This window comes from Cydia amplana, chromosome 27 (genome assembly GCF_948474715.1).
Source record: "Cydia amplana chromosome 27, ilCydAmpl1.1, whole genome shotgun sequence".
In the NCBI taxonomy this organism is placed as follows: domain Eukaryota; kingdom Metazoa; phylum Arthropoda; class Insecta; order Lepidoptera; family Tortricidae; genus Cydia; species Cydia amplana.
Window position 1 is genome coordinate 6,580,466 of NC_086095.1, and position 72,089 is coordinate 6,652,554.

Genomic DNA, 72,089 nt, shown 5'->3' on the forward strand with positions numbered 1-72,089 from the left:
ACATAACGGCGACATACTGGCGACATACTGGCGACATAATGGCGACATACTGGCGACATAATGGCGACATACTGGCGACATAATGGCGACATAATGGCGACATACTGGCGACATAACGGCGACACAACGGCGACATAATGGCGACATAACGGCGACATAATGGCGACATAACGGCGACATAATGAGACAAACATTAATCAGAAAGTACCAGGATACCATGACTGAGGAAGAGGTCATTTGCCCCGTACCTATTAGCGATATGCAACCGACGACCAGTGATTTATTAAGACAAATGTTTACCAAAAGTACCAGGCTACCATAACCGAGGAAGAGGTCAAAAGTCGTAAAGTTCGATGCTACCAAGATCTATCCCTTTCACGCTTGCGTCTTAGAGAAAGACGGAGATATTCTCAATGACGTCTACGCACACATTCACAGGCAATAATCGGGTAGTCAGTTTGAGTAGACTAAATTATAATAAAAGGGAACGCTTTATGGCCCCTCTACACGCACGAACCTGCAAGTATTATTTTACTTTGAGATACTTTTAGTTTCTTTCCGAAAAACACTCCTGTGTGGAAGTATTTTACGTTTATTAGTAGCAAACATACTCAAAACATAGCGGGAAGTTTAAAATCTTAGGCGTTTTGGACTGTTTGTATTAACTCTGTACTAGGAGTTCAGACTTCAATACGACCGAACGTCACGCTGTCAATGTCACTGTCATTCTAATGCCAAAAGTTCACATATTTGGGTTAGTTTCAACTTGTAATGGTTATTTTACGCAAGTTATTAATCTAAATAGCAAAAAATTTATAGTGGGTTATATATTTAATGAAACCACAAGTGGTGAAATACGAAACGTGCACTTCAAGTTGTAATTGTGACATTATTCATTGGAATCATGCATGAAATACGCGACTGAAAGGGATTTTAGTATTCAAGGTATTTCTTTCTAGTTTGTGTGTTTTGTAATGAACAAATTAGGTTAATACTAGGTATGTAATAGGCATACGACCAGTCACAACACCTGGCCCGCTTAGCAACTTCTGCTGCCGACTGTACAAGGGTCATTAGCCAAAGCCAATACACATTTATTCGTATGCGTTAAAAACCACAGGCTATCTAAACAGAAAGTAAAAGTCTAGAATCTGCAAGTGTACATGTACAATAATATCGAGATACCAAATCTTTTGATCTAAGATGGGCGAGGACATAGAACTGAACAGCATTGGTACCTTCACAAGCATACCTTCGTACGTATGAATCAGGGATGTTGCGGATGCCGATTTTTTGACATCCGCGGATGCGGATGCGGAGGCGGATTTTTAAAGGCTCACATCCGCGGATGCGGATGCGGATGTCAAGATAGTACCATAAAAAACGTCAAATATTACATTTTAGTAATTTTTATTTCAAAAAACCGGCCAAGTGCGAGTCGGACTCGCGTTCCAAGGATTCCGTACATTAAGTCCCACTCACGCTTGACTGCTCATTTCTAATAGGTTTTTTGGTTAATGACTAAATGACCTAGCAGTCTAGCACTTACGCCGATGCTAAGACGTTCCTGTACCGACCTGTTCCACATCCGCATCCGCATTAAATCCGCACCATTTTATGCGGATGCGGATGCGGATGTTGAAAATAATGCGGAAGTTCCGCGGTTGCGGATGCGGATGCGGATATTCGCAACATCCCTGGTATGAATCTTATGAACCCATTAAGTTATCACTACATAGTATAAAACAAAGCCGCTTCCCGCTATCTGTCCCTATGTATGCTTAGACCTTTAAAACTACGCAACCGATTTTGATGCGGCTTTTTAATAGATAGAGTGATAGGTTTATGTATAATTGGGGCATTATCTATGAAAAGGGACCTTATTGTCGATGGCGCTTACGTCGCACAGCGTCGCGCGGCAATTTATTTATATCGGAGCATCGTTAATAATGGCGTAAGCGCCATCGACGATAAGGTCCCTTTCATGGATAACGTTACAATTTGTTAAGCCGTGCAAAGCCGGGGTGGGTCGCTAGTTTTTACAAATAAAAAATGGGAGCTGGCTCGGCGCCGGGTGGTAGGGTGCCCACAACTCCCAGAAGGATCTGGTGGCGTTGCCGCGCTGAAATGCACTATGCATAATTGTTTTCTATCGTATTTTATCGGAAACGTTAGTATTTGTCATGCTACTTCAGTCAACCTCAGTACTTTTTGCACCGAGACTGACTGAAATAGCAAGACACGTTCGTACGTTTCCGTGAAAATACGATGGAAAACATCTGTATTTGATCTGTACTAATATACCTAGGTACTCACAAAAAGGTTTTACCTGACTTTCCATAGATTATGTAGCATTGGTATGCTTTGACCATGCTTTGACATTTTTACGAAGTTTATTGTAAAAATTGTGTCAAAATAAATCATATTGTATACAGTAAAATTTTTGTATTATTTCTTTTAATTTGAATATTTTAGATGTAGGTACATTTTGTACTATTTAGACAAGTACCATTATAACAAATAGACGTGTATTAGTGATATCAAATTAGATACAAACGCTATGTAGAGTAAAACAGCGCAATGACTAGTGTTCTATTTCTAAGTAGAATGTAGTTATAATAAAACTAAATTATAGTGCCAAAAATACCGTATAGTTTACGGAAAGTGCATTAAAACAAAACGTCGAGTGACCGATAACTAGATGTACAGAATTTGTGTGTCATGTCGTTTTTGAAGCGAGTAAAAGTGTCGGGTTCCAGAGAGCGCGAACCCCAGCTGACGAGAACCCAGTAGGTACTCGTTTTGTCTCAATATCTCATGGCGAGAGCGTCATGCCGATGCCGTCTGTACACACTCGTCGAGACACCCCGAGATTATGGAGGGTAGAGGTACCTCTATCTTCAATACCGTTCTCCGATTGGGTCGGAGCGTTGACGAAACTCGTGGCGAGAGGCTCTCAACGAGTGTGTCCAGCCGACATTACAATAAAATTATGCATAGAGAGCATAGATTATCTAGCAAACCGTTAGCATTTTGAAGACTTACTACCAATCATAGGTATTAACGTTAGAAATATCATTATAAAGGAAAATGAACAAATAGACACTAATAAGTGTTTCAGAGTACAATTTACTAATTTTAAAACCAAATTCTAGTGCCAAAAAGTCTCTAAAGTACAAGAACCGAGTGACTAATAACGAATAGAAAGAAAATATACATAATGCGAGTGCAATGTCGTTCTTAAAGCGAGTAAAAGTTTGGGGTTCCAGAGAGTACGCACCCGAGCTGACCCGGGGCCAGTACTCGCTCGGGTCGCAATATCTCAAGGCGAGAGCGTTACAATAAAATTATTCATAGAGAGCATAGATTATCTAGCAAACCGTTAACATTTTGAAGACTTACTACCAATCATAGGTATTAACGTTAGAAATATCATTATAAAGCAAAATATTAACATAATATGTGTTTTTTAACAATATGGACAAGTAAGATATTGAACAAATAGACACTGTGTGTTTCAAAGTACAATTTACTAATATTAAAACTAAATTCTAGTGCCAAAAAAACTAAAGTACAAGAACCGAGTGACTGTAACAAATTAGAAAGTAAATACACATAATGCGAGTGCAATGTCGTTCTTGAAGCGAGTAAAAGTGCGGGGTTCCAGAGAGTGCGAACCCGAGCTGACGAGGAGCCAGTACTCGCTCGTGTCGCAGGACCTGACTGCGGGGGCGCTGCAGCTGTGGGTCGGGTTGCCTGAGGAGGTGAAATACGACCCGGCACTCGCGGCCTTCAGGCAGTTCTACGAGAGGGAGACTGGTGAGTTGATTCTCTAAGTGTTTTTACCCTAAAATATACACACACTAATATAAGGTGCATACCCAACTTTTGCAGCTCGCTGTAGTGATAATGACAGTGGCCAAATATATCGGAGTGGCTAAGGTGCTCAAAAATATCTGATACTCTAGTGAGCACCTCGGCCAAGAAGGAGACTGGTGAGTATTTTTTCTAAGCGCCACTTGCTTCACACTAACCCGGGGTTAAACCATTAACCTAGTGTCAAATTGTACTGGTGACCATGGTAACTCAAGATATACCGGTTAACCCCGGGTTAGTTGGATGGTGAAAGTGGTGCTGCGTAATTAGAGAAACAGAGAAAGATGCCCGCGATTTGCGAATTTCGATTTTCGCGGTTATAGTTATAGCCCTGATGGCATTTGTACAGCGAGCTGTAAAAGTGCATACCCACTTTATGAATGGATTCACCCATAAAGGTATTGTGTTTCGCATCCCAGGTTTTTTGCTAGACATTTATCCGTCTAGAAACTCGAAAGCAATAACCTCTTTATCCTCCTCAGGCCCAAGGTCCTACCTATAGTACCTATTCAGTTCGATGTAATTAAACCATGTTCAATTGGAACAGAGTCGCTTTTGCTTTGTTTCGTAAAATTTTCAAACAACGCAAAATCAACTCTATTTCCTACAGTTTAGGTTCAAATTTCTTGGATGTTTCGTTTGTATGGGCCTTAGGAGGTTATAACTCACAGCTTCGAGAAGGCAGTAAACCCGGCCGGTTTGAAGCTATAACACAGACTATACAAATCAATTTATGTAGATATGCCAAACACACGCGGAATAGTTATTTGAGCGTTACTTTTATTTTTTGCCATTTTTATATATTGTGACATTTTTGGCACTTTTGTGTTATTAGTACTCAGAATCACGAGCTCCTTCGATCGTAAGTAATGGGATAAAAAAATGTCCCACAGTTTTTATCCTATGTTACCACTTCCCCCTATACTTTGTATGCCGGTAACAAAAAGGAAAGTTTGAAAATGTATGGAAATTTTAGAACACTTTTTTTCTCCTATAAAGATGAAAAGGGCTCGCGACCCTGACTAGAAATAACACAAAAGTGGCAAAAAAGTCACAATATATAAGGCAAAACATAAAAGAAACGCTCATTTACGATACAAGTGCGGAAAGTAAGAAATTCGCAACGAGTGTTGATAAATTATAACACGACCGAGGGGAGTCTTTTAAATCCACACGAGTTGCGAATTACCTATTCGCACGTGTATCGTACAACGTTTTACAGTACAAACCTTTAAATTTTCGACATAGGCACGGAAAGTAACACCATATGTAGGTACCTACTGTAAAAAGATTTACTGTTTTGTACAAAACTAAGAATTTCTATTGTTATATCGCAGGCTATGTTTACGTTGTTTGTTTATTATTACTTATTACAAACAACAATGTACCTATTTGTTGTAAATATGATGTATGCAATGATACCCATTATTATTGTCCCAATATCCATCTCTAGGTAAAAAAATCGGCCAAGTGCGAGTCGGACTCGCGCACGGAGGGTTCCGTACCATTACGCAAAAAACGGCAAAAAAAGGTAGTACATTTGTTGTATGGGAACCCAACTTAAATATCTATTTTATTCTGCTTTAAGTATTTGTTGTTATAGCGGCAACAGAAATAGGTACATAATCTGTGAAAATTTCAACTGCCTAGCTATCACGGTTTATGAGTTACAGCCTGACAAACAGACAGCCGGACATTGGAATCTTAGTAAATAGATTCTCGTGTTTACATTTTTGGTACGGAACCTTAAAAAGCCCACGTTTAAGTGACGTATATATCTAGTCTAGTCTGTAGCCCATCTGTCTGTACGTATGCATGTTCATATATATCTCGAACCAGATTTAACCGGTTTAAAATAGCCTGCCCGCAGACTTGGCACGATGACCAAAAGAATGCGTCGATTTATTGCGTTTAATGTTATTAATGATTAATCTTCTGGTGCTTTATTTCATGCATGGTGTAAAATAATTTATTTTAAATACAGTCAAATACCTTTAAAGTCTGTTGTTGAAAATACAATTAAACATGTCAAACTCATAATTCTAAAATAAATACCTACACATTTTTACTGTCAAATATCAAATCAAAATCATCAAATTATCTAGAAAAATAGCCTTTAAATGACATTCGGTGCCTTCTACGATTTTTAGGGTTCCGTATCTACCTCAAAAAGAAAAAACGGAACCCTTATAGGATCACTCGTGCGTCTGTCTGTCTGTCTGACCGACCATTCCCCCCTTTCTCTCCGAAACTGGGCGTTTTCTAAAATAAATATTGAAAACCCGACTCTCACGGATCCTGGTGTTTTTGGGTTCTTTCAACTCAGAATCACTAGCATATTCAATCCTGATGATAAAAAAAAAATTGTATGAAAATTGTACATTCCACTACGTCACGTCCATACAAGTGAAAAATTTTCTCATAATAAAACGTGACGTAATGGAATGGACATTTTGGGACATCGTTTTTTAATGGAAGGGTGGAGAGTGATGTCGATTCTGAGTAGAATGAGCTCAAGAATGTCCAGATTTGAAAGAATCAGGTTTTCGATATTTATTTTAGAAAAAGCCCAACTACTGTGTCTAAAATTTTTAAAAGAATACACTAAATAGTTATTTACCTATGGATTACAGGAAAATCTATTAGATATTAACGGTATTATCGAGCCGATCTGATGATGGGCACTGGAGGTGGCCATGGGAACTCTGTGATAAAACAAAGCAAACGAATTGTGTTTGGGTTTGTTAGAATTGTCTCGATAAGTATTAGTTGCCTGTGGAAGGAATAGTACTATCAGCGATAAAAGTTTGTACCAAAAATTATCTTTTCTTCCAAAAACTTATTCTTTAGTAGGTACTTATTTATGTGACCTTATCGCAGTAAGTAATTATGAACTTTAATGTAGCAAGTAATTATGAAGCTAACCACAATTATGTCATGATAATGTCATCATACTTAGTATCAATTGCTTAAACAAACAGTCATTGAAAAAAACCCACGGACCCTCTTTGTTTAGTTTCTTGTTAATCGTTTGAAGACAAATATTTGAAGGGTCCATTCCATGGCAAACACGTACAGTCTAGTGCAAAAATAAGGGTGCACTCATCATACCATCTTAGAATAAATAATAGTAAGGTACCTACAGAAGATTCACTCTCTAACAAAACGCATCTTTTACGACAGATATGAACGCTAGGTGGCGCAAGCGCGAGCAGGCGTCCGTTCCGTAGCGGTGCGCGGCAACTACTATGGCTAGACACCAAAATTGGTGTGGGCCGCATGTACTTGTAGGTACTTGTAGCGACGCGACGAAATCGCGGAATGAGCCACGCCTGATCATACTCAAAAATATGTTAAATAATTTAAATATGTCCCATAGCTCTTATGTCAACAAATTAAGAACTACGGGACATATTTTCGAGTAAGTTGTATCATGTATGCATCCATATTTTGACACTTGACTGTGCATGATTTATTACAATTGTAATAAAGCGCAAAATGGCATATACTTTCCATGTACAGTCGCCATCAAATATAATAATATCGGAGCGGCCAGGAGCTCACAAATATCTGAACACGCCTCTATTCTTAGTCAAGGCGTTATCTCTGGTAGCCTAAATAAGCCTTTATGTTGTGTTTGTTGTTTATTTTTTCCTTGTATTCATTTCCGACTTGTATAAAAATAACCCGGCCAAGTGCGAGTCGGGCTTGCGCACGAAGGGTTCCGTAACATTCCCTAATATATGCTATATCTAGCAAAAATTTAAAATCACGTTTGTTGTATGGGAGCCCCACTTAAATATTTATTTCATTCTGTTTTTAGTATTTTTTGTTACGGCGGCAATAGAAATACATCATCTGTGAAAATTTCAACTGTGTAGCTATCACGGTTCATGAGATACAGCCTGGTGACAGACAGACGGACAGTGGAGTCTTAGTAATAGGGTCCCGTTTTTACAAGCTTTTATTTAACTTGCAAATAAAATGCATTGCAAGTTGCAATGTACCTATGTAAGTACATATGTAGTTAACTATGTTTGTACGGATCAAATCTTGCAAGTTAAATTTGACCCACTTCCCGACTTCCAATGAAGCTGAAAATTTGCATGTACATATGTAAGTCGGGTGACAATGCAATATTATGGTACCATCGAACTGTTCTGATGATGGAGACAGGAGGTGGCCATAGGAACTCTATGATAAAACAACGAAACCTAATTGTGTTTGGGGTTTTTAGAATTGTCTCGATGAGTATTAGTTGCCTGTGAAAAGAAAAGTACAGTCAGCGATAAAAGCTTGAACCAAAAATGATTTTTTAACACGCTTTTATTAGGTCGACCTGTAGGCTGTATGTAACTAACATGTAATGGAATCTTGCAAGATAAATTTGATCCACTTCCCGGTTTGCGATTGAGCTGAAATTTTGCATACACATGTAAGTCGGGTGACAATGCAATACATTATGGTACTATCGAGCTGATCTGATGATGGAGACAGGAGGTGGCCATAGAAACTCTGTGATGAAACAACGCAACCTAATTGTGTTAGGGGTTTTTAGAATTGTCTCGATGAGTATTAGTTGTCTGTCGTAAGAAAAGTACAGTCAGCGATAAAAGCTTGTACCAAAAATGAAATTTTAGCGAATAACTTATTACCCTTTGGGTACGGAACCCTATAAACAGTAATACTCATGGCGACAAAAAAGATGAGATTACTTTGACGACTGTATCATAACTATTATACTGTAACTACGAAGGTCACTCCTTCCAAGACGGCTTACTCTAATTGTCATGCCCTTTTACGTTACACGCGTCGTTCACGAAAACATCAACAAAAAACCGGCCAAGTGCGAGTCGGACTCGCGCACGGAGGGTTCCGCATAGGGAGTGCTCCCGGTACTGGTTTTCTATACAAATACAGTACCGGAACCGGGAATTCCCGGTTCTCGCCATACAAACTCAGTACCGGGAGCGTTCCCTAGTTCCGCACCATCAACAAAAAATAGAGCAAAACAAGAAAAAAAACGGTCACCCATCCAAGTACTGACCCCGCCCGACGTTGCTTAACTTCGGTCAAAAATCACATTTGTTGTATGGGAGCCCCACTTAAATCTTTATTTTATTCTGTTTTTAGTATTTGTTGTTATAGCGGCAACAGAAATACATCATCTGTGAAGATTTCAACTGTCTATCAGGGTTTGTGAGATACAGCCTGGTGACAGACGGACGGACGGACGGACGGACGGACAGCGGAGTCTTAGTAATAGGGTCCCGTTTTTACCCTTTGGGTATGGAAACCTAAAAATGTCCCGCGACCTCTGGTTGATACTTAGTTGTCCATACCATACCATAACCATACTGTCCTGGCTGGTTTCGACCACGGCGACTGTTTAGCACTTCTCAGGCTCTCAGGTGGCTGACAATAGGCTACATGACTAATTTTCATTTATGGTATCAATCGATCGGGTTTGTTTTTAGGATCAAATGTCTATATGGGACCCATTGCATTAATGTAACACAAAAGTCAGAAATTGTAGTCAAAGGCCGACAGTCGCACTTCACTCGCGAAACGCCCTATACAAAACGGCAAGGGAACGTGACGTCAAGGTCTCTGGGAGCCCATCTTGTAGTATGGACAAAACAAGAAAATTGCGTTTTTGCCGGTGAAATATTGCGTTTATGTAAATAGTTGCTATACAATATTTTTTTGGACGAAATGTAAGGAATCGAATGGGTACCCTTACTTTTATCGTTTTTGGAAGTTAAAAAAAAACTTAAATTTTGAAACTTTCGGGTCCTGTATTTTTGTAATTTTTCAATATTTTATTTTAATATCCACATTATTGTGATAAATTGCTCGTTTGCTATCTATTTTACTAGATTTTGTTATCAAATTCAACATGTGTCATCAATGTCATCATCCCTATTAGGCCTGTCCAGACGGGAACCATTTTTCGCCAATCTAATTAAATTGTCCGATCAAATCAGGTGGTGCGGATGTTTGTGTCCAATTTGGCCACTTTCACCATTTTTTAACAAGCTTTTATTAGGTCGACCTGTATGTAACTAACATGTAATGGAATCTAAGGTAACTAATTTAACCATCTTCCAAGGATCGTAGCGTCATGAAAATTGGCAGCTGTATGTAGTTCTGATGACAATACAATAATATGGTACTGTCGAACTGATCTGATGATGGAGACAGGACTCAGGAGGTGGCCATAGGAACTCTGTGATGAAACAACGCAACCTAATTGTGTTAGGGGTTTTTAGAATTGTCTCGATGAGTATTAGTTGTCTGTCGTAGGAAAAGTACAGTCAGCGATAAAAGCTTGGACCAAAAATTAAATTTTTGCCAAAAACTTATAAATTTATGGTGATATTTGAACGCTCTAAATTAAAAAACTAATCTCTAAACTAAATTAAAAAATGCCGAGCCAAATTGGCGTTTGTGTCAGCACGGCCTGATTTGATCGGACGATTTAATCAGATTGGCGAAAAATTCTCCCCATCTGGACAGGCCTATATCCGATTTTAGCAGTAAATGTACGGCCACATTTAGTTGTCCATACCTCTCCATTCGAAACAATTAAAATTCTTTAAAATTAAAGAAAATAGAAGGCGATTGTTTGTATGGATTTTCCCAGTGCATTGCATAGTAACATTCGATTTAAAACTCAAACATGAAAATGATCCACTCTGGTCCATTTGCCATGTCAGTCAATATATATAGTAAAATTCCAAAGTCAACACAGGTGGAAATAAACATAACTAGATTTAAAGTGCAATTAAAGCGATATCTAATTAGCAAAGCATATTATTGTATCCAAGAGTTTTAAGTGAGATCTAGATGTTTAGTTTAGTTTAAGTTAGTCTGTTATGTTGCTATACCCTCGCAGGGTTCATGTTGAAACTGTACTTAGCCCCTAAGATCCTCTGTACACATGAAATGCAATAAAATATATGAATATGAGTATGAGTAAATCCAGTGCAATTTAGATCTTAAAACTTGTTATATTCCTAAGGTTTCTAAAACAGCCCTCAGCGTATAATATCTATAATTATTATAGAAACACTAGTATTTTACAGACAGCCTAGACATAGATGCGTAGTACTTAATGCCACTTATAGAACATTGCCCTTTGTAGACGGCAAAGACATAGAAGAAATAATTTCTTTATTCATATCCACAAGATAAGAAAATGCAAAAACAACTTAATTACTAAAAACAAACTAGCCTATAATAGTATTTTATACAATCGTGATACCTATAATGGAGAGCTTTTCAGTCGACTACCGTGTTTAGGCAACGAAGCTTGCTGAGTTGCCTAAGTAAAGGTACGAGGTTGAAAAGCTTGATTATATCACTATTGTATACAATACTTTTTTAACGAGTCAACAAAAAAAAAGTTAAAACTAGTAGAAGAATCATATTGAATATTATAGTTGACTAAACTGTATAGAAATGAATATTATAGTTGAGTTGGGGTCCCATAGTGAAAAAATATGCGATTTCACTTTGGTATAGGTACGAAGTCTTAAGAGCCAACAGGAGTGGTCATTTCTCCATACAAACGTACTCGACTGTTTCCTCCGTGGGTTTTGAAGCTAGAGCAATGATTTTTTCAACACAGATTAATATTATCAATATCTGTGTCGGACCGTTTTGCTTTTTTTGATATTTTTGTTTTTTAAGGCGCTAGAGCCCTTCAAAAATGGCCAAAATGGCCTAATTGACTATGCCCCAATGAGAGCCGTGGTATTCAAAACTGATATCAATTAGCCAAAAAATCAAAACGGTGCGACACAGATAATTTCATAATCATTTAGATTTCAAAATTTGGTTACGATTGGTTAAGTTTTGGAGGAGAAAACAGTCGAGTACGAAACCTCGATTTTTGAGATATTTATGCAGGATTTTTCGCCTTGTCCTTATCGCACTAGTTTTAGGAGCCGCTTCCGTTAGCGAGACGGGTATATTTACCTAAAATATTTATATCTCAGCTCCTGTTTCGTCTTACTTCAAGCATTGCAGTCGACGAGTAGAAAAATCTGTTTATGTTAATCCTCCTAAGGCCCATTATACAGAATAATAAATAGGCAGTTGTAAAATAATGCTTTTACCTATAGTCGGATTATTCCTATTTGCATTATTTGACACATTATGACTGACGTTTATATGTAACTAACCCAAATCGATTGTCACAGCAAGCGATTACTATTGGATGGCACCTAGACTGAGGTATCGAATTGTGACGTTTAATGATTTTTTATTTGAGATTTAAATAAAGCTAGAATTATATGAATTATAAATAATAATAAGAAAATATAATAAATTTAATAATGCTTTGTTGCGACCTAAAATGAAAAAAATATATCGATTTACTCAGACGACTACCGATTTCTAACGGTGGTGTCTAGGGTTGCCAGATCGAAAGGCGCTATTATCGGGAAACAATATGATTTTTTCGGTATTTTGGGACTTAAGTCGGAAAAAAAAAAAATTAGAGATGCCACGATTGCCACGATGCCATGATTCGGCAACTATTCGGTATTCGGCCTATTCGGACACTTTGCCCAATATTCGGTATTCGGCCGAATGTTGACTACTATTCGGCGGAATACCGAATATCTGTTGCATCTACCTAAAAAGAAAAATTACAAAAAATAACCAAAAACTAGGTATATTTAATATTTAAAATGTATTCTTGGAAAGTAGTTAAATACGAAGGCACGTTTTTGAGCATTTATTGATTACAAAATATTTTATTTTTATCATGGGTCTGATTTGATTGACTAATATACATTCATTAATTCTGTTCAACATAAAAATATATCTTAGCAAACGTAGTGCTTTGATGGCGAACAGTTTGCATAATAATTGTGACTCAAAATGTTCGCATGTCATGCCGAATATTCGGTATTCGGCCGAGGGAGGGGCCGAATATTCGGTATTCGGCCAAATTCATTATTCGGGGCATCTCTAAAAAAATACATTCAAATTAAAGTAATTGTATTAAAAACAACGATATTTTACATTATTGGCACTACGTCAGCTCGCTCGCTCGACGACAGTTCGGAACTTGAAATTATTGTTTTATAACGTGAAGCTGTTTTTCGGGACAGTTTACACTTTGTCGGGAATCGGGAACACCTGCTAAAAATCGGGAGAATCCCGCCAAATCCCGACCATCTGGCAACCCTAGTGGTGTCCGGCCAACCCTAAAAGACGTGTAGAACGTAAACGTTCGCAGTGCAGTTGTCTTCCTTTGTGATTTCGATGTGCAAGACATTTTAGGTAGTATTGCTGTTGTGAGTGACATGTGTCAAATAATGCAAATAGGAATAATCCGACTATCTGTCTAGTTATTTTTTAACATAAAGCCTTCCTTAAATTATGTTTATGTACCTAATCATTCTCATAATAAGGGCTCCGTACCTCGAAAGAAAAAAACGGAACCCTTATAGCAGTGGTTCCTAACCTGGGGGTAATTACCCCCGTGGGGGTAAAAGTGGTATTTTACGGGAGTAATAAGCTAACCTAATATAACAATACAACAAACGTACCTACACGTTTTATTTTTTATTACCATTGGGAGGAGAGGTTCCCTAGTTAGTCATAGGGGTGACCGGACTGAAAAGGTTAGGCACTGCCTTATAGGATCACTCGTGCGTCTGTCTGTCTGTCTGTCCGACCATTCCCCCCCCCCCTTATCTCCGAACTACTGGGTGTAAAATTTTGAAAAAAATACACAAAATAGTTCTTTACCTATAGAGCACAGGAAAACCTATTAGAAATGTGCAGTCAAGCGTGAGTCGGACTTAATATACGGAACCCTTGGAACGCGAGTCCGACTCGCACTTGGCCGGTTTTTTATCTCATCACACTGACATTGATCGTAACGAGACTGTAATATTGACATAATGTCATTCGGCGTCGTTTACGAAATGGAGATTGCGTACAACTGTTGTCATTATGATGATTATTGCAATTTAATGTTTATTTTGGGTAATGTACGTAAAAATATACATCGTCGGTACTTATTTATATCTATATAGTCCGTCAAGGTCACCCTGAACCTTGTATAATATAAAACAAGTGAGGCAGTGTCGCTAAAAATGTTACATTTCTCTAGAAATTTGACGTTTACGGTGGTGATGAGACACCATTATTTAGTACAAATACCTAATTTGAGGATTGAGGCATTCTCTACCAGTCAACCATTGGGCTATCTTATCTTCTTGGTGCAGGATAGTAGAGGCTTTATTTAGATATTTATGAACACTTTGGCCGCTTTGATGTATCTGATGGCGATTGTACAGCCTACTTTAAATACCTATACCATGTCTCAATCGAATTTAAACTGTTGTGAGACATGCTAACATTGAATAATCCGAAACATGTCGCGCGAGTGACTTAAAACAAGTGAGTCTAAACCGTAAAATTATTCAAAATATACCATGTCTGTTTCAGCTCAAGAATCCCTCCCCCTCCGCCCCCGAAGATCATCAGCGCCGAAGGTCAAACGGCTTCCAGCTGTCAACTCAGCTCCCCATCTTAACAATAATGAAAGAATATCAGAGGATCCACTGGCGCAGAATGGATCCGTGTACTTTACGCAAGATAACAAACCTCCTGTGGACTCCACGGAGACAAAGTAAGCTTTATTTATATAAGGTTAGAGTTGATAATAAATTCAGCTCCTCATCTCAACAATAATGAAAGAATAACAGAGGATCCACTAGTGCAGAATGGATCCGTGTACTTTACGCAAGATAACAAACCTCCTGTGGACTCCACAGATACAAAGTAAGCTTTATTTATATAAGGTTAGAGTTGATAATCAACTCAGGTCCTCACCTCAACAATAATAAAATAATAACCGAGGATCCACACGCGCAGAATGGATCCGTGTACTTTACGCAAGATAACAAACCTCCCGTGGACTCCACGGAGACAAAGTAAGCATTATTTGTATAAGGTTAGAGTTGATAATCAAACGGCTATTATAAATAATTTTAAATACCTTAACATAATGCATAAATATTTCTTTGTATTTCAGCAATCACCTACTACATGGAGAGAAGAAACCTTCAAAAGTAAGTAATACTGAGAACTAGAAGTACCTACTTACTTAAAATAAATTTTATCGACCAAATTTATCACGAAGTTTGATAATCAAGAATCATTTATTGAGGGTTTACTTACATCATGACATTCCATTTCACCAAAACGTTCCCTCTGATTCTAGGCGGGGGAAGAAAAAATTTTGCTTGCATTAATTCGTACAGTCTCGAAAGCTTTTTCTAATCAATATTTAGGGTTTACAGATGCCCACGATACGATTATCTCGAGTACCGTAATTGAGCTCTTCATGAAATTAATGACCCTAGGGTCAATATCTAGAACACTATACAGACTAAGTCATACAGTCGGGATAATGTATCAATTATATGTCTTAAGTTAGTTCATGATTAATAACAAAGAAATCCCGAGAGTTTCCTGTGAGCTGTGTACAGTAAGCTCAATCTATAGTTATTTTTTAAATAATCGATATAAATGTAACTTAAAAATTCCTACACAATTCGAAAATTTGATGATTAGGTCATAATATTAATCTCAATTGATATGGAAATTTGCACCACTCGGATACCGTGAGATCTATTTATTATGATTTTTTATTTTTTATTTTATGCTTAAAAAATATGTTTATTCATCCTACACTCGAAAATTTTATATTTCTACAATTATCTGTTTATTTAACACGTGTTATCAAAAAAATATTGGAATAATAACAAGTGCTTTGCGAGAAATCAAAATAAATAACAAATAACTTGAGACCAATACTTTTAAAATTGCTACGCTTAAAATAGCTACGTTCAAAAAGCCTAATGACAATACTTTGAAAGTCAATATCAAAAAAAAAAGTCACCTTTCTCACTTGTTTGACCCTGACATATCCCATCCATACAAGTGTCAAGAGTGACGTTCCTTCAAAAACGTCACTTTTGTCACTTGTTTGACACTGCCATAGCCCATCCATACATGTCAAAAGTGACGTTTCTTCAAAAACGTCACTTTTGTCACTTGTTTGACACTGACATAGCCCATCCATACAAGTGTCGAGAGTGACGTTTCTAAAAAACGTCACTTTTGTGACTTGTTTGACACTGCCATAGCCCATCCATACATGTCAAAAGTGACGTTTCTTCAAAAACGTCACTTTTGTCACTTGTTTGACACTGACATAGCCCATCCATACAAGTGTCAAGAGTAACGTTTCTAAAAAAAAACGTCACTTTAGTCACTTGTTTGACACTGACATATCCCATCCATACAAGTGTCAATAGTGACGTTTGTAAAAAACGTCACTTTTGTCACTTGTTTGACACCGACAATCCCATCCATACAAGTGTATTAGTGACGTTTCTTATAAAAATTTCAGCTTTCTCACTTGTTTGACCCTGACATATCCCATCCATACAAGTGTCAAGAGTGACGTTTCTTCAAAAACGTCACTTTTGTCACTTGTTTGACACTAACATAGCCCATCCATACATGTCAAAAGTGACGTTTCTTTAAAAAAAAGTCACTTTTGTCACTTTTTTGACACTGACATATCCCATCCATACAAGTGTCAAGAGTGACGTTTCTTAAAAAAAAGTCACATTTTCACTTGTTTGACCCTGACATATCCAATCCATACATGTCAATAGTGACGTTTCATAAAAAACGTCACTCTTGTCACTTGTTTGACACTGACATAGCCCATCCATATGTCAAAAGTGACGTTTCTTTAAAAAAAGTCACTTTTGTCACTGACATATCTCATCCATACAAGTGCCAAGAGTGACGTTCCTACAAAAACGTCACTTTTGTCACTTGTTTGACACTGACATAGCCCATCCATACAAGTGTCAAGAGTAACGTTTCTAAAAAAAAACGTCACTTTAGTCACTTGTTTGACACTGACATATCCCATCCATACAAGTGTCAATAGTGACGTTTCATAAAAAACGTCACTTTTGTCACTTGTTTGACACCGACAATCCCATCCATACAAGTGTCAATAGTGACGTTTCATAAAAAACGTCACTTTTGTCACTTGTTTGACACCGACAATCCCATCCATACAAGTGTATTAGTGACGTTTCTTAAAAAACTTTCAGCTTTCTCACTTGTTTGACCCTGACATATCCCATCCATACAAGTGTCAAGAGTGACGTTTCTTAAAAAAACGTCACATTTTCACTTGTTTGACCCTGACATATCCCATCCATACAAGTGTCAAGAGTGACGTTTCTTCAAAAACGTCACTTTTGTCACTTGTTTGACACTGACATAGCCCATCCATACATGTCAAAAGTAACGTTTTTGAAGAAACGTCACTTTAGTTACTTATTTGACACTGACATATCCCATCCGTACAAGTGTCAAAAGTGACGTTTTTGTTTGAAGAAACGTCACTTTTGATAGTTCATGAACGACCAAAAATCGTGATATTAAATAAAATTATCAGTTTCGTACGGTAGTTCCCACGCTAGCCCAGTGCGGATTGGGGACTTCACATACACCTTTGAATGTCTTCGCGGTACACTAGACTTTTTAAACTTAGGTTAGCTAAACGTGGGACACATGTCGTTAGAAATTTCGCAATTTATACATTTTAAACTTAGGTCAGTTGAGATACGTCAAATGTTAGTTATAGAAACGATATGGATCGGATATATCAGTGTCAACAAGTGTCAAAAGTGACGATTCTTAAAAAAAACGTCACTTTTGCCACTTGTTTGACACTGACATAGCCCATCCATACATGTCAAAAGTGACGTTTCTTTAAATAGAAAAGTCACTTTTGTCACTTGTGTGACACTGACATATCCCATCCATACATGTCAAAAGTGACGTTTCTTTAAAAAAAAGTCACTTTTGTCACTTGTTTGACACCGACATATCCCATCCATACAAGTGTCAAAAGTGACGTTTCTTAAAAACAAACGTCACTTTTCTCACTTGTTTGACCCTGACATATCCCATCCATACAAGTGTCAAGAGTGACGTTTCTTCAAAAACGTCACTTTTGTCACTTGTTTGACACTGACATAGCCCATCCATACATGTCAAAAGTGACGTTTCTTTAAATAAAAAAGTCACTTTTGTCACTTGTTTGACACTGACATATCCCATCCATACATGTCAAAAGTGACGTTTCTTTAAAAAAAAGTCACTTTTGTCACTTGTTTGACACCGACATATCCCATCCATACAAGTGTCAAAAGTGACGTTTCTTAAAAACAAACGGCACTTTTCTCACTTGTTTGACACTGACATATCCCATCCATACAAGTGTCAAGAGTGACGTTTCTTCAAAAACGCCACTTTTGTCACTTGTTTGACACTGACATAGCCCATCCATACTTGTCAAAAGTGACGTTTCTTTAAAAAAAGTCACTTTTGTCACTTGTTTGACACTGACATATCCCATCCATACAAGTGTCAAGAGTGACGTTTCTTAATAACACGTCACCTTTCTCACTTGTTTGACCCTGACATATCCCATCCATACAAGTGTCAAGTGACGTTTCTAAAAAAAACGTCACTTTAGTCACTTGTTTGACACTGACATATCCCATCCATACAAGTGTCAAAAGTGACGTTTTTATTTGAAGAAACGTCACTTTTGACAGTTCATGAACGACCAAAAATCGTGATGTTAAATACAATTATCAGTTTCGTACGGTAGTCCCCACGCTAGCCCAATGCGGTTGGGGACTTCACATACACCTTTGTATTTCTTCGCGGTACGGTAGACTTTTTAAACTTAGGTAAGCTAAACGTGGGACACATGTCGTTACAAGTTTCGCAATTTATACATTTTAAACTTAGGTCAACTGGACGTAGGAAAAAAGGTCGTTAGTATTTTCGTGTGACAAAAGTGACGTTTTTTATGAAACGCCACTATTGACACTTGTATGGATGGGATATATCAGTGTCAACAAGTGTCAAAAGTGACGATTCTTAAAAAAAAACGTCACTTTTGTCACTTATTTGACACTGACATAGCCCATCCATACATGTCAAAAGTGACGTTTCTTTAAATAAAAAAGTCACTTTTGTCACTTGTTTGACACTGACATATCCCATCCTTACATGTCAAAAGTGACGTTTCTTTAAAAAAAAGTCACTTTTGTCACTTGTTTGACACCGACATATCCCATCCATACAAGTGACGTTTCTTAAAAACAAACGTCACTTTTCTTACTTGTTTGACCCTGACATTTCCCATCCATACAAGTGTCAAGAGTGACGTTTCTTCAAAAACGTCACTTTTGTCACTTGTTTGACACTGACATAGCCCATCCATACATGTCAAAAGTGACGTTTCTTTAAATAAAAAAGTCACTTTTGTCACTTGTTTGACACTGACATATCCCATCCATACAAGTGTCAAAAGTGACGTTTCTTAAAAACAAACGTCACTTTTCTCACTTGTTTGACCCTGACATATCCCATCCATACAAGTGTCAAGAGTGACGTTTCTTCAAAAACGTCACTTTTGTCACTTGTTTGACACTGACATAGCCCATCCATACATGTCAAAAGTGACGTTTCTTTAAATAAAAAAGTCACTTTTGTCACTTGTTTGACACTGACATATCCCATCCATACATGTCAAAAGTGACGTTTCTTTAAAAAAAAGTCACTTTTGTCACTTGTTTGACACCGACATATCCCATCCATACAAGTGTCAAAAGTGACGTTTCTTAAAAACAAACGTCACTTTTCTCACTTGTTTGACACTGACATATCCCATCCATACAAGTGTCAAGAGTGACGTTTCTTCAAAAACGCCACTTTTGTCACTTGTTTGACACTGACATAGCCCATCCATACTTGTCAAAAGTGACGTTTCTTTAAAAAAAGTCACTTTTGTCACTTGTTTGACACTGACATATCCCATCCATACAAGTGTCAAGAGTGACGTTTCTTAAAAACACGTCACTTTCTCACTTGTTTGACCCTGACATATCCCATCCATACAAGTGTCAAGTGACGTGTCTAAAAAAAAACGTCACTTTAGTCACTTGTTTGACACTGACATATCCCATCCATACAAGTGTCAAAAGTGACGTTTTTATTTGAAGAAACGTCACTTTTGACAGTTCATGAAGGACCAAAAATCGTGATGTTAAATAAAATTATCAGTTTCGTACGGCAGTCCCCACGCTAGCCCAATGCGGATTAGGGACTTCACATACACCTTTGAATTTCTTCGCGGTACGGTAGACTTTTTAAACTTAGGTCAGCTAAACGTGGGACACATGTCGTTACAAGTTTCGCAATTTATACATTTTAAACTTAGGTCAACTGGACGTAGGAAAAAAGGTCGTTAGTATTTTCGTGCACTAGCAGACATTTAATTGCTGGTGACTGTACGCGTACGCTCGTATAAAACGCTACTCTGTAACCGCCCTAAGATACCTTCATCCTATCCAATCCGTTGCTTTGCGGCCGTGCGGCCTTGAGGTATCGCCATCGCTTCCCCTCCCGCCCCGCGCCGATCATTTAAATAATTTAACAATAGCCATTTTTACAATTGTGACAAAAGCTCATTGTATTAATAGGAGATTCTTTGACGTTGTGATAACATTAATTACAGGCTGTATGGTGCATTAAAAAAATATACTGTAGAATTAATGCGCGTGGGGTAAAATACGTTATAATTGTTTAAAAAATAGTAAAAATAAAATCCCCTGGTTTTTTATTTTATTAGATTGAGTAGAATAATTGGCGTAACAATATAGTGGAAAATCACCAAGTGTTTAATTAATGTTGTATTGTAATTATTTATTTCAAACATTTTTATTGCTCGTGACGTATGCACCACTAAAAAAGTGGTGCATATTTTACTTACAGTGTAAAATATTTAGTTATGCCTTTTGAACAAAAAATCGCTACTGTAGAATTTTATGTTTACATCTTTTTAAAAACTAAATTTTTAAAATTTTTTTTTCCAAAAATCTCAATATATTTTTTAGAGATTACTTTACACATACATTCACAAAATAGTGTTCTATTATATTCCAAACACAAATATACTGTAGGATATAATGTGATGCTCTCGAACAATTTAAAGTTTAGTAACCGGCCTATTCAGAAATGGGGCATTATCTATGGAAAGGGACCTTATTGTCGATGGCGCTTACGCCGCGCGGCGTCGCGCGGCATTGTATTTATATCGGAGCATCGTTAATAATGGCGTAAGCGCCATCGACGATAAGGTCCCTTTTCATAGATAACGTCACAAAGAATATTATCGACACGTTATCCCTTTTTCTAGTCCTGAGGCACGTTTACGTTATACTAACTGCGTTAAAGACAACGTTACTTATAATTATTATAAAGAAAACATATGTGACGTGATCTAAAAAGGGACCTTATTGGCGATGGCGCTTACGCCATTATTAACGATGCTCCGATACAAATACAATGCCGCCTGACCTGACGCTGGGCGGCGTAAGCACCATCGACAATAAGGTCCCTTCTCATAGATAATGCCCCATATTAGATATCAGTTAACATAAAAATCGGTAAGTGCATGCGAATTGCAATTTCTCGCGGGTTCAAACCCCGGCTCGTACCAATGAGTTTTTCAGAACTTATGTACGAAATATCATTTGATGTTAACCAGTCGCTTTTTGGTGAAGGAAAACATCATGAGGAAACCGCGCGGACTAATCCCGATAAGGGCCTAGTTTGCCCTCTGGGTTGGAAGGTCAGATGGCAGTCGCTTTCGTAAAAACTAGTGTGTACGCCTATTCTTGGGATTAGTTGCCAAGCGGACCCCAAGCTCTCTTGAGCCGTGGCGAAATGCCCGGATAGGGCATGGAAGATGATGATTAGATATCAGTTACCATTGTAGAGGTCGAAGTTACAGAGTGTAAGGCCTGAGTGGACGCTCGAAGCGGAGCGTTCGGCGGAGCGTGCAGCGTGGCGTCGGGCTATTTACAAGTGATGTGAGCAGCGTACACTAAGGCCGCTAAGTAAGTACTATACGTTTGCATTTGTTTAACATGCACGCCGCACGCCCCGCCCCGCTGCACGCCCAACTTGAGCGTCCACTCAACGGTAAACGCCCTATCAAGTGTCAGCTCCAATAGGAATGAATATTTACTGAAATGAATGATTGTTTAAGTGGGACAAAGCCCGGAGCTACACCAAGCTGTCACTCCTGGTGGGTTGTTGGGTGTTCTTCACCGTCGTGTTCTGTCTCTTCAATGAGAAGGAGCTCGTCTTCAGGAACTGCGTGCTTATTCCTGGACAGGTCAAAGGTAAGTACTAGCTTTTATGCGTCCTGTCCTACATTTGTGACGTTATCTATGAAAAGGGACGTTATTGTCGATGGCGCTTACGCCATTATTAACGATGCTCCGATATAAATACGATGCCGCGCGACGCTGAGCGGCGTAAGCGCCATCGACAATAAGGTCCCTTTTCATAGATAATGCCCCATTTTAACAGAAAAAACCGGTCAAGTGCGAGTCGGACTCGCGTTCCAAGGGTTCCGTACATTAACCAATTTTTAACAATGTACTTTTATTACTTAATGTGGAAAGTGAATGAAATGTGTTTAAAAACCCGTAGGGGTCGGATCAAACACTGCGTAATTAAGTCCGACTCACGCTTGACTGCACATTTCCAATAGATTTTCCTGTCATCCATAGGTAAAGAGCTATTTTTTGTATTTTTAGACCCAGTAGTTTCGGAAATAAATTGTTCGGAACTATCAAAAAAATTTTTGACAGTTCCGAACAACTGACAGGCCGATACCGTCCGGCAGAGTGTTAATCAGTGGGCCCCTTTAGGATTCTGTTTTTTTTTCTTGCCATTAAACTCTTCTGGTAAAGGAAAACCCAGACGCAGCTTTCTAGACCAAGTGAAAGAGAAAGTGGGGGTTGTGTCGTATCAGAAAGTCAAAGAGCTGACGCAAGACAGGGAATGCTGGAAGATACTCCACCGACAAGAGAATAACTCTTAAGTTAATGATGATAATGAAACTCTTCTGTGCTCTTTCTACTGATTTATCTAATTTATACTAACGTAATTTCCAGATTACTTACTCGAGATACCGAAGAGTCACCTGACACTATTGGTGGACGTGTCAGGCCCGTTCCTGACTGAGCAGGAGGAACAGAAACTGAACCTTACGGAGAAGAGCATAAGGTCCAAAGTCGATGTATGGGTGGAGAGATGGGCCGTAAGGGGAGACACAGGCGATATCAAAGAGTCGGATATAGTGGAGAGAGAGGTTAGTTCAGTAGGGTAAATCGTCAATTACTGGCCACTGTTTAATAACTGGCCACTTTATACTAAAAAATAATTTTGTTTAATTTTTTACATAATTTATTTTAGTATTAGGTGGCTAGTTATTGAAGGGTGGTCAGTTATTGACAGTATTGACACCTTATACTAAAATGAATTATGTAAAAAGGTGGACAGAATCCATTTTGTTTATAAGGTGGCCAATTATTAAACAGTGGCCAGTAATTGACGATTTACCCTACCATTAAATACTTATTCAATGATTGTATAAGATGTATTGTGTAAAATCTAAAAAGTTGGCTGTCAAAAGTTGGTGTTTGTCAATTTAGTGACCCGATCCCTGATCACAAAACGCGGCGAAGTCCAGCGCCATCTATTTTTCGATAAGACATATTATTTTTACAAATAATTGTCTAAATTAAATAAAGAATAAATAATTACTAAAGACACCTACCTTATTTTATACTAAGTAATGCTGTGCAAATTTTTCGTTTCTCAACAGAATTTCACTCAACCTCACTCATTCCTATTTCTGGACCCCAACGAGCTGGAATTCAGCGAGGCCACGCCCCGGTCGGCTAAGTTCGAACACCATTCCAATTTGAATTCAACGGCCGTTTATGTCATCAGGTAAGAACTGATAATGTCCCCTACTTGCCGGTAGATGTCGACTACGAAATAACTCGCGTTTTGGTAAGAAAACTGATGTATGGTGTTACCACTCTTTCTTTACTTATAATTCTCTATGACACCATTAATAAATAAAATAAAACAGCCTTTTATTTCTTGCAACCGTATAATAATATTTTTTTTTTACTTAAATACTAATTTTATATTTATATTAAGATTAGCAATTTTAGTTTAATTTTGTGAGACTAAAAATAGTCAATCTGCAAGAACCTCTCCGCAGGTGAAGGCCTCCTCCAAAGATGCCCAGTTTATTCTATCCTGGGCTATTTGCATCCAGTTAGGACCAGCTATTTTATGATAAGATAAGATAAGATAATATAAGATAAGATAAGATAAGATAAGATAAGATAAGATTTCTTTATTGTCAAAGCTGGTGCATAGGTCTTATTAATATCAAAAAAGTCCATCAGCTTGCCCATTTCGGGCGTACAATTATAAACTAACCTAGTGCATGCAAAAAACAATAACAATAACATAACATCATAACGATTCATTGTCTATGTACATAAAATATTCATTTAAATTATAGAAACTTTTTGTTAACAGCCATTTCTTGAGCTTGTTTTTGAATCTAATTTATTCTATTCTAATAATTTGGTTATCTCGTCCGTCCATATCGTTCGCGGTCTTCCGCTAACGCTTTTCCCACATGGACCTTGTCACTCTTAGGGTCCATCGGTGGTCTGTCAGTCGTGCTACATGCCCTGCCTATTTCCATTTTTGTTTTTGACACCATTAAAGTATACTAATTTCTCTGATTTAAACTTTCACGATTTTTACACATTATTAAATTATACAACGGGACTTAATCGCGTATCTAAGTTTTAAGATTTACCTCCGACGTTTCGAGGACGGCGTTGTCCTCGTGGTCTCGGAGAAGACTGGCTTAAGTCGACATCAGCATCGTCTAACCGCGCGAGTTTTTCGAACTACCCGCACTTGGATGAATATCGACAGTCGATAAATCGAATATCGTTAGTGTTGTGTGTCGACAGAGTGACATCCCTAGTGCGCAAAACGTTCAAGCGGATAAACAAGACCAAGTGCGGGTAGTTCGAAAAACTCGCGCGGTTAGACGATGCTGATGTCAACTTAAGCCAGTCTTCTCCGAGACCACGGGGACAACGCCGTCCTCGAAACGTCGGAGGGAAATCTTAAAACTTAGATACGCGATTAAGTCCCGTTGTATAATTTAATAATATACTAATTTCTGTTTCAGAATGTTGTCAGACTCGGCGATGGCGACGCCCTTATCGTTAAGTTACCAGGACGGTCCGATAGATGTCGCCGTAGGCGTAACTTACGCCTGTCTGCTTCTGGTTATGCTGTATGCGTTGATTATATTTGAGGTAAAGAAGCTATATAGTCTGTCAAGCCGGATATGTCAGTAGCAATGTAAAGCAAATTAAAGCATGGTATCCATAGGAAACGAACAAAAAGCAGCAATGTACATCGAACAACGATGAAATATAAACAAAACAGTTCCACGGATAATATATAAATAACACGCGATTTTCGAACAATTAAAACGTAGCGTTGCTAACCCGCGATTTTTCAAATTTACTGACAAGATTTGCTTGACCAAGCCTGAAATAAATGTTTTTTTTTTATATCTCATAATTCGCTTGCCCTTGTCCCATGCACTTGGGGTCGGCTCAGCATGTCTTTTTCTCCCATAAGTACCTCTCTGTCGCTCATCATCTCATCATTCACTTGCGTTCGTTTCATGGGTGAATCAACTTTTTCTTGTCACTCGTTGCCATGGTTACGTTCTCCTGGGCCACTCTTTAAAACCTGATTTTTAGGCATTAAAATTCACCAAACACGCTTTTTTGTGATACCTACTTATAAACCCTTTCCATTGAGGGTCGTCTACCAAGCGTGTCAGAAGAAGGTGGTGTACACTGTACAATGTCTTCTAACAAACTATGCTACTATTGTCTCTTGGCTGACCGGACAGAATAACAACAAGAAATAGTTGATCTACCCTTATATCATCTCTCACACAGTCCATCTACCTTTTCCTTTCCTCGTACCTCCCTCCACATTCATTCGTAATACTAATACCAAAGGCGCCATCGTTAGAAAAGATTGCACCATACCTTTGGCCTATGCTCGGCTTTTCAATATTTCAAATTAACACATAATATCAGTGAAAGAATAAGAATCAAAGTCAAATGGCGTTCTAACAGTTTTAATCTTCAGTCAAAAGATGGCGGTAAATTTACTGTGGCTACATAATTTGCCATGACAGTAACTCTTTATAAAATCTATTCATTCGTAATACCTTTCTCGTCACATATTATGACCAGAGATCGGCGGAGGTGAGCTATTTTCCATATAATATGACGTAAGACATGTCAAATTATAAGGTAAATAGCTCACTCCCGCCGATCACTGATTATGACTTTCATCCCTCCGCAGCAGTGAGTATTTATTGTTATTTTGTTCTCAGATAATAAATCGTACACTAGCAGCAATACTGGTGTCGACATTGTCACTCGCGGTCCTGTCATTGGCTGGCGAGCGGCCTTCAGTAGAGCAGGTAACCTTTTTTTGCAAGTCTTGGTAGCTTAGTTGGTAAAGCGAGCCTGCTCTCGTAAATTTCGCTCGAGTGATTTTTTACCAATTTTCCATTATTTTAATAACCTGTCCGTTATTGGATCAGAAAACTGAAGCACGTTAATAAATTCTAGCTTACTTACTGTAGTTTCATTTTGTTATATCCTATGGAATTATGTTGTGGGGTAAATATAAGGTGTACAATAGAAGACTCCGTATTAAAAAAAAAATTTAGCTATAGTCTGTCAAAGGACTGTCTTATTTCAAACATAGACAGAGAGAATCATACTATCTTGGTCTGACACTAGTACTAGCACCCAAAAGAAAAGGATGAGTATAGTTTTTTCTGTTCTTATTTACTGACAATTTGGTTTGCCCAACTATCATCATCTTCCTCGCGTTGTCCCGGCATTTTGCCACGGCTCATGGCAGCCTGGGGTCCGCTTGGCAACTAATCCCAGTAATTGGCGTGGGCACTAGTTTTTACGAAAGCGACTGCCCTTCCAACCCAGAGGGTAAACTAGGCCCGTATTGGGATTAGTCCGGTTTCCTCACGATGTTTTCATTCACCGAAAAGCGACTGGCAAATATCAAATGATATTTCGTACATAAGTTCCGAAAAAGTCATTGGTACGAGCCGGGGTTCGAACCCGCGACCTCCGGATTGCAAGTCGCACGCTCTTACCGCTAGGCCACCAGCGCTTCTTGGTTTGCCCAACTATATCTTTAGAAATGGTTATATTTAGTCAGCTGTATAAAACCACATGAAAGTACAGCATAAGTCCCATTATTATGTTACAGCTGGTGTCGTGGCTGGACGTGGAAACCCTGCTGCTGCTGCTGAGCATGATGCTGCTGGTCGCCATCATGGCGGAGACGGGAATGTTCGACTTTCTGGCCGTCTTCACTTTCCAGGTATTTTTATACGTCCATTGATCAAATTATTATGTCTTTGTCCAACTGCTGGGTAAAGGCCTCTCCCCCTACCCCTTCTTACACTCATCACGCATCTGTGCTCCATTAAGATAAGATAAGATAAGATAAAAGATAGTTTATTCAAGTAGGCATAATTACAATGCGCTTATGAACGTCAAATAAAGCTAGGTAGACCGGCTCCAACCCTACACCTCTGCCCCGAGAAGATTTCAATCCCCCCTCAATTGGAGGAGGGTATCCCAATATGGGACCGGCAACAAACTCGGCGGGACACATCTTTGAACATTGGTGTCATTGGTGGGTCTCTAAAAAATAATTCCCTTATAGGCTTAATTTTCATGCCTTGATTCTTACAGGCAAGTTCGAGTCTTCTTAAAAATTATCTTATTACGAGTGCTAGAGTGTATCTTAATCGTTACATTTTATAGTGTAGGAAAAACGCCCTTGTTCCGGATCGTTTTTGAGCCAACAATGATGATTTTTTGATAAAATTGTACGCCCGAAATGGGCAAGCTGATGGATTCTGTGATATATACGACCTAATGTACCAACACAGCTTTGACAATAAATAAATCTTATCTTTTTTCGCAGGTAACGAAGGGCAAGATGTGGCCTCTAATCAACGTGCTCTGTGCTATCACGGCCGTGCTCTCCACTTTCCTGGACAACGTCACTACCGTGCTGCTCATAACGCCAGTCACCATCAAGTGAGTGAGATTATTTCTCCAGGGAATGAAGAGCAAGATGTGGCGGCTCATCGACGAGCTCTGAGCCATCATGGCTGTACCACTTTCCTGGACAACGTCACCACCGTGCTGCACATAACGCCCGTCACCATCAAGTGAGTGAGATTATTTCTCCAGGGAATGAAGAGTAAGATGTGGGGGTTCATCAAAGAGCTCTGAGCCATCACGGCTGTACCACTTTCCTGGACAACGACACCACCGTGCTGCTCATAACGCCCATCACCATCAAAGATTATTTATCCAGGGAACGAAGAGTAATATGTGAGGGTTCATCGACGAGCTCTGAGCCATCATGGCTGTACCACTTTCCTGGACAACGTCACCACCGTGCTGCTCATAACGCCCGTCACCATCAAGTGAGTGAGATTATTTCTCCAGGGAATGAAGAGTAAGATGTGGCGGCTCATCGACGAGCTCTGAGCCATCATGGCTGTACCACTTTCCTGGACAACGTCACCACCGTGCTGCTCATAACGCCCATCACCATTAAGTGAGTGAGATTATTTATCCAGGGAACGAAGAGTAAGATGTGGCGGCTCATCGACGAGCTCTGAGCCATCATGGCTGTACCACTTTCCTAGACAACGTCACAAGCGTGCTGCTCATAACGCCAGTCACCATCAAGTGAGTGAGATTATTTCTCCAGGGAATGAAGAGTAAGATGTGGGGATTCATCAAAGAGCTCTGAGCCATCATGGCTGTACCACTTTCCTGGACAACGTCACCACCGTGCTGCTCATAACGCCCATCACCATCAAGTGAGTGAGATTATTTCTCCAGAGAATGAAGAGTAAGATGTGGGGGTTCATCAAAGAGCTCTGAGCCATCACGGCTGTACCACTTTCCTGGACAACGACACCACCATGCTGCTCAGAACGCCCATCACCATCAAAGATTATTTATCCAGGGAACGAAGAGTAATATGTGAGGGTTCATCGACGAGCTCTGAGCCATCATGGCTGTACCACTTTCCTGGACAACGTCACCACCGTGCTGCTCATAACGCCCGTCACCATCAAGTGAGTGAGATTATTTCTCCAGGGAATGAAGAGTAAGATGTGGCGGCTCATCGACGAGCTCTGAGCCATCATGGCTGTACCACTTTCCTGGACAACGTCACCACCGTGCTGCACATAACGCCCGTCACCATCAAGTGAGTGAGATTATTTCTCCAGGGAATGAAGAGTAAGATGTGGGGGTTCATCAAAGAGCTCTGAGCCATCACGGCTGTACCACTTTCCTGGACAACGACACTACCGTGCTGCTCATAACGCCCATCACCATCAAAGATTATTTATCCAGGGAACGAAGAGTAATATGTGAGGGTTCATCGACGAGCTCTGAGCCATCATGGCTGTACCACTTTCCTGGACAACGTCACCACCGTGCTGCTCATAACGCCCGTCACCATCAAGTGAGTGAGATTATTTCTCCAGGGAATGAAGAGTAAGATGTGGCGGCTCATCGACGAGCTCTGAGCCATCATGGCTGTACCACTTTCCTGGACAACGTCACCACCGTGCTGCTCATAACGCCCGTCACCATCAAGTGAGTTAGATTATTTATCCAGGGAACGAAGAGTAAGATGTGGGGGTTCATCCACGAGCTCTGAGCCATCATGGCTGTACCACTTTCCTAGACAACGTCACAAGCGTGCTGCTCATAACGCCCATCACCATCAAGTGAGTGAGATTATTTATCCAGGGAACGAAGAGTAAGATGTGGCGGCTCATCGACGAGCTCTGAGCCATCATGGCTGTACCACTTTCCTAGACAACGTCACAAGCGTGCTGCTCATAACGCCAGTCACCATCAAGTGAGTGAGATTATTTCTCCAGGGAATGAAGAGTAAGATGTGGGGATTCATCAAAGAGCTCTGAGCCATCATGGCTGTACCACTTTCCTGGACAACGTCACCACCGTGCTGCTCATAACGCCCATCACCATCAAGTGAGTGAGATTATTTATCCAGGGAAAGAAGTGTAAGATGTGGCGGCTCATCGATAAGCTCTGAACCGTCATGGCTGTACCACTTTCCTGGCCAACGTCACAACCGTGCTGCTCATAACGCACGTCACCATCAAGTTAGTCATCCTCCTCGCGGTATTCCAGTATTTTTTCCGCAGGAACTAAAGGGGCCCACTGATTAACAGTCCGCCGGACGGTATCGGCCTGTCAGTTAGAACAACATTTTGACAGTTCCGAACAACTGACAGGCCGATTCCGTCCGGCGGACTGTTAATCAGTGGGTCTCTTTAGGCAACTCGTAGAGAATGCTCCTGGAACTGAATGTGTATAGCGTGAACCGGGAATTTGTAGTTCCGGGACTGAGTGTGTATATAAAACTAATACCGGGAGCACTGCCTAGAAGCCCGCTTAGATGAGAAACTTACGTAAAAAAGGAAAATTCTTAACTATTACCTTGACCACAGAATAAATAATAGTACTAAGTACAGAAGACTCACTCTCTAACAAAACGCGTCTGCTAAGATCAGCACAGATATGGCCGCTAGGTGGCGACAGCGCCACGCGCGGCTTATGGCTTTCCCCAAAATTGGGGCTGAACGGATGTACTTTTAGCTACCTGTAGCAAAGCGACGAAATCGCGGAGTGAGACACGCCTGCCTTGACGCCTTTGACAGGAACTGGTGGGAGACGGATCAAGACCGGGATACGTGAAAAGGGAGGAGGAAGGCCTTTGCCCAGCAGTGGGACACTCTAGGCTCATATAAATAAATAAAATTATATCGTGGCTGAAATCGTGCTTCTATGCGAATTCATTAATACACTGTAGTTTCTAATTCTTGGTATCAGCTTTTAATTAATGTGCTGAGTATTAACTGCAGATCAGACTTCTATCTCTTGGAAGAATCTTCAAACTGTTTAAATTGAATACCTAATATCGCATTTCCAGGCTTTGCGAAGTTATGGAGATGCATCCGATCCCTGTGCTGACAGCTATGGTGCTATACAGCAACATCGGCGGAACAGCCACGCCTGTCGGCGATCCACCCAACGTGATCATAGCTTCCAACCAGATCGTCATACAATCGGTGAGTTTAACTTGATATTGATAAAATTGAGATACTAACATTGACTTATGACTGGCCTTACGTGCACTAAAAATGGTACTAGTTCAGCGGTGTCACTCACGAATTCAAGCCAATCGTGTAGTCTAACGCAACTAGTTGCGACCAATCGCGCGCGCGCGTGATGCGAACTCATCAACCAATCGCAGCGTTTTCACGCCGCTGTACTGGCCTCATTCATGCTCCATTCTTATTGCTCGTAAGGCTAGTCCTGAGATATACTAAGTACTGATGATAAGTACAAACCTGGACGCGCAGTGTAGAGAACGGACCGCGAGCCGTAGGACTGAGCTAAAGCGAGGCCAAGACGGTTGCTCAAGACAGGAAGGCGTGGAATAATGTAACTATAAAAAATGTTGTCAATAGACCTGTTAGACAGCTTCAAATGGCATTGCCAGCACACAATCTTCTAGTCAGAAGGAAAAGTGCCTACATAATGGGTATTAGAATATTTAATAAAATTCCAGCGTCGATAAAGGCACTAACATATAACAATTTCAAAAACAAATGGTATAAATTATTGTGTGATTGTTGTTTTTATAGTCTAGATGAATTCTTTAGCTTTAAGTTTTAATTTAATACTTGTTAAATTTTATGTAATGTTAGTAATGTATACCCATGTAAATACTGTAAAAATCATTTCCAAGTTTCACATGCCAAATGGCAGAATATAGTATATAAGTGCATGCGCTGTATATGTATTCAAGTGAATAAATCATTCATTCATTCAATGATCTTGTGGAGGCCCTATGCCAGGTGTGTCTCACTCCGCGATTTCGTCGCTTTGCTACAGGTAGCTAAAAGTACATCCGTTCGGCCCCAATTTTGGGGAAAGCCATAAGCCGCGCGTGGCGCTGTCGCCACCTAGCGGCCATATCTGTGCTGATCGTAACAGACGCGTTTTGTTAGAGAGTGAGTCTTCTGTACTTAGTACTATTATTTATTCTGTGCCTATGCACCTACGGGGTGCCCTAGGACAGAACAACTGATGAGAAGTGATGACAAAGCGTGAGTAAGCTGAGGAATTATTTAGATATGAATGTCTTAACAGTCAAGCGGATTGCTTGTTTGATGCTAATGGATTCCGATGCTGATATTAGGTGAGTGTGGAAAACCTCAACCCTGTGTTGTCAGCTATGGTGCTATACAGGAACATCGGCGGAACAGGGCGCGTAGACAACATGCCAATCTCTAACGCTCTCAAAGTGAGTTTAGACTAATTATTTTAATGTTAGTATGTCACGACAGGTTAAATTCGACCGTGACGCATTGTATCAAATTACCGTTGGGAGTAACTTTCTTTATCGACATAATTTGCTTCCAGGGGATCAACTTCGCGAACTTCACGCTGCACATGACACTAGGCATCATACTGGTGTGTCTACAGACATACTTTCAACTGCGGTTCATGTATCGGGACGTGAGCAAGCTGCGGCCGAGCGAGCCACGCGAGATACAAGGTCAGTAGATAGAAGGATCCAGAGGCCGTGAGTTCAAGTCTCACCCAAGACAGTAATTTTTTCCACTTTTGAATTTATTCCAAGCTTAATAGCATCGTTCGCAGACGTTTCTGCTTGCTAAAAATTAAAAATCAGTAGATAGACACCTAGGACCCGTTTCTCAAAAGCTTGTAACTTGTAATACAAGCGGATGTCACCTTTTGACAGCTTTTGTTAGAAAGGGACTTCCACTTGTAATACAAAAATTACAAGCTTTTGAGAAACGGGCCCTTGATGCCCGAACGGACGTCCGAAATAATTTAAGCATTTAATGGGGTGTCACATTTTGCCCTTTGGCAGTCAAGATTTTGGGGCCCCTTTGGAAAGTAAATATAGTGAATTAAGTGTTCTGTTACTGTCTGTCCTTAGGGGCCCTGGGCACGGGCCCCGTGTGTCTTTATGATAAAGACGGTATTGGACTAACATAAGAAGGCTGGAACTGAACCTGCTTTTGGTCCTTCACCATATTCGGGGTTATGTGTCTTCTCTGTAGAGATAATACATTCTGTAGGCCTATAAAGCGTAATTTTCTTGTTGGACCCTTATAAATAACCAACAACACGTACTGTTTCAGATCTGAGACGACAACTGAACGTTTGGCGACGAGCAGCAGACTCGCTTCCTCATATGAGCAAGGATGAATTAGTCGTCAAGGTATGTACCAAATTTGAATCTCTTACCAACCGTTTTCGAATCGCTGGCATAATCAAAAACCTTCCATAGATCTGTTATCTCCTTACACCCCTAAAATGTTTAAAAGGTTTTTTTACTTCTCTAGGATCCTGTTATCTTGGCGAGATGGTAATAGGACCAACTGTGAAAGCTTTAAAAAAATCCATATCAGCTCTGGTCTTCGAGAAATAAGGTTATTGACAATAACCCTAATTGAAAATAACATTATTATTGTTAGGTTATTGACAATAACTTAAATTGTATCAGAGAAATAAATTAAAAAATGAAACTAATATATATGTAAAACGAATATTCCGATTCCGAGAAATCGATTTCTAGGAGCTTGAATGCCTTAAATAATCTGCTTCGTTTCTATAACAGATGATATTAACAAGGTGGTGTCGTGGTGGAGTCTTATTGGTCAGTACTTAATGTTTGCCTTTTAATTTCCAGGAGCGGCTAGAACGCAAGGTCCAAAAGATCAGCTCGCAATTGGCCATCGCGCTTAAAGAGAGCAACAAGCGTGCATGTCCCAAAGACACCTTCCAGAGGACCCTCTCCGAGCTCAAGGAAAAGGTATCTTCTAAAACAATACTCATACTCATACTCATTTATTCATAATATTATTATATATTACACGTCACAATTTTATTTACATGAGATAGATTACTAGGTTGTTTAATGTTACAGAGATTAGATTATTATTACAATACAATACAATACAATACAATACTTTATTTCCAAGAATATGGTACATACAAAGTTGGTTAGTAAAAGTTGTTAGGTCAGCATATTCTGCCGGCATGCATCGGCGTAGAAATATTTACATAACTATGTACATGTGGAGTCAAATTAAATATTAAAATTATAATTCAGTCAGTTTAACATTAACAAAAAATTAATTAAGAATTCATAATAAATATCAATTAAAAAAATCATCTATAGAGTAAAAACATTTTTCAAGTAACCACTGAAACATTTTTTTTTTACAGTTATAGTTACAGTTTAGTTACAGTTATACTTACAGTTTCGGTTATAGTTAAATATGTCAATTAATTTTACAATAGTAAGCGTTATATAAATAAAAATTAAATGTGATCCATGAGCAATATGCCGAGACAGGGCCTTTTCCCTACGGCACACATTGCTGGACCCAAGTGTGTATTTTATCTCTGTTTTGTTTTTTAATGTGTACATAATTTCTTTGTTTTGCTGTTCTAATTATTTTCTTTTTATCTTATTTCTTTCATCTTATTGTCCTGTGTATGTGTGCTTTATTGAATAAATGTCTTTCTTATTCTTCTAAACACCACCTACCCCATTATTCATAAACGCCTGCTAAGTTAATCAGCTGATGATTGTCGTTTGTCCCTCTCTATGGCATAACGACAGATAGGTACAAACGACGATCATCAACTGATTAAGTTAGCAGCCAGTTATTAATAACGCCACTACTATTTAATAGTTCTGTTTCTTAAAACAAATCCCAAACCCCCTTAGGGTTTTGCATTATTTGAACCTAAGTCGAATCATGGGATCGTGGGTTACATCGGAAAGTTTCTAAATGAATTATTGTACCTATTATTTGGGTCAATCAACTATTTCTTGTTGTTATTCTGTCCCATCAGCGAGGAGACAATAGTAGCATAGATTGTTAGAAGAGCTGCTGTACCATGTTCTACTAACATGCTCAGTAGATGTCCCATTATGGAAAGGTCTTATAACTACCATAAAATGCAATTATTTAAATACGAAAAGCCTAGAATTTTAAGAGTGACTCAGGAGACCGTAATCCTAGCAACGTGTGACAAGAAAAAGTTGATTCACCCATTTATTAGAATGTAAGACTAATTTTATCTACATTTCTAGTACAAAATCCGGGACAAAAAGCTGCTAATTAAATCCTGCGTCGCCATCGGATTCGTGGTCATCATGTTCTTCCTCCACGCTTTTCCTGAATTCAGTAAGTGTTATTAAACCTTAACTTTCCTTACGTAATTTCTACCGCCACGCCATCGTTTAGTAATGGTAATTATGACGTTATCTATGAAAAGGGACCTTATTGTCGATGGCGCTTACGCCATTATTAACGACGCTCAGATATAAATACAATGCCGCGCGACGCTGCGCGGCGTAAGCGCCATCGACAATAAGGTCCCTTTTCATAGATAATGCCCCAATTTTCCTTAAGACGCTTGTGAAAGAGCCCTTGTGTAGTAAAAATTATCAGGCCCCTATTTCACCAAGGTGACAGGTCGCGGCAATTGTCGACATCACTGTTACTGACGTCACAGGCCTCCATAGACTACGGTAACCGCTTACCATCGGACGGGCGGTGTGCTTGTTTGCCACCAACATATTAATTTAAAAAAAACTCCATTATATCGCCAATAAATAAGTACTTATTTTGCGAAGCTAATGACAATTGTCACAAGAAACACGACAATTGTCACGAAATTCCGACACAGAACTCATTTCCTGTCAAGAATTACCGAAAGTTCTATTAAAACGTGTGACAATTGTCATCATCATCATCATAAACTTCGAAAGAGAAATACCTGTTTTTTGCCGATATAATAAATAATAACATAAATTTAATTCTTATTTTTACATTTGCTTAGAATTGTTGTTTATATTAAGATAATTAATCACAAGTTCTCCTCTCCTTGGAATTGTAAATAGTATATTGCAGTGCCCAACAGGGTTCACAAAGACCTAGCTTATAAGTTATAAGTTTACCACCTGTAAAATAAAGCCCTTGCTACACGGTCGCCGACAAGCCCCTCAGACCGCGTGGCCTTGGTCTGGACGGACCGTGTAGACAGTTGTTTCCAACAAAATTTGACCAAAACTGACCAAGGTCAGACCAAGGTCAGACGGTTAGAAGGCTTGTCGGCGACCGTGTAGCAAGGGCTTTACTTTGTGAAATTGCAATAAAATATTGAGTATTGAGTATTGAGTATTGAATACGATGATGGTGGCAATCAGGAATACGGCCCGCCCGATGGTAAGCGGTAACTATAGCCCATGGATGCCTGTGACGTCAGCAACCGTGACATTTGTCGAATTGTCGTACCTGTCGCCGTGGTGAAATAGGGGCCAGAATTTTGTAATATTCCCACCAGATCGTGTGTCGCTCGGCTGGACAGCGTTGCTCGGCGCCATCTTGCTTCTGATCCTGGCTGACAGGGAGGATATAGAATCCATCCTGCGCAGGGTGGAGTGGTCTACGCTACTCTTCTTCGCTGCTCTCTTCGTTCTTATGGAGGTATACTTTTTTTTTTTTTTTTTTTTTTTTTTTTTTTTTTTTTTTTTTTTTTTTTTGTATACTTCGGAATCGTCCGTCTCAGTTAGTGATTTCCTGGTTGCGTCCTAGGGAGTCTGATTTTGGCAACCTAATAGGCGCTGGTTTTTGCAAAAGCGACTGCCATCTTTCCTTCCTGCACAAAGGGGAAGACGGCCTTTCTAAAGTTTCCACACGATATTTTCCATCACTGAAGAGCAACTAGTAAATTATGAAATTAAGAAGTTGGAGGAAGTTATTGTCACGAGCCGGGGTTTTGAATCTCTGGAAAATTGTGGACTCTGTTGCTCGGCGCCATCTTGCTTCTGATCCTGGCGGACAGGGAGGACATAGAATCCATCCTGCGCAGGGTGGAGTGGTCTACGTTACTCTGCTTCGCTGCTCTCTTCGTTCTTATGGAGGTATAATTTTTTTTTTTTTTCTATACTTCGGAATCGTCCTTCTCAGTTAGTGATTTCCTGGTTGCGTCCTAGGGAATCTGATTTTGGCAGCCTAATAGGCGCTGGTTTTTGCAAAAGCGACTGCCATCTTTCCTTCCTGCACAAAGGGGAAGACGGCCTTTCTAAAGTTTCCACACGATATTTTCCATCACTGAAGAGCAACTAGTAAATTATGAAATTAAGAAGTTGGAGGAAGTTATTGTCACGAGCCGGGGTTTTGAATCTCTGGAAAATTGTGGACTCTGTTGCTCGGCGCCATCTTGCTTCTGATCCTGGCGGACAGGGAGGACATAGAATCCATCCTGCGCAGGGTGGAGTGGTCTACGCTACTCTTCTTCGCTGCTCTCTTCGTTCTTATGGAGGTATAAATTTTTTTTTCTATACTTCGGAATCGTCCTTCTCAGTTAGTGACTTCCTGGTTGCGTCCTAGGGAATCTGATTTTGGCAACCTAATAGGCGCTGGTTTTTGCAAAAGCGACTGCCATCTTTCCTTCCTGCACAAAGGGGAAACACGGCCTTCAAAAGTTTCCACACGATATTTTCCAATTTTCCATCACTGAAGAGCAACTAGTAAATTATCAAATAAGAAGTTGGAGGAAGTTATTGTCACGAGCCGGGGTTTTGAATCTCTGGAAAATTGTGGACTCTGTAGCTCAGCGCCATCTTGCTTCTGATCCTGGCGGACAGGGAGGACATAGAATCCATCCTGCGCAGGGTGGAGTGGTCTACGCTACTCTTCTTCGCTGCTCTCTTCGTTCTTATGGAGGTATACTTTTTTTTTTTTTTTTATACTTCGGAATCGTCCTCAGTTAGTGATTTCCTGGTTGCGTCCTAGGGAGTCTGATTTTGGCAACCTAATAGGCGCTGGTTTTTGCAAAAGCGACTGCCATCTTTCCTTCCTGCACTTTCTAAAGTTTCCACACGATATTTTCCATCACTGAAGAGCAACTAGTAAATTATGAAATTAAGAAGTTGGAGGAAGTTATTGTCACGAGCCGGGGTTTTGAATCTCTGGAAAATTGTGGACTCTGTTGCTCGGCGCCATCTTGCTTCTGATCCTGGCGGACAGGGAGGACATAGAATCCATCCTGCGCAGGGTGGAGTGGTCTACGCTACTCTTCTTCGCTGCTCTCTTCGTTCTTATGGAGGTATACTAGTTAGGGTTCCGTAGCCAAATGGCAAAAAACGGAAACCTTATAGATTCGTCATGTCTGTCTGTCTGTCCGTCTGTCCGTCTGTCCGTCCGTATGTCACAGCCACTTTTCTCCGAAACTATAAGAACTATACTGTTGAAACTTGGTAAGTAGATGTATTCTGTGAACCGCATTAAGATTTTCACACAAAAATAGAAAAAAAATAATAAATTTTTGGGGTTCCCCATACTTTGAACTGAAACTCAAAAATTTTTTTTTCATCAAACCCATACGTGTGGGGTATCTATGGATAGGTCTTCAAAAATGATATTGAGGTTTCTAATATCATTTTTTTCTAAACTGAATAGTTTGCGCGAGAGACACTTCCAAAGTGGTAAAATGTGTGTCCCCCCCCTGTAACTTCTAAAATAAGAGAATGATAAAACTAAAAAAAATATATGATGTACATTACCATGTAAACTTCCACCGAAAATTGGTTTGAACGAGATCTAGTAAGTAGTTTTTTTTTATACGTCATAAATCGCCTAAATACGGAACCCTTCATGGGCGAGTCCGACTCGCACTTGGCCGCTTTTTTTTGAAGATAATTCGCAATTTTCCTCCTCATTTTACGTCTCCTGGGCTTTATCTGAAAATGAAAGCATCAGCCCAATTAGGCGTCTGGTTTTTTAACAAGCTTTTATTAGGTCGACCTGTATGTAACTATGTAATGGAATCTAACGTAACAAATTTAACCATCTTCCAAGGATCGTAGCGTCATGAAAATTGGCAGCTGTATGTAGTTCTGATGACAATGCAATATTATGGTACTGTCGAACTGATCTGATGATGGAGACAGGAGGTGGTCATAGGAACTCTGTGATGAAACAACGCAACCTAATTGTGTTAGGGGTTTTTAGAATTGTCTCGATGAGTATTAGTTGTCTGTCGTAAGAAAAGTACAGTCAGAGATAAAAGCTTGTACCAAAAATGAAATTTTTGCCAAAACTTATTACTATAGTGAGGTGAAAAAAGGGGTTGTTGACACGATATTCTCCTTCGCATAAATACACTTGTAAACGCTATTTAAAGATATTTACAATTATACTTAAAGCAATGGTCTACGTTGTTGGATGAACAAACAAATAAATAAATAAATATTATAGGACATTCTTACACAGATTGACTAAGTCCCACGGTAAGCTCAAGAAGGCTTGTGTTGTGGGTACTCAGACAACGATATATATAATATACAAATACATAAATACATAGAAAACAACCAAGACTCAGGAACAAATATCTGTGCTCATCGCACAAATAAATGCTCTTACCGGGATTCGAATTTCGAACCCGGGACCGCGGCTTCACAGGCAGGGTCCCTACCCACTAGGCCAGACCAGTCGTCAAACAAATAGTCATTAATACGTAAATAGTAATACATAGTAGAAGAGATATGAATTGAACTCGGGGACACGATTTTTTCTTACACCTCACACGTCTACCGCAATCAGTATTTGGTTTTTCAGAAATAAAATTTTTGAACTAAAAATTGTCCTCATAAAATAAAATCACCAAATTTGATCTTCCGCAGGCATTGACCAAGCTTGGTCTGATCGACTATATCGGCGGGCTGACTGAAGCCCTCATCATGAGGGTCCACGAAACCCATCGGCTGGCGGTCGCCCTGCTCCTCATACTCTGGGTAAGGATAAAGGAGAGATCAGGGGATCGATTTTTGAAATTCGACCGCTCGATTTCGTGTATGTCGTTCAGTAATATCTCCACTACTAGGCCTGTAAATTCTACTAATAGAATTGAAAACGAGTGGTCAATACCAATACATTCCCAATTTTTATCACTCGTATTTCAAAAATCAGCATTTCCCCGTTTTCCACCGATTTTCGAGTGACGAAATCGAGCGATCGAAATTCAAAAATCGGCCCCCTGAGGGGCTACCGCTAAAACCGAATTTCGCAAATTGCGGGCATTTTTCTCTGTCACTCTAATTACGCCTTCATTGGAGTAAAAGAGAAATATCCCCGCAATTAGTGAAATTCGGTTTTCGCGGTAGCCCGGATTATGATGGTCGTTCTTGTCTACGTGATATCGTGATAAAAGATAAAGAAGAAGAAGATAGTTATTTGTACAACAAGAGATCAAAGTTTGATATTTCTTCCAGTGCTTATTTTGAGTCCCGTGCAAGCGAAAGATTCTATAATAGATTCACGAGCGTAGCGAGTGAATCTAATTTAGAATCTTGAGCGTAGTAAGGGACTCAAAAGCGCACGAGATGTAAATAACTTTGATCTCGTGTAGTACACAACATTTTTCACCTCAGCAGTGAGAACATATTAGAGAACCCGAAAAATGTATTCCTTCTTCATCACTTACCTCTATTCACTCATGTTTTCTTAAGATATACCAACAATTAAATTTTCGCCTCAGCAGCTCGAACAAGGGTACTTTGCTACTTAAAAACAGTGAGCAAAATCGCATTTTGCTCACTGAGTGAGCAAAATTGCATTTTGCTCATTTTGTCTCACTCAGTGAGCAAAATGCGATTTTGCTCACTGTTTTTAAGTAGCAAAGTACCCTTGTTCAAGCTGTTGAGGTGAAAAATACATTTATTAAGCATCAGGTACAAGTAACACACAATACAAGTAACACAAACAACTTAGATGCTAAACAGGATCCCCACTCAGCATAATGCCACGGCAAGCCATGACGCTGATTTTTAGTGGGTACCTGACTTAAAACTAATCTACATCTAAACTAAAACTAAACGAGTGGCAACACACAATTCAGACACAGATTACAAAATACATACAATAAAAGAGGGAAACTACAACAAAGAATAAACTCAAATTACACAGTAGTATACATAGTAAAACGGTATCGATGGTTTGATGTTTGGAATTGATGGGATCCTCTGGTTAAGTACTGACGACAATTCTTTCTCCAGATATCAGGCGTGACATCAGCGTTCGTGGACAACATCCCGCTGACGACGATGATGGTGCGGGTGGTGACGTCACTTGGCACCAACCCCGCGCTCGGGCTACCCCTGCAGCCGCTCATCTGGGCGCTGTCGTTCGGAGCCTGCTTGGGGGGTAAGATGCTGGATGATGATGGACGATGGTCGCTGGACGTTATTCTGATTGATGGATGTTTGAAAGGATTGATGGATGGACGGATGGAAGGATTGATGAAAAGATGGATGGATGGAGATAAACCCCGCAGCAGCGCATCTAGGCGCTGCCACTGCCGTTCGGACCCTGCTTGGGAGATAACACATTCGCTGCGTTACGGGAAGCATTTGGCCGTATTAGACTTTCCGCCGGTGCGGCAGCTATCTGCGCTTGTCTTACCCCCGGTGCGGCGGTGGTTAAAATTTCCGTAAAATTAAGGGGTTTGAAAAATGCCTATACCTTTTAGAATTTTATACAGATCCGCGGCCGACGGCAGCTGTATATACACAAGAATATAGTCTATTGATCAGAATGACTTTTAGTTCAAATCGATAACATTCCAGGTCTGTAGGGACCTTTAAAGTCAAGACATGGTACGGGAAAATATAGGTCGTGCCGCAAATTTGGCTTTCTCAATACGGGAAGTATATGACTCGTAACGCACTGGCAGTAAGTTTGGGTTTCGCGCTGCCATACCGAATGTGATAAGATGCAGGGATAAATGTTTAACTCTGCACCGACTTTGCAGCTACAAAGTGTGGCTGTTCCATTATAAACGTCATATTTCACAAGTGCGATCAGGCCCGTTTCTCAAAAGCATGTAACTTGTATAATACAAGTGGAAGTCCCTTTTTGTCAGCTTTTGTTAGAAAGGGACTTCCACTTGTATTACAAGTTACAAGCTTTTGATAAGCAGGGCACAGGGCCCCAGAGGTAAAGTGACCTATCAAGTAATCTTTATGCTCTTATATTTGAAAAAAGCCCCTTAATGAACAAAAACTTCTTGTTTCTGGAAAAAAAGCCCTTTTGCTGACAACATTTCTTATTCACAGGTAACGGCACGCTAATCGGCGCAAGCGCAAACGTGGTGTGCGCGGGAGTGGCGGAGCAGCACGGCTACAAGTTCACCTTCGTGCAGTTCTTCAAAGTCGGCTTCCCCATCATGATTGGACACTTGGTCGTAGCCAGTGGATATTTGATCGTATGCCATTGTCTTCTTACGTGGCACTGAGGTGTTAGGTCCATCTTCGAAACGCAAAGCCTCGAAGACCTTTGAAGATTGGACACTTTTTTTCGGTGTGCGTGGGAGTGGCGGGGCAGCATGGCTACAACACTTTCGTGCAGTTCTTCAAAGTTAGTTTTCCCATCATGATTGGACACTTGGTCGTAGCCAGTGGATATTTAATAATATATCACTGTCTTCTTACGTGGCACTGAGGCGTTAGGTCCAGCTTCGATACTCAAAGCCATGAAGCACATGATCCTCGAAGATCTATATTTGAAGATTGGACATTTTTTTTCGGTGTGCGTGAGAGTGGCGGGGCAGCATGGCTACAACACTTTCGTGCAGTTCTTTAAAGCTGGCTTCCCCATCATGATTAGACACTTGGTCGTAGCCAGTGGATATTTAATAATATATCACTGTCTTCTTACGTGGCACTGAGGCGTTAGGTCCATCTTCTAAACGCAAAGCACGGGATCCTCGAAGATCTACCTTTGGAGATTGGACACTTTTTTTCGGTGTGCGTGGGAGTGGCGGGGCAGCATGGCTACAACACTTTCGTGCAGTTCTTCAAAGTTAGTTTTCCCATCATGATTGGACACTTGGTCGTAGCCAGTGGATATTTAATAATATATCACTGTCTTCTTACGTGGCACTGAGGCGTTAGGTCCAGCTTCGATACTCAAAGCCATGTAGCACATGATCCTCGAAGATCTACCTTTGTAGATTGGACACTTTTTTTCGGTGTGCGTGGGAGTGGCGGGGCAGCATGGCTACAACACTTTCGTGCAGTTCTTCAAAGTTAGTTTTCCCATCATGATTGGACACTTGGTCGTAGCCAGTGGATATTTAATAATATATCACTGTCTTCTTACGTGGCACTGAGGCGTTAGGTCCAGCTTCGATACTCAAAGCCATGTAGCACATGATCCTCGAAGATCTACCTTTGTAGATTGGACACTTTTTTTCGGTGTGCGTGAGAATAGCGGGGTAGCATGGCTACAACACTTTCGTGCAGTTCTTCAAAGTTGGTTTCCCCATCATGATTGGACACTTGGTCGTAGCCAGCGGGTATTTGATCGTCTGTCTCTGTCTTCTTATGTGGCACTGAGGCGTTAGGTCCAGCTTCGATACTCAAAGCCACGAAGCACGGGATCCTAGAAGATGGCTCGGCCACGACTACGCGACTGGCGACGGCGGCAGCGACAACCATAGGTGGGATCGAAAGGTCCGATCGCTGCGTCTCAATGTCGCGGCCGAGCCGGGCGGGATTCCACCAGTGTGCGGCGCATGCTGCATTGTTGAACTGAATATGCTTGTGCCGAACAGCCCGCACAGTGCCGCACAATGGTGGAATCTCGCCTTAAATTTGTAAGTTCCATAGTCATTTTAGCAGTTTTTAATTTGGAAAACTTATTCACAATACAATTATATAAAAATTCGATTTGGTGTTTTAAAATGACATCGGGACTTAAGAGGTTGTATAGTTTGTAAAAGGACTGTCTCATTTCAAACATAGACAGAGAGAATCATACTATATTTGTCTTACACTAGTACTAGCACCCAAAAGAAAAAGATGATTACTTATTTTTTTTTGTTCTTAATATTTACTGACAATTTGGTTTGACCAACTATACCTATACTTCATAATTTGTAACATGAAGTGTAATCAATTTTACCCACCTTTCTACTTAGTTACATCATTTGTACCTTTTTCTACTCCAGCACTTAAATGTGTCAATTAAATGACTGACAGTGATATCTAAAGCAATGTCATTTGAATGCTTTGTCTATAGGCTCATAAGATGACTGCTAGCAGTCATCTTATGAGTATAATACAACTGCTTTATTTTTTTTAAAGATACAAGTTCCGATCATCTTGATTGAAAGAGGTATGTTTTCATTTACAATAATAACTCTTTTTTTTTTTAAATAATAACTCAATTTTTTTTAAATAATAACTCTTTTTTTTAATAATAACTCTTTTTTTTAATAATAACTTTTTTTTTTTTTTTGCAGCTGTCATAGAAAAAGTAATGTATGCAACAGCTCATAATTGGTTCTTAAAATTCTCGGGTCTTTTTTTACAAAACTCGACTACGTCTCGTTTTGTAACTTCGACCCTTGAATTTTAAGAACCCTTATTATATCACTGTTGCATAAACTACTATTAACACGTACTTAATACGTTATATTATTGTTAATAAAAGATACTGTATGTGTGTCCTTGTTGTATTCAGGGAAAAGAGACCTTTGGAATACAAATATATTGACAATAATAAGATAGTTGATAATATTTCTACAGACTTTAACCTTTTAACCGCCATAGAATACGTCATCGTGCGTGCTCGTGTCGGGGGGGGGGGGGGTACGAAGTTACACGAAGTTTTGTCTTATTTATCAGACAGCGGCGAAATGAGCCCGATTTTGTATGTCTTATATATCAGTCTACGGCGGTTAAAAGATTAAACATAAAAAACAATATAATCTTGAAAGGTATAAACAAAATTATAAATTAATATGATTTTTTGACTATTGAGGTCACAAAGTTCGTTATTTACCTATATTATATTAGTTCTTTCAATATTAGTGTAATGTAATACCTAAGTGTTCCGTCCTTTAGAATATTTTATCATTTAAAGATTAAACGTGTTTAGTATGTATTACATATTACATAACATAATTACCTACAGTCAGCAGGAGAAGTTGCTAAGCGGGCGAGGTGTTCAAAATGACCTTGACACGCTCTTACTCTCTTAACAATAAACTCGCGTCAAGTTCATTTTGAACACCTCGCCCGCTTAGCAACTTCTGCTGCTGACTGTACATATTATAATCAAATATTCGCTAAATTTAAAACGAAGATAACGACGCATATGAAACATTTTAACCCTTTCGCCGCCATTGACTTGATATGAAGTCCGAACATTTCGTGCCCCACACGCCGCGACTTGATATCAAGTCGTAGTTTTGGTCAGGATTGTATACGAGCTATTTTTGACATGGCGATGGCGCTGATGACACTATTACTTCATTGACGTGGCGGCGAAACATTTTAAAGCCTACAGATACCTAAAGTCTATTTTTTTATTCGGTAGACTGAAATGACAGTTAATAGTATGAACAAATGTCATTTCATACTATTAACTGTCATTTCAGTCTACCGAATAAAAAAATAGACTTTACGATTGGATATGATTTTGGACATTATTGCGACACCAGCCCTCTTGCCAAGTTTCTAGTTTAAAATATGTCGAAAATAATACAATCCTGAGTATCTAGCTTCTTCTTCTTCCTTATCTCGGCATTTTGCGACGGCTCATGGGAGCCTGGGGTCCGCTTGACAACTAATCCCAAGATTTATTTATTTATATTACCAACGCCTATTATTTAAGTATGTACCTACTTAGGTATTTGAAATATTAAAGTACTTAAATACTTACAAATACGTACTATGAAGTATAAGTAGTCACTGTTTGTTGTTAAACATTCCATTTATTACATATAGATATATTATAATTTATATAGTTTTTACGATCACATAAATTATAGCCATATTGTTTGTTATTGAAAAAAAAAATTATGATCACAATAATTAATATTCTATTAGCAATAATTATTGTAAGAGTAGATTTATTTTTAATAGTATTTAACAATATTGTGATTCAAAGTATTGCCCCTAGTTATCTTGTCTTTAGCGCTATGTATTAATTATTATTTAGAATAATGACATAAATCACAAATGACGTAATAATATTAAGATATCAAATAAATTATTATCGCAATAATGTTTTGTTTTATTATTCAATATTCATTAAATGTTAACGATATTTTATGGGTCAATTAACTATTTCTTGTTGTTATTCTGTCCCATCAGCGAGGAGACAATAGTAGCATAGATTGATAGAAGAACTGCTGTACCATGTTCTACTAACATGCTCAGTAGATGTCCCATTATAGAAAGGTCTTATCACTACCATAAAATGCAAGTTTGGTTCATTTAAATACGAAAAAACCTAGAATTTTAAGAGTGACTCAGGAGACCGTAACCATAGCAACGTGTGACAAGAAAAAGTTGATTAGCCATTCGGACCATTGACATAGATATCTAGGGACTGGCTTTACGGGCAATAATAATGAGGCATGACAGGGGCCAGTACAGCGGTGTGAAATCGCTACAACGCGATTGGTTGATGAGTTCGCATCACGCGCGCGATTGGTTGACGAACTTGACGAGTTCGCATTACGCGCGCTATTGGTCGCAACTAGTCGCGTTAGACTGCACGATTGGCTGGAATTCGTGGGTAGCACCGCTGAACTAGTACGATACTACGATGTTTAGTGCCCCATTAGCCCGTCCTTATATTATACGTCAATGATTTGGACATATACGCCGCCCAAACTGTTAATTGACAGTTCATAAACTCCACTGATGGACAGTTAAGAGTGAGTGAAGGACGCAAACTTGTTTGTATGAGTGAGATAGACAGTACCTACTATATGTATGTGTGGGGAAAAAGGACGGAATTATTTCACACGGCGTGACCTCAAGTGGAACGGATTTGGCTCATGCATTGCAAATCGTTCGGATACATTGTGTGAATGTGCGGTGAGTATAAAATTATAATTATATACAGGGTATAAGTATATACCCAAAAAGAAAATCCATTCTTTTTGGGTCAGTGAGGGCAGCTACCAGATCCCGTGCTGCTACGAGAAAACGGTCTAAGAAGACCTTCCCTCGATTTCAAATTAATGAAGATTGGCTTTTACAGATTTTGGAAAAAACATACAGGGTGCAAGAAAAAGGTCATTTTTGACAAACTTTGTTTTTGATGCCAATCGATCCCATTCCTATTGAGAATCAAAAGCTTGTATGGAACCAAAAAAAAAATGATTTTAAGTGGGGATCCTATACAACAAACGGGTAATGGTACGGAACCCTTCGTGCGCGAGACCGACTCGCACTTGGCCGGTTTCCCGTCCAACTTTAACTATAGGTATCCTTACAGTAAACTTATCCGTTATGCACTCTTGATAATAATGTAACAAAATAATTATCGTCGCTATACTTACTCAACCTCGTATCTGCAACACTCATTTCATGACAAAAACACCCGTATTCCGAATGAAAGAAAAGTGACATTTCCATCAAATCATTGTTGCAGATATGAGGTTGAGTAAGTATAGCGACGATATAGTAGAGCTCTTTTTCAGTTTATCTACAAGATAACAAATTCGCATCGCAAATTTTTCGCAACACAAATCCGAACGTTATTCATTGATAAAAATCCACATTTCAATGTCAGTTGCGGCTGACAACATAGTCAGTATCCAAACATAGTTAGCGCGACGCACGCGCCGGCGACAGCGCGTTCTAAATTTAAAATTCAAATTCGAACGCCAGCTGATTATACGTGAAATAGTAGTGAATATAAAAAATTATAAACAAAATAGAAACGCTTTATTTCAAAGTTTGGTATGCGGTGTGTCAATTTTTGTGATAAAATGTGAGTAATGTTATAATAACGTGTTTATTGCTGCTATAATTTTGCAGGAAAATGTAATTATAGTTTGTTGATAATTGTGTGTACTTATTTTATAACTATACTTTTATAATTTCGTAAATGAGAAATATGTCAATGATAAGATTTTTTTGATGTTACAATTATCACTATCGGCACCTTGACTTTAGTTGCAAATATGTAGGTACATATGTATAATTTATTTTAAGGCAAAACCTATTTTTATAATCGTCGCAAGTATTTGTTCCTGTGTTATGCAAGTTTTCTATGCATTTAAGTGTATTTGGTATCGTATGTATTAAAGTTTAGACATTATAGTAGGTAAGTATATCGTCTAGTATGTATCAAAATAGAGTCTGTGCGGAAAGAGAAAAGTCGTGAAATGTATGGGATCCAATACATTCTACGATTCTTCTCTTTCCGCACAGACTCTACATAGTTTTCTTACATCCTAGTTGTGTATTTTTGGTAGCATCAAAGATGTAAAGTAACTCCGTAAAAAGTTAAGTAAAGTGTAAGAAAAAAACGTGCCTCGGAAAATCAAGAAAAATCATGCTCGAATAGATGGCGCCATACCTTTGGTTATACCTACTCGTGTAGATAGTGACACCGTTTGATATTATGACAGTTTTAACACATATCAGTGAAAGAACATGGATCAAAGTCAAATGACGTTCTAAAAAATATATAATGTATTTATCTTTATTTTTAGTTTTAATCCTGTGTCGAAAAATGGCAGTAAATTTACTGTGACTACAAAATTTACTATGACAATAACCCTCTGAATACTCTATTCTCTTTGGTAGGACGATGCAGTCTTTATACCATACTAGCGACCCACGGCTTCGCACGGGTTAACAAATTATACATGAACCTTCCTCTTGAATCACTCTATCTATTTATAAAAAAACCGCATCAAAACCCGTTGCGTAGTTTTAAAAATCTAAGCATAGGTACATACAGACAGACAGCGGGAAGCGACTTTGTTTTATACTATGTAGTGATTGATGTCTGTCGTTAAATCTTAACATTAATATCTGTCGCATTGTCGATATATAAATGATGATCACTTGATCAGCCGATAATAATCGTCTGGAATCTTTGCCATGATTGTGGAGCATAATGATTATTACTGATTACTGCAACATGAACAGTCATGTTTATTCTTAAGGTTTCAATGTCATATGAAAATGAAGCTAATGAATTCAATGTGCACTACACAGATTCCACAAAACACTGTAAGTTCAGATCCCTTTCGCACGCTAAAGGGGCCCACTGATTAACAGTCCGCCGGACGGTATCGGCCTGTCAGTTAGAACAAAAGTTGACAGCTCCGAACAACTGACAGGCCGATATCGTCCGGCGGACTGGTAATCAGTGGGCCCCTTTAAGGCTAATAAGATAATATAAAGAAAAATCAGCAGCACAATAGTTGCTAAGCGGGCGAGGTGTTCAAAATGATCTTGACACAGCTTTATTGTTAAGAGAATAAGAGCGCGTCAAGGTAATTTTGGACACCTCGCCCGCTTAGCAATTTCTGTTGTCAGTCATGTTCATTCTTAAGGTTTCAATGCCATATGAAAATGAAGATAGGTAATGAATTCACACAGATTTCACAAATCATCAAGTTCAGATTTTCAGATCCTTTTTGCACGCTTACTCTGAGCATACCTACCTATAAAGATTTACATTACGGTACAAGTGCAATAATAGGAAATTCGCAACGAGTGGCGATAAATGAAAACACGGCGGAAGGGAGTGTTTTTTTAAAGTTGTTGTAGGCTACTAAGGCCCACTTGCACCGTTCCACTAACCCGGGGTTAACCGGTTAAACATGGAGTTACGTTACCATGGTTACCAGTACAATTTGACAATAGGTTAAGTATCGGTTTAACCTCTTAACCCCGGGTTAGTGGGATGGTGCTAGTGGGCTAAAGTCTATCTATAGGAAAGTATCTGCTTATCATTAGTTGGGCCTTACGCCGATTTGCCACCTAAAACGATTATTTTCTAACTTCCAGAACCTGTCAACCCTAGCTTAAACAACACCAAAATGGATTGGTGGCAGAGCACAAAGGAATGGGTAGGCTTGTCCAAAAAGCAACCTAAAGTTGAAGGCAATAGAAGCCAATATTCATTGGTGTCCTGCGGAGAGCTGACGGCAGATATACTGCCGATATGGCTAGAGTTGCCATATGAGGTGAAAAATGATCCGTCTCTCGCTCCGTTTAAGAAACTGTATGAAAAAGAACATGGTAAGTTTTGAATATCAATTTTACTGTTACTACACAACAATAGTAGATTGTTAACCAAGGGATGAAAAGCACTCATTTCTGCCGAGGTATAGTTTGGCCAGTAGTCCGAGGCTGAAATGATGCCTTCTACCCGAGTTAAACACTCTACTTTTCATTTCGAATACGAGGAAAGTAAAATGCATGTGTTTAAAAAAAACATGACTAAGTAGGTACCTATACATTTTTATAGTATTTTTTAGGGTACTTTCAATTAACAATTTAGGCAAAAGTCAATGGGGAGTTAAATATCATAATGGAAATTGTATAACAATTCCATTTAAATCCAAATTTCAATTGATTGTCGTAAAAAAAATGGTACTTGGACCCTAAAGTGCTCTAGTGCAGAAACCTATCATTTTAAGCACACCTTTCCTTAGAACAACAATTAAAAAAAAATCAAAAATATTTATTTCGTGTGGTTTACACACACAGATATACAGCACAAACATACAAGCAAGCATTACACATAAAACACAACATATACACATTATAAATTTACACAATAGATATTATAATACAGTGATAGGCAAACTAAAAGCGAACTAACAGCTACCACTGTATCACGCTTGACCCGCTTGACAATGACCCTCTTTCAGAACATGAGAAATTAAAAATATTTTTTCATTTAAGTATAAATAGGTACCTACATAATTGGTAAATAGAATGATGTAAGAATACGAGCGTTGATGCATGCCTGTCTTAGAAAATGAAATAATATGCAGCTGTGACTTGTTGCACTTACTCGTATTGTGAGTATTATAACCACATTGTGACACATACTGATAACATATTGTTTATTGTACCTATATCATAATGTGTGTTTAAATGCTGCTGTTAGTCACTTAAATGTCACTCGTTGCCATGGTTACGTTCTCCTGGGTCACCCTTTAAAACCTGATTTTTAGGCACTTAAATTCACTAAACACGCTTTTTTGTGATTCATATAAATTATAAACCCTTTCAATTGAGGGTTGTCTACCAAGCGTGTCAGTAGGTGGTGTACAATGTCTTCTAAAAAACTATGCTATTATTGTCTCTTGGCTGACCGGACAGAATAACAAGAAGAAATAGTTGATCCACCCAATTAACAAATTGTAGTTATGATGTAGAAAAGGAGAAAAAGTTACTTTTAAAACTACTTCACATGCATTATTTTGTTCATTGGACGCGTTTCTAAATTAGGGGATATATATATTATGTTGCACAAGAAACAGAATATCTGGATCTGGATCCAAATCGGGATAATTCCATATTGGATGGATCCGGATTGCAAAACCTATCTCAGAAATCTCAGAATACTCGTACAGTCGCCATCAGATATATCGGAGCGGTCAAGGCGCTCACAAATATCTGAACACGCCTCTATTGACAAGGCGTTAGAGGCCTGTTGAGATATTGTGAAAACCAGTAGGTATAGAGTGCATTTTAGACTTGGTTCAACTCAGCTCTCTAAAATAGCACTAGCATTAGAAATTGCCCAAAATGTACTTGCTGTCTACCTATATACTATCACAGAATAAGTAATAGTACTACAGTACATACTTAAGGACACTTCCAACAAAACCGAAGTTTGACAGCAATTCAGGGTCGAATCTTGATATCCCTTTCTAACTTAGGGATAGTCCCTTTCGGCTATTTCGGGTTGTCAAAATTCAAGTCATTATCTTATCTGTGGTCGTGCACGCAAAGGGACGTCAAGTTGTGTCAACCCTAATAATTGCTCTGAGCAAAGCTGAGCCGAACGGAGCCGAGTTTGCCCGAAGTCAGGAGTGTCTCCCCACTGCTAATGTTCACGGTTTTTTAAATCTTTCAATAAAGACCAGCTTTGTCAATTTGTCAATGTTAAACCGTTTTGTTTGCGCGAGCATAGTCATGCAAATGACGCACAATTTATTTCAGCAACCTGCCAAATGGAGGTAAAGATGTCCTAAAAAGGTCTTATCTAATTATTACTACACATTCATAATTTACACGTGTATAGTTACTAGTAGAGATTTGCTTTATGCATGAATCTAGTATTTTAACTGGATCAGGCATAAGGGGTGGGGGGAAATGACCGAACGGGATAGTCTTTCTTTCAGTAGGAGTAACAGCGAAAGCGCTATTATTGTTTGTCCTTGTCACAGTCTCACTTTTTTTATTCCCCACCGTAAATTTGTATGGATTATGGTGGGCAACAAATAAATTCGACCAATCATAGTGTCGCATTGCCTATGTTTTGTCCCTCACGGATGCACGCGTATACCACATCTATTAGGATCCTACTATCTATGGCTTTATGACACCATTTGTGTCACAGTTTGTCGTCAATTTGAATGTTGTAATATGAACTTGTTTGTATAAATCATTTTAGGTTCGTGTAATATGTTGACTTTTGCCCACTTTTCGGACATTTAAAACACGATATCCGAAAACACATCTCCGGCCTAGCCAAGATCTTAGAGAAAAAAATACATAGATTGCTCACTCCATACATCAGTTTTGATACCAAAAAGACTATTAATTTCAGTGTCTACATCTAGCATCGAGTAGCGGAACTATCAGTACTGCTACTTGACAATAAATGTAGCACCGACCGGAAAGTCTTATGGTCAACAACATAAGACTTTCCGGTCAGTGCTACATCTATTGTCAAGTAGCAGTACTGATAGTTCCGCTACTCGATGCTAGATGCTAATAGTCTTTTTGGTATCAAAACTCTTGAGTTTTGATACATGTATGGAGTGAGCAATCTTGTCTTCCTATATTTCTCTATGCCAAGATGAACGTATTTGATAGAAAACGCGTCGAGGCCATTGACGTATATCTCAGGACTGGCCTTACGGGCAACAAGAATGAGACATGAATGGGACCAGTACAGCAAGCAGTGTGACAACGCGATTGGCTGACGAGTTCGCATCACGCGCGCCATTTATCGCAACTAGTTAGACTGCACGATTGGCTCGAATTCGTGAGTGAACTAGTACCATTGGTAGTGCCTGTAAGGCCCGTCCTGAGATATACGTCAGTGGTCGAGGCTTTTAGTTTAAACAAATTAACAAAAAGTTATGGCCAGAAAACCAGTTTTTAGGCCTAAAATTGTTCAACTTTGAAGCCAAATATATATCTCGAAGACTATGAACTTTTAAGTCAATATGGGATACTAAATATATTGCTTAAAGCCGTTGCTGTTAATATTATGATAAGCTACAAAAAACATTAGAAAACTAAGGGATTCATATCGAAGGTCATTGGACCTACGCCCCTTAACGTCTACTAAGCCCCTTTCCTTATTTTTCTAGGACCACATTGTTTGACTAAACCCTAAAATTCCAAATTAATTATATTACAGGAAAAATCCCAGAGATATCAAAGAGCGCAGAGTCACAGAAGCGACTGGCGAATGTACAGTCGGCCCCGATGCTACAGTCGGTACAATCAGATGAGATTCAGTACATAGACGGCTGCACCAAGAGCGAAGCTGCAGAGAAACTGGGCAACCATGATGGGAAACCAATGTAAGTATAGCCTTACAATTTGACGACCGGTCTGGCCTAGTGGGTAGTGACCCTGCCTGTGAAGCCGCGGTCCTGGGTTCGAATCCCAGTAAGGGCATTTATTTGTGCGATGAGCACAGATATTTTTTCCTGAGTCATGGTTGTTTTCTATGTATTTAAGTATTTGTATATTATATATATCGTTGTCTGAGTACCCACAACACAAGCTTTCTTGAGCTTACCGTGGGGCTTAGTTAATTTGTGTAATAATGTCCTATAATATTTATTTAATTTATTTAAAAATTTAAATAATAAAGTGGAGCATTAGTTATTTCTTTTACAAGGGGGCATAGTTGTTGTTTAACCGCTCGTGCTAATATTGATACCGGAGCAAGCGAAAGATTACAAAATTGAACCACGAGCGTAGCGAGTGCTTCGATAAATGCTTTGGCGTTGCGAGGGATTCAAAGCACGAGGGTTGAACAAATGTTGGCCTCGAGTGAAACACAAAATTTTTCACCATACCAACCCGAAGAAAACTTAACTGTTAGACATCAAACAACATCAAACCAAATCAAATCCAAATGAATGTTATTAATTATTTATTTATCATTAAAAGTCATCATTTAAAAGACAATTCTACCAGCAAACATAAGAAAACAACTCAAAATTTGCTGAATAAAATGCAACTTTGCTATCAGTTTTTAAAGTTTTTGAACAATCAAGAGAGCCTTTACCAGTTGGTGTGGTGAAAAAGTGTTTTCAACACACCAGCTCCTAAAGGCTCTCTTTATTCTTAAAAAACTTATGATAAAGTTAGTTTTATCTATAGCAATGGCAAAATCATTTCATGAAAATTTTGAGTTGTTTTCACATTTTGGCTAATAAAAATTAATAAAATAAAATAAAATTATTTCAAACTCTTATTTTCTTTCAGTTCGGATCATAGACTTCCAAATTCTCGATCGTCGCAGGTATGTTTCTACACAGTCTGAAAGAAAAATTAAAAGAATCTCCAGATATCAACACAAGCTTTCTTGAGCTTACCGTGGGGCTTAGTCAATTTGTGTAATAATGTCCTATAATATTTATTTATTTATTTATCAAGCCAGCAGAACTTCTAGAGTCAGCTCAAGGCACACACATACACACACACACACACACACACACACACACACACACACACTATACACTATGGCTCAAGCTAACTGTGCATGGAGTTTGGAGTTAATGATCAATATCTGGGAGACCGAGTTTTGCTCGGAAAACATATAAAAACTCAAAAATGCGCGTTTTCCCAGTGATAAGTCCTGGGTAGATCGATTTTTCGCCCCCGAAAACCCCCGTAAGCAAATTTCATCGAAATCGTAGAGCCATTTCCGAGATCCCCGAAATATACCTATTAATAAACAAGAATTGCTCATTTAAAAGTATAAGATTAATTTATATGTGTGTCGTTAGATGGCGCGCGCCCGCCACTACGTGAAGATGACGGTTCTCCTTGGCTGCTGGGTGTTTTTTACTGCCTGCTTCATGATGTACAATGAGAAGAAGGAAAACGTCAGCATAACGGCTGTGGTCCCAGGAGAAACTAAAGGTTAACAGCTTAGACGTATATATGACACCGTGAGATTGTGAACCCGTTAGTTTATAATCTAACGTAGGTTAGGTTAGGTTAGATTATAATCTCCCTACCGTCAGTTTATAATGTAACTAACGAGATTATAATATGACGAGTGTTTACAATTTTAGGGTGACATATATATCTCAGCCTCAGGACTGGCCTCAGGACTGGCCTTACAGGCAATAAGAATGGGGCATGAATGGGGCCAGTACAGCGGTGTGACACCGCTACAACGCGATTGGTTGATGAGTTAGCATAACGCGCAAGCGGCCGCGCGATTGGTCGCAAATAGTTGCGAGACTGAACGATTGGCTCGAATTCGTGAGTGACACCGCTGAACTAGTACCATTTTAAGAGCACGTAAGGCCCGTCCTGAGATGTAAGTTAATGGTTAACAGACATAAATTAATGGCGTTATTTATAAACGGCTGCTAACTCTTATCGCTGCTTATCTGTCGTTATGCCAGAGAGAGGGACAAACGACGATCATCAGCTGATTAACTTAGCAGACGTTTATGAATACCTCCAAAAGTCGTTACTTATAGCTGGTCAACCAAATCTTGTCAGTAAAAAAAGGCGCAAAATTCAAATTTTCTATGGGACGATATCCCTTCGCGCCTACATTTTTCAAATTTGCCGCCTTTTTCTACTGTCAAGATCTGGTTGACCAAGTATATATTCAAATCTTTTCGACGTATAGATATATAAAACATTTCCGTTTAAGTTAGATGGGGTAAAGGATGACTCACGTTAGACCGGGCCGTGTCCGGGCCGGAGCTTCCGGCGCTCCGTTTTCTATGGAAAGCATCACTTGATCACCTGTTATCTGTCATAGAAAAGTAAGCGCTGAAAGCTCCGGCCCGGACACGGCCCGGTCTAACGTGAGTCATCCTTAAGGTGGTGGAAGAACGAATAAAGTACTCATAAACTGCTTTTTCCAGAGTTCCCTATGCCGATAGACAAAGCGGAGTCAATACTTCTGATACTCACGGGCCCCTTCATGTCCAAAAATGATGAGAGACGACTCAACTCCACTGCGATACTGGACCATCAGAAACTTGAAGTGTGGTTGGAAGCAGAAAATAACAATGTCACTGAGGTAACAATTAGTTTGTCTAGCTTAGGAACAATTTTTGAAATAAAAATATCACCATCAGACGAAACTTTGCTCTCGAATACCAAACACCATCCGTAAAAGAGGTATTAAGTAAAAAAAAACACGATTCACGATTTATCACAATCTTCTACAGTCAAAAATTGTTTATATCAGTCCGACAAGCCAACTTTCCAGTAGAAAAATGGGGTAAACCTGAAATGTGTAGGTGCGAAGAGTCGATCTGTCATACTTTAAATTTGACGTCTTTTTCTACTGACAAAATGGTTTACCATACTTTATCTAATAACTGAATTATTTATATATTCACAGGCCTCTGAAAGCTGGTACATCCCCCTCCACAACTCAACCCACCAACGGTCGCACACCATCTACTTCAACTGCTCGCATTGCGCGATGCGAGTGCGCACCGACGCGCGCGCCGCCGTCGCGTTCACTTTCAGTTACATGGAAAACCCGGTAGATGACACTACTGGCGTCATCTATGCGTTGGTGTTGCTGCTTGGCCTGTATATTTTGATTATTTTTGAGGTGACATTCTGAGACATTCGTGAGATTCTGATGCTCTACTAGACGTTATACTCTAAGCAACTGGTTAATTAATTTTTCAGATTATAAACCGCACAATGGCAGCAGTACTAGTATCGACCATGTCCCTAGCTGCCTTAGCAATGGTGGGCGAGCGGCCGACCGTACCAGAGATAGTCTCTTGGCTGGACATTGAGACACTACTTTTGCTGTTCAGCATGATGCTTCTGGTCGCCATCATGGCTGAAACTGGCGTGTTTGACTTTCTTGCTGTTTTTACTTTTGAAGTAAGTATAATTCCGTGATTATTTCTCACTTGATGGTCTCATCGGAAGACCAGCGCTGGAAGTCGCCAGCAACATGCTGAGATGCGGCCATTTCGTGACACTTTATTTTCACTATGTTCTTAATGTGTAATTATGTGTATCGTCTGTGTGTTTACGAATAAAAAACTATTCTATTCTATTCTATAAATTTTAGAACAAGTTGGTTAGGCCATCTCGAGAGAATGGATGAAGATCGCAATGTGAAAAGAGAGTACAGTCGCCATCAGATGTATCGGAGCGGCCAAGGTGTTCACAATATCTGAACACGCACTCTAACGCCCTGACAATAGAGGCGTGTTCAGATATTTGTGAGCGCCTTAGCCGCTCCGATATATCTGATGGCGACTGTACCTAGACGTAGACAACGCGCCAATCGCTAACGCTCCGTAGCGAACGAACCGCAACTGTCACTGTCACACTAATATGGAAGAGTGATAGAGAGATACAAAGCGATTCGATGGCGAAGCGTAAGCGGTTATCACCTTGACTAGGCCGTCTGGGCTGCCTAAGGGTCTCCCCAGATATATCGACGCGGAATCGGAAAAAGCCGATAGGAAAAAGCTTTATGTCTGCGCAATAAGAGCGAGAAAGCCATCGGCAGGCGTCGACCGATGCGAGCCGAGCCGAACGATGACTTTTTCGCTCTTATTGCGCAGACATAAAGCTTTTTCTTATCGGTTTTTGCCGATTCCGCGTCAATATATCTGTGGAGAGCCTAACAGGTGGACTTTCTGTCCCGTTGGACCCAGGTATCTCTGGAGCGATGTAATGGTTGAGGCGCTAGCGCGCGTATAGCAGCGCTGTCTTACGTCAGATGCCACGTCTCATTTGCTTTGGAATTGAGAGTAGTTGCTACTACATTCTAAACCCACTGGCTTCCATATTTACTGCTGGATGCCATTGAGTGACAGAGGAAGGCCAAAAACGAGATGGCGAGATGACCTGGACTCATTTTGTGGCGACTGGCGGGAGCATGCACAAAGCCATGACGAGTGGCGGAAGACAGGGGAGGCCTTTGCCCAGCAGTGGGACACAATACCTACAGGCTATTAAAAAGTGTTTCTGTTGGCAGCAAAAATTCATTGTTTATATTAATTTCAGGTGACAAAAGGTAATCTCTGGCCGCTGATATACCTGCTTTGCGGTATCACCGCAGTAGTGTCCACGTTCCTCGACAACGTCACTACAGTTCTCCTCATGTCTCCTGTCACTATCAGGTAAGACTACATCTAATACGTCTAACAATCATATGATAATCTTGTCAAATCACAAAGGGTAACTCTGGCCGCTACTAGGTACCTGCAGCGCGCAGTTGTGACCTTTCTCGACTATGTGGCCGCTTAGGTATGTCTCCTGTCACTATCAGGTATCAGGCATCACTATCAGTTGTGACCACCTTTCTCGACAATGTGGCTACTTAGGTATGTCTCCTGTCACTATCAGGTAAGACAGTCTTCAAAATGGGTTCCTTTCGGGTGTGCGAGCGTAAGATCGCTGTATAATAGATTCTCGAGTAAGACAGGTCTAGAATGACCTTTTACAATTAGTTGAAATGTGCAAAAGGAGCCACCAGGAGTGTTAAAGAGGCCGACTACAAATGAAAAACCGTGCCCACTTTTGAGTTTCTGCAACCTGCGGACTGGAAAATACGAAAATACAAGATGATCTTATCATTGTACGTAAATAACTTGTACACATAAGTTTTTAAGGTAGTAAATGCAATGAAACATTGAGTAAGCGTCATCTGATCCCCGTACTAGTAAAAACTGTATCACGGTAAAAGTAATAATTATTTTGAATGTAAAAGTAGAAGTTAACAGTAACATTCAGTAACGAGCACGATTAAAAATATAATAAGCATAATCTAGAATTTGGAAAATACCACGCACAATTTTAATTTAGAATTTGTAATTTCAAACAATAGGTACAATACAATAACAAATTAGAAGAAGACAAGGTTACAATTTTATTTTATTTTAGTTTTCAGGAGATATGGAAGGTGGTAAATAGTGGTCATATATTGCAAATCCCATGCAGAGTTAACTTGGTCCGAATCTAGTAGGATACCTAAATAAAATAAAACCTTGTTCCAGATTATGTGAAGTTATGGACCTGGACCCAGTCCCAATACTGATGCTCATGGCCATATACAGCAACATTGGTGGTACGGCGACCCCCGTAGGAGACCCACCATGCGTCATAGTTGCTTCCAACAAGCACGTCATAGAAGCTGTAAGTTTATAACTTTATCTACACTGCCAGGGAAAAGTCCTAAAATAAATTATAAGTAAATCGCGAAATTGATGACCTAGCGGCTGAACCTATGTAAGCTTAGATCTTTAAAACTACGCAACGGATTTTGATGTGTTTTTTTTAATAGATAGAGTGATTCAAGAGGAAGGTTTTTGTATAATTTGTTAACCCGTGCGAAGCCGGGCGGGTCGCTAGTAGGAGATAAATATAAGCAACCCTAAGCAATTTTGAATACCTTATCCTATACCTTGATTCCAGGGTATAAACTTCACCAACTTCACGGCTCACATGGCGCTCGGCATCATCCTCGTGGCGGTGCAGACCTCGCTGCAGGTCCGGTTCATGTTTCGAGACACTAACAAGCTTAGACTGAACGTTCCCAGGGAGATACAGGGTAACTATAATAAGTCTAATAACTGCGTTATTCATAAACGCCTGCTAAGTTAATCAGCTGATGATCATCGTTTGTCCCTCTCTATGCCGACAGATATGGACATGGACAGGGACATATGGTCCCGTTGCGTGCACGACCACAGATAAAATAATGACTTGCATTTTGAAAACCCTAAATAGCCGAAAGGGATAGTGCCATGTTAGAAAGGAATATCATGATTTGACCCTGAATCGCTGTCAAACTTCGGTTTTGTAGGAAATGTCCTTTCTGTACGGCAGTATATACTATTACTTATTTCGTGTATATGTCGGCGGCCGATTGTAAGATCAGGCAGATCGTAATGTTCCTGTGTATTTTTTTGACGATAGTGACATTAAACCAATATATAGGAGGTTCGTTAGGTTGCTTTAGATGCCCGAAGGGCAAACTGCCCAGAAATAGGAGCCCCGCGGTCAAAGATTTTCACGTTTCACGATATGCCTAGGAATTTCACGATATGCCTCATCTTACGATCGGCCGCCGACATATATACGCTGCTTTTGATTACCTAGCCTAGAGTATACCTTTTTTTTCAGATCTCCGCCACCAAATTTCAATATGGCGGCGCGCCGCCGACTCCCTCCCGCAGCTGAGCGGCAACGCGCACGTGGTGCGCGCGCGCCTCGACCGCAAGATCGAGAAGCTGCGCGCGCAGCTCAGCTGCATGGTGAAGGAGACGAGCAAGCGCGCGTGTCCGAGGGATGAGTTCCAGAGAACGTTACGGGAGTTGAAGCAAAAGGTTTTTTTTAAATTATAAATGGGCTTACTCATGGCCACAGACTAGCCGAGGCGAAGACGTGGCCATTAATGGAGCGAGCCTGCCCAGAAGGTGCCTGTTCACCCTTGATTTGAAGGTTGAAGGTTATATGAGCTCGGAAATATAACGCCGGCAAGGAATTCCATTCCTTTTGGTTTTGGTTTGCTTTTTATTTATTAAAGCAGGCCTAGACGCCCTAGGTACCGCTGGAGAGACGAAGTGCAGAAAGACCTTAGCAAACGGCGCCGTCGATTGGACAGAAACGGCTTTGGACAGAGTAGCGTGGCTGCTTTGGTGTCGGAGGCCAAGATCCACTTCGGGTCGTTGCGCCACAGCAGTAAGTAAGTATTAAAGCATAATTTTTTATCCTGGAAGGATCGCCATAAAGGATGGGACCCAAGACAGAAGTGAAACACAGGACTGTCGAGTAAATACTGTCATTTATTCATTAAAACTAGTATATTTGTCGGCGGCAGATCGTAAAATCGGGCATATCGAGATATTCCTAGGCATATCATGAAACGCCGCCATTTCATGATCAGACTAAGATTAATCCAGGCGTATCACGATCTGCCTTATAAAAGAGGCGGCAGATCGGTCAGACCAATGTATTCGTTGATATTCCTAGCTTCATACCGGGCGCATCGTAAAATAATTGATGAGATATTCCTAGGCATATCATGAAACGCCGCCATTTCATGATCTGACTAAAATGAACTCAGGCATATCACGATCTGTCTTATAAAAGATTCGGCAGATCGATGGGAGCAATGTATTCGTCGAATTCCTAGCTTCATTCATACCGATCGCATCGTAAAATAATTGCATTTTTTGCCACCGGTGGCGCTGCATTCTATATGGCCGATGGCGCTGCGTCCGAGTCCAGTGTTGCCAGATCGTACCTTTTAATACAAGTTTACGTTCCTTTTGAGCCTTGAGGTTTGCTCGATAATAACTCGATATGGCTGGTGGTCGCTAGGCAGATCATGAAATGCCGGCGTTTTATGATCTGCGTAGGAATATCACCCCATGAGGTTTGCACGATATGGCTGGTGGTCGCTAGGCAGATCATGAAATGCCGGCGTTTCATGATCTGCCTAGGAATATCACCCATTGAGGTTTGCACGATATGGCTGATGGTCGCGGTAGGCAGATCATGAAATGCCGGCGTTTTATGATCTGCGTAGGAATATCACCCCATGAGGTTTGCACGATATGGCTGGTGGTCGCTAGGCAGATCATGAAATGCCGGTGTTTCATGATCTGCCTAGGAATATCACCCATTGAGGTTTGCACGATATGGCCGGTCGTCGCTAGGCAGATCATGAAATGCCGGCGTTTCATGATCTGCCTAGGAATATCACCCCTTGAGGTTTGCACGATATGGCTGGTCGTCGCTAGGCAGATCATGAAATGCCGGCGTTTCATGATCTGCCTAGGAATATCACCCCTTGAGTTTGCACGATATGGCTGATGGTCGCGCTAGGCAGATCATGAAATGCCAGCGTTTCATGATCTGCCTAGGAATATCACCCCTTGAGTTTGCACGATATGGCTGATGGTCGCGCTAGGCAGATCATGAAATGCCGGCGTTTCATGATATGCCTAGGAATATCACACCCTACTTATTTGATATGCCTAAACGTCGCTAGGCAAATCGTCAAACGTTGATGTTTGAACGATATGGCTGGTAGTCACTAGTCAGATCATGAAATGGCGGCGTTTCATGGTATGCCTAGGAATATCTCGATATGGCCGATTTTACGATCTGCCTCCGACATATATATAAACTTGGGAAATTTAGGTCTTACACGTGGAAGGTGTCCAGTAGCTTGACCTAAATTCCATTCCTTATATAGAGGAGAGTCATGTTACATGACACATGACTCTCCGTATATGGGCTACATTTAGGGTTGCCAGATGATCGGGATTCGGCGGGATTCTCCCGATTTTTAGCATGTGTTCCCGATTCCCGACAAAGTGAAAATTGTCCCGAAAAACAGCATCACGTTATAAAACAATAATTTCAAGTTCAGAACTGTCGTCGAGCAAGCGGCGCGCGTGGCGAGATTGGGCAGAGCAGCTGACGTAGTGCCAATAAAGTAAAATATCGTTGTTTTTAATTCAATTAATTAAATTTGAACGGTTTTTTTCCCGACTTAAGGCCCAAAATCCCGAAAATTTGATATTTTTTCCCGATAATAGCGCCTTTCGATCTGGCAACCCTAGCTACATTCCTAACCTAATATGGAGAAGAGTCATATTCCATGCCTCTCCTTATATGGTACTACAATAATATATTATGTTACTTATACCTACATTCCATGCATAACTTAATTTTTTTAAGTGAAAACTTCTTTAGCGGCGCTGTGCACTTTTTGAGGTGGGGAAAAAATGTTAAACTCGAGACAGCGTAAGACGGTCACGTGACCGTAAGACGGACACGTGACCTGATCGAAAAACTGTTACATGTAATGTCATTGAGTTTTTCTTTATTGATTTAAATGCCGTCTAGTGAGTTTCGATCTAACTGGTATTAATATAACTCGAGTACTAACAGTGATGTGCTTAGGGGTTTCAAGTAATGCGACGAAATAACGCTAGATGGCGTTAACCTCAATTATACATAGCGCTGCAGACATTTTGCAATAGTGATTGAGTTTTCACTTCTGCCGGCACTCCTGAGTGCAACCCGTTGTTTTTTTTTAAACTGTACATTTCAACTCCGTTTTCTCTCGTTTCAGTACAAGATCCGAGACAAGGTCCTCCTGGTACAAGCTTCTGTCGCCATATTCTTTGCTGTTGCTGTTTTCTTCCTCCACTCGATTCCCGAACTAAGTAATTAAGACAATTTATATATTTTTTTTTATTAAATACATTAAAAACGGGTCACTCATGTATTTTAAGTCGAAACGCTCGACATGTTTCACTCCGTACCGAGGAGCATCATCAGGAGTTTTCGTTAACGGTGACGGACCGGCGCAGACTGGCGCCCGCGCCCTATGACTCGAGTGTTTTCGACTTAAAATGCGTGAGTGACCCGTTTTTAATATATTTAATATGTCTGTGTCTCACGGAAGTTTTGTTATAAGAAAATATTCTTAATTTTTAATAGGTACTTGATCAGTTCTGTCATAGAGAAAAAAATACATAGATTGCTCACTCCATACATCAGTTTTAGTACCAAAAAAACTATTAGCATCTAGCATCGAGTAGCGGAACTATCAGTACTGCTACTTGACAATAGATGTAACACCGACCGGAAAGTCTTATGCTGTTGAGATAAGACTTTCCGGTCGGTGCTACATCTATTGTCAAGTAGCAGTACCGATAGTTCCGCTACTCGATGCTAGATGTAGACACTGACATTAATAGTCTAACTGATGTATGGAGTGGGCACTCTTGTCTTATTATATTTCTCTATGGTTCTTTTGACATGTTCTTGGTGTTGTTCAGACCGCATCTCCCTGGGCTGGACGGCGTTGCTGGCAGCAGTGCTGCTGCTGCTGCTAGCTGACCGTGAAGACCTGGAGCCGGTGCTGAGACGGGTGGAATGGTCCACTCTACTGTTCTTTGCTGCACTCTTCGTTCTCATGGAGGTATAACTTAGTACATAGTAGCACGTGGTAGCACAGAATAAGTAATAGTATTATCATACAGAACGGCCACGCCCCGCCCCGCCCCGACTCGCATTACCTCGCCCCGCGACATGAATCTGACGGACTTCTGGCGTGCTCTCAGTAAAGCGACTTACCCACACATACACAATGACGCGTGTACAGACGTGCTGTGCACACGTATAAACGCAAATGATTTTTGATTTATGGCGTGTCCGCCCTGTGATAGTAGGTAACTATAGTTGGTCAAACCAATTTGTCAGTAAATAGGAACAAAAAAAACTATAGGTACTCATCCTTTTCTTTTGAGTGCTAGTGTTAGTGTAAGACAAAGATATGATTCTCTCTGTTTATGTTTGAAATGAGACAGTTCAGTTTAACACACTATAACTACTATAGTTGTCGTAAGCGAGACTGGATGAAAACATCGGGAGGAAACCAAATCAACCCTAATAAGGCGTAATTTCCTCTCTTTAGGTGGAAGGTCACTTCCGTAAAAACTAGGGACAGTGCCAATTCTGGGATTATGTGGCCAAGCAAACCCCAGACTCCCCAAGTGAGCAGTGATAAATAAAATATTGACTACGCCATAAACAGACGATGATAATGCGACAGGCAATGCTTTACAAATCGTGTTGTGACTTTTAACCAACATGAATTACGAGTAGTCATGTTTAAGAGCATTCCATGAAGTCTCTTCCATACAAACGCAAATTTTCTGAAGGTTAGCAGATGTAGTTTCCATGAAAAATTGTCAAAAATAACATCAGCTTTGAATGCCAGAAAAAAAACAAAGAAATACACGAAATAAAATGCGTATAGGTAAACGTACTGATGCTCGACGCGGTACCAGTACATGTCATCTTGAAACTTAAGTCATTGTCAATAGAGGTGACAGCAGGATGCCATCTATTGGGCATGTCGAGCACTAATACGTTTACCTTACTACAATCATTTGGTTGCAGGCTCTCTCCAAATTGGGCCTGATCCAGTACATCGGTGGCCTGATGGAGGTTCTGGTGCTGAGAGTGGACGAGAGCGCGAGGCTAGCAGTCGCCATCTTGCTCATTCTATGGGTAAGTCATTGACGTATAATATCTAAGGACGGGTTAATGGGGCACTAAAAATGGTACTAGTTCAGCGGTGGTACTCACGAATTCCAGCCAATCGTGCAGTCTAACGCAACTAGTTGTGACCAATAGCGCGCGTAATGCGAACTCCTCAACCAATCGCGCGCGTGATGCGAATTCATCAACCAATCGTGTTGTAGCGATTTCACACCGCTGTACTGGCCCCTGTCATGCCTCATTATTATTGCCCGTAAAGCCAGTCCCTAGATATTATACGTCAATGGGGTAAGTTCTATAGTTGTTAACGGCATCTGAGGAAGAAATATTATATCCGGGCATAAACTAAAAACGAATCAATATTGCTTATATAGCCTTGTATAGAATTTTAGATGGTAAATAACTCCGTCATATAAAAAACCTAACCGAGAAGAGCAGCTATAGTTGGTCAAACCAATTTGTCAGTAAATAAGAACAAAAAAAAACTATAGTCATCTTTTTCTTTTGGGTGCCAGTACTAGCATAAGACAAAGATAGTATGATTTTCTCTGTCCATGTTTGAAATGAGACAGTCCTTTGACAAGCTATATATAACAAACCAACACGCAACTCAGTACTGCGGCCATTCTGTAAAAAATTCGTTGTCCTTGACCATCAATCACATTTCTGTGTGTGTTAGCGACAAGTCTTAACCGATACATTTCCAGTTCTATGAACAAAAGGTACTTAATCATAGTGTTGTCTTGGCAGGTAGGCGGCGTAATCTCGGCGTTCGTGGACAACCTCCCGATGACCACGATGATGATCAGAGTGGTCATATCCATCGGTAGCAACCCTGATCTCAACCTGCCACTCGCTCCTCTCGTCTGGGCGCTGCTTTATGGAGCCTGCTTAGGAGGTAAACCATCATCATCCTTCTAGTGTTGTACCGGTGTTTTTCGGTGTGGCTCACTTGGGAAACCTTCATCACAGTGGTCATATCCATCGGTAGCAACCCTAATCTCAACCTGCCACTCGCTCCTCTCGTCTGGACGCTGCTCTATGGAGCCTGCTTAGGAGGTAAACCATCATCCTTCTAGCGTTGTACCGGTGTTTTTCGGTGTGGCTCACTTGGGGAACCTTCATCAGAGTGGTCATATCCATCGGCAGCAACCCTAATCTCAACCTGCCACTCGCTCCTCTCGTTGGGCGCTGCTCTATGAAGCCTGCTTAGGAGGTAAACCATCATCATTCTTCTAGTGTTGTCCCAGCATTTTGGCCAGAGCTCACTTGGGGAACATTGATCAGAGTGGTCATATCCATCGGTAGCAACCCTAATCTCAACCTGCCACTCGCTCCTCTCGTCTGGGCGCTGCTTTATGGAGCCTGCTTAGGAGGTAAACCATCATCATCCTGGCATTGTCCCAGCATTTTGGCCTCATCAGAGTGGTAATATCCTTCGGTAGCAACCCTAATCTCAACCTGCCACTCGCTCCTCTTATCTGGGCGCTGCAAGGAGGTAAACCGAAATCTGTCCGTCTGTCTGTTACCCTTTCACGCTAAAACGGCTGATTAAATTTGTTGTGGAGATAGTTTGTGTCTCGAGAAAGGACATAGGATAGTTTGTGTCAGAATCATCATACGCCAATGAGGAGACAGAAGCTAGTTAAATATACTAGATATCTGCCCTATTTAACTTAGTTTTTTAGACTCGTTCAAATCCCTTTCTGTAATATTCCAGGCAACGGCACTTTAATCGGCGCGAGCGCAAACGTGGTGTGCGCGGGAGTGGCGGAGCAGCACGGCTACAAGATCACCTTCGTGCAGTTCTTCAAAGTCGGCTTCCCCATCATGATTGGGCACATGGCTGCTGCCTCTGTGTATTTACTGCTGTGCCATTGCGTCTTTACATGGCATTGAGGAGCTTATCACATTCTTGTCATCATAAAGATCACCCGGAAAGTCTAAAAGGCCTTAGCAATGAGGAAGAAGGAAAGTCTATTGTGTACAAAGTTGCTGTGCCACTGTGTGTTAACTTGGCATTGATTGACACCTACATCTTTATATAAAGATCGCCCGGAAAGTCTAAAGTCTAAAAGGCCTTTGAGAAGGAAGAAGGAAAGTCTATTGTGTACAAAGTTTGTGTGCTTACTTGGCATTGATTGAAGCCTACCTACATCTTTATTTAAAGATTTCCCGATATAAAGATCGCCCGGTAAGTCTAAAAGGCCTTCAGCAATGAAAAGGAAGAAAGAAAGTCCATTGTGTAAATTGTGTACAACGTTGCTGTGCCAACTGTGCTGTGTGTGTTAACTTGGCATTGATTGACACCTACATCTTTATATAAAGATCGCCCGGAAAGTCTAAAAGGCCTTAGCAATGAGGAAGAAGGATAGTCTATTGTGTACAAAGTTGCTGTGCCACTGTGTGTCTACTTGGCATTCATTTACACCTACATCTTTATATAAAGATCGCTCGGAAAGTCTAAAAGGCCTTAGCAATGAGGAAGAAGGAAAGTCCATTGTGTACAAAGTTGCTGTGCTACTGTGTGTTAACTTGGCATTGATTGACACCTACATCTTTATATAAAGATCGCCCGGAAAGTTTAAAAGGCCTTTGAGAAGGAAGAAGGAAAGTCCATTGTGTACAAAGTTTGTGTGCTTACTTGGCATTGATTGAAGCCTACCTACATCTTTATATAATGATTGCCCGATATAAAGATCGCCCGGTAAGTCTAAAAGGCCTTCAGCAATGAAAAGGAAGAAGAAAAGTCCATTGTGTAATTTGTGTACAACGTTTCTGTGCCACTGTGTGTCTACTTGGCATTGATTGACACCTAAATCTTTATATAAAGATCACCTGGAAAGTTTAAAAGGCCTTTGGGAAGGAAGAAGGAAAGTCCATTGTGTACAAAGTTGCTGTGCTACTGTGTGTTAACTTGGCATTGATTGACACCTACTCTTCCTCGCGTTGCCCCGGCATTTTGCCACGGCTCATGGGAGCCTAGGGTCCGCTTGGCAACTAATTCCAGGAATTGGTGAAGGCACTAGTTTATACGAAAGCGACTGCCATCTGACTTTCCAACCCAGAGGGCAAACTAGGCCTTATTAGGATAAGCCCGGGTTTCCTCATGATGTTTTCCTTCACCGAAAAGCGACTGGCAGATATCAAATGACGTTTCGTACATAAGTTCCGAAAAACTCATTGGTACGAGCCGGGGTTTGAACCAGCGACCCCCGGATTGAAAGTCGCACGCTCTTACCGCTAGGCCGCCAGCGCTTACCGTCTGTATGTGGGTGTCAGTTCAGTACTTGCCATTTACCTTTCGTATGTGTGTGGTGGCAAGTGGTGGTCAACATTTGTTGATTAACACCTCGATAGTGTAGTATAGAGCAGATAAAATCATACTCGAGGAAAACGCAAAAATATTTTTGAAGTGAAAACTTCTTTAGCGGCGCTGTGCACTTTTTGTGATATGGAAAAAATTTTAAACTCGTAACAGGTGTCACGTCACCGTAAGATGCAAGACGGACACGTGACCTGATCGAAAAACGGTTACCTACTTCAATATCATTGAGTTTTTCTTTATTGATTTAAATGCCATCTAGTGAGTTTCGATCTAACTGGTATTAATATAACTCGAGTACTAACAGTGATGTGCTTAGGGGTTTCAAGTAATGCGACGAAATAACGCTAGATGGCGTTAACCTCAATTATACATAGTGCTGAAGACATTTTGCAATAGTGATTGAGTTTTCACTTCTGCCGGCACTCCCTGAGTGTAACCCGTTGTTTTTTATACCGATTTACTTATTTCATCCACACTCAACTATTGTTACCTACAGGTTATACTAATTCGACATTATGGAATTTAACACAAAAACGTAGGTAAACGTACATACATGTAGTGTTTTAAGTGTTCGTTTCTTAATTACTTGTATAATTTTTATGAGATAATACTTTCATTGTTCATTTTTAGGGTTCCGTACCCAAAGGGTAAAAACGGGACCCTATTACTAAGACTCCGCTGTCCGTCCGTCCGTCCGTCCGTCTGTCACCAGGCTGTATCTCACGGACCGTGATAGATAGACAGTTGAAATTTTCACAGATGATGTATTTCTGTTGCCGCTATAACAACAAATACTAAAAACAGAATAAAATAAAGATTTAAGTGGGGCTCCCATACAACAAACGTGATTTTTGACCGAAGTTAAGCAACGTCGGGCGGGGTCAGTACTTGGATGGGTGACCGTTTTTTTGCTTGTTTTTTGTTGATGGTGCGGAACCCTCCGTGCGCGAGTCCGACTCGCACTTGGCCGGTTTTTTTTAAATATATTTTTTGTACATTTGCCGACATTAATTATTTTAAGACTAATGTAATAAATGAATTCAAAATTATGTCCGTCCATTTTAAATTCAAATTCAAACTGTCATAGAAATCTTAATATTCGATAAATTAGTTAGGAGTTACTTGTACAAATATATTATAATTTTTAGGTTTTTACACTTGACCATAGAGAAAAAAATACATAGAGTGCTCACTCCATACATCAGTTTTAGTACCAAAAAGACTATTAGCATCTAGCATCGAGTAGCGGAACTATCAGTACTGCTACTTGACAATAGATGTAGCACCGACCGGAAAGTCTTATGCTGTTGAGATAATACTTTCCGGTCGGTGCTACATCTATTGTCAAGTAGCAGTACTGATAGTTCCGCTACTCGATGCTAGATGTAGATACTGAAATTAATAGTCTGAACTGATGTATGGAGTGAGCACTCTATGTATTTTTTTCTCTATGACTTGACTTATAGCAACTTTAAGTACAAAATGTAACCAATGTTGTATTATTTTAGATTAATTAATTATATAATAATTATCTTAACTTTCCAACCAATAAAAATATATTTTAAATCATAAATACCTTCGTTTCTTTTGTCATATGAAAGCGGGATACCTAATGTGATGTAGTCGAGTGTGCTCAGAGCATAAAAAGGTCAACCACGGCGTTGCATGAACAAGAGATGGCCTTTGGGAGAATGAAATCTATGTTTACATCTTTGATTTAGTTGAAAATGATACTAAACTTGACTTAGAACCTAAACTTAAACTTAAACCTCGGACGTCGCAGATGCTTAAAAAACCCCCCACCTAGGGTTGTAAAAAACGGTTTTTTTCTGGAGTACGTTTTTTTTTCAAAAGTATGAAAACTCAAAATTTGCAAGGCAGTTAATACTTTTATACGGTTGTTTTACTTGTTTTAGACTTTATGTTAACCATTAAACCAATTTAATTTAACAACTTTGATTAATAACAACATAAATGAAATCTGTAGTGGTAGTTATCGCAATTTACTGTTGGCAACACCAACGCCTCTCGTCGCCGCATCGGGGAATTCAGGGATTCCGGATACTGTACTGACATACTTACTTTAATGTACTTAGTTTTAAGTTACTTATATAAAGAAATCACGAAAAACCGTTATTGTGGCATATTTTTGTTCATCTCAAAAAAAAACCTAATTTAGAAAAAAAAACCATGGTGCCAGGTTTTTATTCATGTTTTTTTTCATAAATTTGAAGTTTTTTTTTCTATTTGCAACCCTACCAAACCTGCATCAAAAATCTGGGTGGCTCCACTTCTTAAATCGATCCTTGAGCACAGATTATATGCCTTGAGTCCAAAGGACCAATCCTGGAAATCTCTTGTTCATGCAACGCCGTCGTTTATGGCCTCCACTCTCGACTAATGTAGAAACAATACTTACAGTCCGAGTAGACCCCAACGAAACACAAAAATATAATTAACAATATAAATTTAACATTATTATATATTAACCACGTTAGAATCGTTCTATATTATAACACAATATGCAAGCAATCGGCTATGGAGGAAAATAAAATAAATATGTTGATTAATTTCATCAAACTATACCATACTATACCTATCCCTAAGCTATCATAAGGATAAATATTATGTGTTTATACTTAACCCTAATGAACTATATGGCTGTTTACTCACAAATACCTATCACAAAAAAAAAATTGATTGGTTTTGTACAACTATTGCTACAATATAGGTTGGGATCTTCTTTTAAGCAACAGATATTGTGACAGAAAACCCCGCTCTTCCAACAAATGCAGGGTTTAAACCAATATGTTTGTGTATATGAATCTAATACTTAAGACTTAAAACTAAATACTTCTTTTATACTAAAAAGTAATACACAAAGCCGTTTAAAATGTAATTATAATTATATTTTTCGGGGATCTCAGAAACGGCTCTAACAATGGTATCAAGCCAGCTTTCGCCGACGCCGAGCTCACGGAGATCTACCTCCACTCTCCGCCCAACGATATTTAAGACGGATAACCAACAGAACGGCGTCCCGTTGGTCGACCCAAGTAGGCCCTTTTGGCCCGATCTTCACCCATCCTTTCGAGGTGGCCAAGCCAACGGAGACGATGCGCTTTCGTTTCACCTATTATGTTCTAGGTTTTAATTTTCATTTAGGGTTAATATTATATTAGTTTAATCAGCAAACTAAGTATGTTTTCCTCTATAATCATAATACAATATTATGAACCACAAATGCGTCATTTAGGGATATTACGAGAATAAACCCGTCAGGAGT

The 72,089-nt window shown here is 39.9% G+C and overlaps 2 protein-coding genes across 2 annotated transcripts; both read left to right on the top strand.

The window, feature by feature from the left end:
* Positions 1–3,619: 3,619 nt before the first annotated feature.
* On the top strand, positions 3,620–42,498 carry LOC134660516 (P protein-like). Its single transcript, XM_063516289.1, has 19 exons — positions 3,620–3,819; positions 14,350–14,533; positions 14,939–14,975; positions 22,073–22,208; positions 22,989–23,185; positions 23,702–23,829; positions 25,109–25,238; positions 26,345–26,434; positions 27,253–27,366; positions 27,979–28,094; positions 31,048–31,186; positions 32,547–32,682; positions 33,296–33,375; positions 33,847–33,969; positions 35,263–35,356; positions 36,519–36,661; positions 39,862–39,972; positions 41,233–41,380; positions 42,292–42,498. Exons 1-19 carry the CDS (start codon positions 3,630–3,632, stop codon positions 42,468–42,470), a joined length of 2,475 nt encoding a protein of 824 aa, XP_063372359.1. The 5' UTR covers positions 3,620–3,629; the 3' UTR covers positions 42,471–42,498.
* A 5,306-nt stretch (positions 42,499–47,804) lies between these two features.
* On the top strand, positions 47,805–67,417 carry LOC134660432 (P protein-like). The gene is made up of 17 exons (XM_063516174.1): positions 47,805–47,971; positions 50,008–50,241; positions 53,612–53,777; positions 54,694–54,745; positions 55,218–55,353; positions 56,322–56,479; positions 56,807–57,025; positions 57,106–57,309; positions 58,450–58,565; positions 59,442–59,580; positions 59,860–59,995; positions 60,571–60,773; positions 63,536–63,629; positions 64,248–64,390; positions 65,374–65,484; positions 66,226–66,373; positions 67,196–67,417. Exons 2-17 carry the CDS (start codon positions 50,040–50,042, stop codon positions 67,372–67,374), a joined length of 2,406 nt encoding a protein of 801 aa, XP_063372244.1. The 5' UTR covers positions 47,805–47,971; positions 50,008–50,039; the 3' UTR covers positions 67,375–67,417.
* The last annotated feature ends 4,672 nt before the right edge of the window (positions 67,418–72,089 follow it).

What these genes read in the sequence shown, in the direction of transcription:
- LOC134660516 (XM_063516289.1), top strand. Translation starts at nt 3,630, where the DNA reads ATGTCGTTCTTGAAGCGAGTAAAAGTGCGGGGTTCCAGAGAGTGCGAA. An exon ending in GTTCTACGAGAGGGAGACTG is followed by an intron (nt 3,820 to 14,349) that starts GTGAGTTGATTC and finishes TGTCTGTTTCAG; the next exon opens with CTCAAGAATCCCTCCCCCTC. An exon ending in ACCAGATCGTCATACAATCG is followed by an intron (nt 31,187 to 32,546) that starts GTGAGTTTAACT and finishes ATTTGCTTCCAG; the next exon opens with GGGATCAACTTCGCGAACTT.
- LOC134660432 (XM_063516174.1), top strand. Translation starts at nt 50,040, where the DNA reads ATGGATTGGTGGCAGAGCACAAAGGAATGGGTAGGCTTGTCCAAAAAG. An exon ending in AACCATGATGGGAAACCAAT is followed by an intron (nt 53,778 to 54,693) that starts GTAAGTATAGCC and finishes ATTTTCTTTCAG; the next exon opens with TTCGGATCATAGACTTCCAA. An exon ending in TTGCTGTTTTTACTTTTGAA is followed by an intron (nt 57,310 to 58,449) that starts GTAAGTATAATT and finishes TATTAATTTCAG; the next exon opens with GTGACAAAAGGTAATCTCTG.